This window comes from Dromaius novaehollandiae, chromosome 13, assembly GCF_036370855.1.
Source record: "Dromaius novaehollandiae isolate bDroNov1 chromosome 13, bDroNov1.hap1, whole genome shotgun sequence".
In the NCBI taxonomy this organism is placed as follows: domain Eukaryota; kingdom Metazoa; phylum Chordata; class Aves; order Casuariiformes; family Dromaiidae; genus Dromaius; species Dromaius novaehollandiae.
This window is the reverse complement of record NC_088110.1, coordinates 4,938,012-4,998,959: the sequence shown is the minus strand read 5'-3', so window position 1 is coordinate 4,998,959 and position 60,948 is coordinate 4,938,012. Positions and strand designations below refer to the sequence as shown.

At 38.9% G+C, this 60,948-nt stretch overlaps 1 protein-coding gene and 1 long non-coding RNA gene across 5 annotated transcripts in view; both read right to left on the bottom strand.

The window, feature by feature from the left end:
- Positions 1–935: 935 nt before the first annotated feature.
- ESRP2 (epithelial splicing regulatory protein 2) lies at positions 936–46,341 on the bottom strand. 4 transcript variants are annotated; one of them, XM_026102072.2, is made up of 17 exons: positions 46,184–46,341; positions 45,757–45,909; positions 44,751–44,879; positions 26,810–26,923; positions 25,360–25,474; positions 24,520–24,618; positions 24,336–24,390; positions 22,905–23,015; positions 21,273–21,405; positions 20,849–20,891; positions 20,043–20,344; positions 17,707–17,928; positions 16,072–16,258; positions 14,668–14,863; positions 13,406–13,583; positions 4,043–4,154; positions 936–1,072 (listed from the first exon to the last, which is right to left on the bottom strand). In XM_026102072.2, exons 2-16 carry the CDS (start codon positions 45,889–45,891, stop codon positions 4,065–4,067), a joined length of 2,109 nt encoding a protein of 702 aa, XP_025957857.1. In that variant the 5' UTR covers positions 45,892–45,909; positions 46,184–46,341; the 3' UTR covers positions 936–1,072; positions 4,043–4,064. The 4 variants fall into 4 exon arrangements, 3 of the variants coding, with proteins under 3 accessions (XP_025957857.1, XP_025957856.1, XP_064375563.1); XM_026102071.2 differs by having other exon boundaries at positions 16,060–16,258; positions 46,184–46,339; XR_010391368.1 differs by lacking the exon at positions 936–1,072 and adding an exon at positions 11,508–11,592 and having other exon boundaries at positions 16,060–16,258.
- A 12,056-nt stretch (positions 46,342–58,397) lies between these two features.
- Positions 58,398–60,948, bottom strand: part of LOC112984302 (uncharacterized) — a 16,930-nt gene continuing 14,379 nt past the window's right edge. Inside the window, exons 2-3 of the long non-coding RNA XR_010391369.1 lie at positions 59,588–59,813; positions 58,398–58,514 (exon numbers count right to left, since the gene is read on the bottom strand). This is a non-coding gene — a long non-coding RNA (uncharacterized LOC112984302). The remainder of the gene's footprint in view (positions 58,515–59,587; positions 59,814–60,948) is intronic.

Here is a 60,948-nt window from a genome sequence, read left to right as displayed (position 1 = left end):
CACAGGGAAAAAGAAAAAAGCATGCACTAGAGAATTTAGATTTCAACATATCTTGTTGCTTCATAATATACAAATAAAGTAGTTTAAAGATGTAAACAAATTGCATGCACATAAACTAGAGCAAAATCTTTAATACAGTATCTGAAAGCTATTATGCTTAAATAAAAAAATATAACTTATTAGTACTCAGGTTTATGTGCCATTTTTGTCCTGTGGAGATTAAAAGTTTGGGGGAGGATTTTTTTCTGGTTTTGCCTTTTTTATTATTATTATTTTTTTTTTGCTTTACATTGGCAGCAGTACACTGGTAGGAAAGACAAATATGGCTTTTGCAAAACAACAGAATGACAACATGAGAAAGCGCTACTGCATTTAAGTCCAGCATCCTGGTATTTTTCAGTCAAGAACAACAACAAAATCAATAGCATTCATGCTTTGAATTGGGAAAGCTGCACAGTCCAAAAGCCCTTTCTAAAGGCATTTAAACTCTACAAAAACCAGAAACTTTGCCAAGTGTAAAGTCTTAAAAATTAAACACAGAATCTGAATGACTCAAGCTTTGCTTTCCACTTCAAATGCTACTGAACAGGCAATAGGTTTCTCCCATGGCTGTGATAGCTGAAGTGCTATTAGACTGTCTTCAGAAGTAACCAGATGGCAGGAGGGTTTTTGGTTTGTTTTTAAACAAGTACAGTAGAAATTAAGTAAATTAATTGTATGATTTGTTTTTCTTCATCTTTGGCATAGGATACACCATTTTGTAAATTAAATACAGGACACCACTCTATATTCCAGCGTATCATGCTGAAAAAGGCACATGCGCTGCTGCCTGGGTGGCAGGGGAAGACTCAGTATTGTGTAAAAGGCACGGTGTTCAGCGCAACTTTCCCCCCCTCCCCTCAAGAGTGTTTAGTTAGACCAGGTACAGTTCTACATAGCGGCTTCCCAAGAGCTGTCCGTTTTTCTCAGCCACTGCTTTCTTAGCTAGATCCAGACTTGGAAAAGTCACCAATGCCTCTCCACTGGGCTGGCCACTAAAGTTGTAAAGCACGAGGATGGAATCTGAGTGGAGCTGCAAGGGCACAAGAACACAAAGGGAAACAAAACTGTTAAGACCAGAGACCACACCTGGAAACTTCAGCTTTCAATGCTGTGTGTTCTTGCCGGTTTATTCCATTCCTGTGTTTCCAGCGAAAAGATTTTGGATGCAAGAATGGGAAAAGAGGAGAAGGGACTGAAGATGGAACAGACTTCAGCTTTTAGTTTAGCTTGGAGAATAGCAGCAGCTTTTATTCTGTTGGTGTGCTGGACAAAACAATGTAGAAATAATTCCATGCAAAGAATTTGTTACAGAAGTAATTCAGATTAAAGGTTGACAAGGAAAGAAAGACTTAAATGTCAGTAAGGGTAAACTGAGCAAGAAAGTCCAGGTGTTCAGGGAGTAAGTTCTTGTATTATGTGGAATACTGACCAGGTGACAGAGATGGATAGAGCGATAAGAGAGCGATGTTGGGAGGATTAGCTCAACTCACACATACACAGCCCAAGAAAGATTGTTCTGTGAAACAAAGTAACATTTTGTACAGTACTTCAGCTGAATCAAAGAAAAACTTTACTGTAATTTAAACAAAGCTAAGAAAAAGGCAGGATAACAAGAGAGACTATTCTGTCCTTGCAGTTAATTCCCTTTGGAGAGAGTTTGCCCTGATGAATTCTTTAAAGGCAGTTTCAAAGTGCTGAGTTGTCTATCAATCAGACAAATCTGTCTTCCCTATGGTACCCCAGCCATTTCTTACGACATGCTGGTAGACCTTCCAGGCTGAGCTTGGAAGTCCCATTTGTATATTGGATAGAAATGGATCCGAGTGAAGTTTAGAAACGAAAGGCTGAAGGACTAAAAGATCAGCACACTAGATTAGCTTGTTGGAGAAATCAGTGCCAGACAAAACACACATGATCTGTGCTGGAAGACCAACCAGTTTTACGAGTATGGAATTGATGCAAGTTAACTTTGTGTGGCATATGTCCTCATGAGTTTACAAAAGGGTAAAATACTTAAGGATTTAATTTTTTAATGGATCTTATGCATGCCTGGTATACTGCGAGAAATATTAGACTTCTCAGTTATTACTAGTACCAGTTTCTGATCAGCTTTATATTTAATCATATAAAAATAAAGCAAGTATATGCCAGAACTTCACTCACCCAAACACTTAGCAGGCAGTAAAAGTATTCTTAAGCTCTAAGCAACAGTACGTATTAGTAACTAAAAGTGCATATAAGGACAGTTAGCACAGACAACTTCATATCCATTAAGCGATACAGTATTTCTTACAGAAGTAAAATTAGTCAGGAAACAGCATGCAGAAAAAAATTCAAAGACAAATAAAACATGTCAGAAGCCCAGTTCAGGTTTGGATATAATCTTGGTTTACTTCAGAACAATACTGTGTGCAAAGAGAAAATTGTGCACAATTTGGGTTAGGCCACTGGCCTGCGCTAAGAGACACACTGAAATAGCTCTTTACTGTTAATAATGAAATCTAGTTATTTAGTGTCAGTCCTGAATACAAGTTTAATATTGCAGAACACAAGTCAGTTGAAAATACATATGAAGTACAGCTAGACCACTGAGCACAAAAAGAGAGCTTTAAAGAGTAGTTTACGGAACTCCAAAGTCAGGGTCTAGAAATTCATTCTATAAGAGAGAGTTGTATAGAAAGTTAGTAGAAAAGTCTACCCAGTCTGCAAGCAACAATTAAAAGAGTTAAATAAAACTTTTCAATTTCATTTTAAGACACACTATGCACACTATTGTTATAGTTTTATCTATATAGATTTGTTTTAGTTTTATCTATATAGATAGATTTATGTATATATATATATTTTAATAGAATTAGATTCAAATCGGTACAGATCTTTCTGGATGGTTTGTTCTCAAGAGAGTGCCATTTGTATGATAGTATTTTGGACTGCTTAGAGTTTAGGATGAGCTACTCCATGTATCATTTTCTAGTCAAAGATGGCTTCTGTCTCATACATAGTAGGACCCTACTGCTGACCTGGTTTCCCAGATGATCTGGGTAAAACAAGAGAGCCAAACAGATTGTCCAAGTTTGCATAAGTGTGTGGACATGCTCAGAGTAATAAAGGGTATTCTTTTGTACACCAGACCAGACTTGATTTGTTCCCTAGCAGATCTACTAGTTTTAGTGCAAAAAAGGGCAGTCAAATACTGTACCTTGATAGCAGAATTTTCATAGAAAAGCTACTCTAATGTAATTGCCATCAACTCAGTCGTTTTCAAGCTACTATACTTTCTCTCAAAAAAGAAAGAAAAAAAAAAGTCATGAGGAACTGAGTAACTAATCAGTAGCATTTTGAAGGGAATACAATAGTATTTGGAAGTCATAAACTCCATCTGGGTTACAATGAAATTTCTTTAAGAATCATGCATTAGTGCTAAAAAATGCTGGGGAAAGCAAGCAAATTTACCATTAGCAAATTAAGCCAGTTGCATTAAAAAGTCACCATGCCAAAGAAACCTTTCCCAAAGAAGAATTTAATAGTTCACATTGAGTGAGATCAAGAAACAGAGAGAAATTAATCTCTAGGTAGCTATATAATACAGAAGTGAGAAAGCCAAGGGTCTGGGGCTTTTTGCACATGCATTTGTATGTGTCTCCTGTAGCCATATCAAGACAAATCCATCTTCTATGCTATGTTAAAAGTTACTGGACTGGGAACTTCACACAAAAACAAACACTAATAAATCCTTATGGAAGTTGTATACACGCTTTGCACAAAACCAGGCAATCACACTACCTCCACCATTGCTATCACATCAACTACCAATCACAAGTGGCCTGTTTCCTTAGGTTAGCTGATTTTTTTAATAGGACAAAAGCAGAAAGATTAAAGCAAGGATCCCAACAAAAGCTAAGAAAGGGGGGACGGGGGGAATGAAATCTCCATATCACCAAGCCCTTCTTTCCCTTCCCATTCACCACTGGAGAACCAGTTTCTGCCAGACGCATCTTACCTTCTTCAGAAGTTACAAAGAGTTACAAACAGACCCACTCTTTCGGTGCTTGTAACACACTCCTTGCTTGATCGCTCAGCTGAATAAGGCCATTGTAGTCATCGGGTGCATACTACAGTACAAGTGTGATATATGATAATCAGCAAGAGAAGGAACAGTTCTGGTACAGCAAGCCACACAGACTATCATTTGCAACCATAATTAAGAGCATCAGCCATAACAACTGGCAGGAGACAGTGGATTTGACAGACACTACTTTTATGCAAGATATAAAATACATCAGCTGAATTACTGGTTGTAGAAATGGATTTAAAGTAAAGCACATGGGGAATATTCTGAACTGTATATTTGAACTACTCCTTAACAAGGCAGGGAAACAATTTAGACCACCAAGTACTCCCTTTTTCCTTATACTTGTGAGGCAGCAGCGTCAGGTAACAAAACTCTGAAGTCTGCATAATCAGGCTTCCAATAATGACTCTCACTGGGACAACCGAGCGTCTTCCAGAGTGCACATACTGAAGTGGGGGATTAGAAGAAGCATACGGATCTCATTCAGATCTTGCATGCTGTCATGGAAGTAAACTGCAGCTTCACGGAGGCAGAATGATAAACACTTCAGCTGCATATGATACTTGCATTACATAGACTATACCAATGTAGTTGAAGAAATACAATGTCCCAGGGTGAAAACATTTATACTGGTATAGCTTATTTCCATATAGGGAAAAAAAATCCCACACAGTATAGCTGCATTCCCTAGATTTGTAGTAGCAGAATATTTCAAATAAAAATATAGCGACTCTACAGTATAGTCAAACCAATTAAAAAAAAAAAAACACATGTGGATCAGATCTAAGAGATATTTGAGATTCTGAATCCGAGCAGTAATCACGCATCCAGAGGGCCTACTACTGGAAGGCCTGGTACAAACATGAAATCTACAGTCAGAAAGTAGATCTTGGGGGGTATGAAACATTATTCTGTATCTCATGATCTCTCCAAAATTGCATATCCTGTAAAGGGACTGAGCATTCTTGCACATACTATAGAGACTGCTGAAGTGGTTTCTGTAATCCAGAAAGCAAAATGTTTAGCATAACTCAAGTTATACTACATCCTTTCAGTGGCAAGAGGAAAAGTTTCCTGTCTTCCCCACAACGGCTTTCTTGCACTAACATTTTAGAGGATTGCCAAATGCACATAAGATACACATACTATGCCACCTTCCTTTGATATTTCTACAACACAAAAAAAGTCTCCTGCCAGCTTAGGGAGAAAAAGCCATTATATTTGGGAACACAGGACATTGTATCTATCCGAAGTAAAGTTTAAAAAAGAAAAAGAAAAAAACCCCAAACCATCACATTATACACCTTCCACAAAGGACAATAACCAAGAGCCCAGAAAACAAAGAAAAGAACCCCCTAGAATTTTTACTACCGAATTCTAGCCACCTTCACATCTAGACCCATGCCATTAAGTAAAAGACAAATATAAGAAGTGTTTTCTAGATAGTCTCTGCCAGGGCAACCAGACCGTGCAAATATTAGAATTATCAGTTCCCAGACCTGCCCTTGAAACAAATCTACAAAACGTAGGTTTACTCTTTGGAAGGAATGTCTCAAGATAGTACATACTTTAGATTATCAGTAGATGTACAGTAGGTAAAGCCATATAGCCTCTAGTGAGGGACAATGTTTTAAAAGGTTATACTTGAAATACATAAGCCACGAGGAAAACGTGAAAGTGGGAAAGTTATCCAGCACAGAATTGTCAAAGTGGTTGGAGCTTAGGCCTATACAAAAAACTCAGAATACCTACTGATAGAAGCAACTTCTAATCACAAGAAAGATAGGTGAAAGACTTCATATAATTAAAACAGAAGTTATAGAATAAGAAATTCTTCAAAATTACAAATTTCAAAAAGAAGTATTGCAAACCAAGCTAGGAAATAGCTCCCTGTGAAGGAAATGGCAACTATTCTAACTTGCCTGAGGAAATAATATAGCACGAATATTTCAGATTCTGTGTGCATTTCAAAACCCCCCAAGAACAAAACAAGAACACCAAGTCACCCAGGCTAGTCTATCACAGAACATGCAGTGTAAACCCAAGGATGAAACTATACTCCTATTGCTCAAAATGGAAATACAATTCTGCTACCTTTGCCTGCAATGCAGTGGGCCTAATTCTACTTCCATTTAGATTTGAAAAAACACCACCTACTGATTTAACTCCCCCATATGTCCAGTTGCAAGTTCACTGAGCTACATTTTTGTTACTTGTTTTTTGTATAAGTTATTTGAAAATACAATATGAAGTTTGGCCCTTCAATAGCCACTCTAACACACTCAAGTGGCTGGTAAGTTGTTACTATGTACTGCAGTAATTCCCATTTAATTAAAAATAAATAAAATTAAAGGCAGACCTCACTGTTACTGCCTCCACCACCCTCTTCTTATCCCCTTATCATCTCATTCCCACTTCTCTTGCATTTCAGAATTGAAACACAGCCTCTTTTTCCTCAGACCTGCTGCCTTCTCTCTTCTGAGAGCTCTGAGCTCACAACTTTCTCACACAGTGGCTTCCACTTACCCTCAGTATGTCAACTAGAGCGTTAAAATATAGCTGTCTACTGGAACGATGCTACCGCAGATCTTGCTTGTTACCTGCCCTGCCATTAGTTATCTATGAAATACATTTCTACTGAAATTTTCTGTCATCTCATCCTATTAGATTGGATGCTCTGACATGCTCATAGAAGATGGAGAAACCCATTTCCTAGAATGACTGAAGGAAAATACAAGAACAAATTCAGACAATAAAGGAACTTCTCTCTCTGCCCCTTGAAGCAGCCATCAAGAAGTCCACCTTAATCACGTACGGAAGAGCACACAGAATACCGTTGTTAATTTAAGAGCTCCACTGGAAAATTCAACCTCAGGTGCTAAGGTAGTCAAGGTATGATTTTCAGCACACCCTCATGTGCTATACTAACCTTTTCCAGTGATCAAAGACCAAGAAAGATGGGAACTATGTATAGGATAAGGTCTGCGTTTAGAACCTAACCTAGGAGAAGGAAGCAAAACAGATCCTTTGCAAGTGGTGACTAAATAAAAACCTGGGGGCAATAATTAGTTCTACTGTAGGCTGCAAGATAGCAAACAAAAGCAGCACATACACAGAACAAAAAAAATGCAGCTGACAGGAAGAGAGAGATGATATTGGAATGATGAAGATGATCCTGAAGAACAAAATCAGTTTGGACTGGAAAGCTACACAAGCATTTCTGCAAGTACTGGCAGATTTGCTTTTTATTTTTGTTTAAGAAATGGCTATTATTCTCATCAGATTCACTGGCAACAACAATCTTTTGTCACTCTGGCAGTAACATCAGAATAGATCACTGCTTTCAGGATTTACTGGAAAACCATTAGGGCCTCTGTGTTGTAAAATCCCTTCAGGAACATTGTTTATAAAAGCAGCAAACTTTGTAATAGTTTCATTTAAGCAAATGAAGAGAATTTACAGATTTTAGGAAGAATTTTTCTGTGGCATATTTTTCAGCCTTCTAATTCTAACCTGCGGAGCTCTTAACTTTTATACTTACATGAATATACACATGTACCCACACATGCACACCACCAATCCTCTTTTAGTCAGGAGAGATGACAAATTCTCCCTCTCTCAAATAAGTCTCATAAAACAAAGATGTCTGTATTTATTTTTCCTATTATACATTGCAGAATCATATAAGCCAAATTCAAATACATTTTTCTACACTTTCCTGTTCCCCACACACTTTCGCTTGCAGTGGCAGTGGGGACTTTTATAGCTTAAGGCAGCGACAAGACTGTCATTGACAGAGACAGATTTGTCAGTGACAAGACTAAAGCAAACCCATGTTTTCTGAAGGACTTGCTGCTCCTTCACAGCACCAGTGGTTTACCTTACAAGCTTATCTACCTTTCTAAGGTATTAATTTAACATTTGAAATGATATATATCAACTCGTGTATATTAAAGAATAATAACACTGACTCCTCTCTCCTAAAAGAGGCAATCATTTCTGACCAACAATTACCTCCAGTATAGTAGCATCTCCCAGAGAGACTATCTGCTATGCTGACTGCAGTGCAAAGCTTTTTAAGGTGACAGCAAACAATCAGAGACACACTGGTTAATAGAGGCAGTATACCGTGCTCACTCCTTACCACTGCCATTGCATGGGTGCTTTTTCTTCAGATTGCTTTCAGAGATACCTGCTACCTTAACAGGTACACAGGCCTGTCCTTGTACCCTCACGATCTGTGCACAGATTTCACCAGGTCACTAACCAGCCAGACACTGATGTTTATTTCATTTTTGCAACTGCTACTGTGTACACAAAAACAGTGCAGTCTAAAATGGCATATGCAAAGGGATTCAAGGAAAAAAGTCCATTGTTCAGAAGCAGCATAATTAAGTTAATATATGAAGTCTATTTAGACAAGTCCCAATTGAAGTGGGGAAAAAGCAAGCGGAAGCGAAAAGCAAAAATAGTTCCCACCTGAAAAGAGAAAGAAAACTGCAAAGGCAGAATGGCCACTTCAGGACTGCAGCTGTGATTCTAGCCTAACTATTGATAATCTGTCATCAGGCTCCCCTAAGATGCTATAAACTCTTATCACAGAACAGCTCCCAAGAGAAGAAAGCCAGCTCTCTGGTGCTTTGGAAAAAATCCAGATAAAATAAGCCTGGAATATAAAAAGTCCAATTTGATGATGACTAGTTTTGCTGCTGCAGAAAACAAAATATTTCTGCTTGACACCTGTTTCCTTCTGGCTTGAGGTACAGTACACTATTCCTCACCTTTTTGTTCTGAGGGCTTTGGTCATCCAGGCCCACAAACAGTTGCATAAGCTAAACTCAGGTGATTGCAACCCTTGGCACAAGAGTAGGCAGAAATATCTTTAAAAAGCTTTGCCACTAAAATATATCAATTATATTTTTAGAGTATTGATACAAGCAATGGCAGCCACCTTAGTGTTTTGTGGAACAGAAAATGAAGCTTGCATTGCCTAGTCATTCGCAAAAACAGAGCTTGAAGATGTTGCCACTTAAGTGTGTTACTTCAAGCATGGCAGGCATCCGACAGAAACAGTAATCACTTATTTACTAATCCCATTATTGTAGATGCTCTGTCCATACATGCAACACTTCCAGATGGAAGGTAAATTTAGGAACAAAGCAAAACAAACAGCATGCTATATCCCAGGCAGTGGGCATACACTACTGTCCATATTGCCTACTGGCTTTGAATACTACAGTAGTTGGGTGTTCTCCTTCTGCCGTATCTTCTCTCCTTTCCCTTCCCTAGTCAGAAGGTGCTATGCCTGGAACTGGCAGGCAGACGATGGGGTATCCCTCTCAGACTATGAAGCATCAGATTTCAAAAAGGAACCCAAAGGAAGCAGAGAATACTTCTTTGTTCAAGCATGCATTTTAGAGGAAAAAAAAAAAAACTAATCCCTAAAAAGTCAGCAACAATGAAGCCTGCTGTCCTGATATAAAATAGAAAGAGGGAGAGGTTGTTAATGCCCTTGGAATTTAGCCATCCATTTCCCTCCACCTCCTCATTACTGTTTTAAACACAACAACCCAAACAATAAGCCTTGAATTCTGGGCCTCCGAAGACTCAGAGGATTAATACACCGCAAAAGCTCTTTTTAGCTGCAGATAAAAGGCACCTAAGCCCAGAACAGGTTTAAAGGATATTAATTTATTTTATGCTTGCCCTACATAAAAATACATAAACAAAAGAGTTACCAAGTTGCCATCCTAGCCTTTTTCAGCAAATTCAGCAGGCTTTAAATAAAACTCAGATGGTGACCATGATCCCTTAAATCTTAGACTTCTCTTAGTTTAATATATGAATACTTCTGAATGGAACATACTATTAGACTAATACACAAGCTAATGAAATAGCAAGTCTGCTTTCCAAGAACTAGCCCGCACGGTCTTTTACAGGTGGACACAACTTTGATTTCCATTCATGCCAACCTCCCAGAAACTGGGCAACTACCACTAAATGCGTGCTGAATCCTAGCTAATAAAACAGTTGTGATTTAGCTTTTGGTCAGCTAAGACCACAGGCACAGTGAACTTGCATTTATTTGTAAATAAACCTAACAGTTCTTGTTGGAATGCCAACTCCGTCAATGGTAGCAATACATCTGTATGCTCATAAGACGCATAAAAAAAGTTAGGTCATCATTTGGAGACCAGAAGTATTCCTCGTTGATTCAGTTAGTGGCTAAGAGAAAAAAATACATAGAGGATTTCGCCAGTATTTTAAGCAAAGATTCTTTCTTTCTGAAAAGTTTTGTTCTGATATGCACAAACAACTTCACATAAAACCACCACCCAAGGACAAACACATGCTGAGCAGCTGGTATTTTAAGCCCTATCAGAGCAACCACTGTCATCCTATTGTCCTGTTTGAATTGTAAGATTTTTTTTCCAAGTATCCTTTAGCTATACAGTCAATATATGACTGGAATCATAGGTCCTGCATTACAATAATACTAAAAAGCAGTTTTAATGTGAATTAATGACTGGATCAGAAAGTGCTATTATTAAATATTTTGAAGATTAGATTACACTAGTATTTACAGTACGCTAAAATATTATACAGAAAGGTGATGGGGAAAATTACTATCTCCAGAGATTTACTATTAAAATCTTCACAAGTTTTTCAAGATTATTTAATGCAAGATGCATTAAACACATGCAAACTTGAGGGAATTGGCAGTAAGAATTCAAGAAAGCAGAGCTAGAAGAAGAAATCGAGCTACTGGACCACTAAACAAGAAGCTAGTGCTGATAAAATAAATTAAAATGCAGATCTGCAGAATTTTTACATTATTTACTATTAGAAGCATGTACTGATGTTGAGACCAGCTTGTTGAAGCTGATGATAAGCAAAGTCTATTAAGAGGCAGGTCTGGTATGAAAGATGCTTTCACTTAAGTAGCAACATGTGCTTACATGCAATATATGGAGCCCATGAAGACTGAAGGAAGGAAACAGAAGAGAATAAAGCAAGAACTAAAACTTAAAACTTGTTCCTTTCAGATGAGGACATACAAAGACAAAAATCACCTTTCAATCTCAGCATCTCAGATCTGGTTCCCAAGCCCATTGAATACCAACATCAATTAATTATACAGAGATCAAAACCACGCCCAAACCACTAATGATTAATAAGGGCTCACTTTATAAACAACCAGAAGCATCGTGCAATGCATCCTTCGGTAGCAGCAGAAAGTGAAAAAATGATGTGAGGAGAGCGGAAGGGGGAGGAGGGGAGAAAAAAAAATAAAAATCAGTTATTCTTCTAGAGACACAATATTGTCCCAGAACAGTAAGTCACCACCTCTTTTTCCCCCTAAAGGAATGAGCAAGTATAAAACTAGCATTACCACATGCGGGATCCAAGAACAATTCAAAATAATTCCTTGGCTCCTTTATAAGATATTGAACCCGATCTCATTTGGACAACATCTTCTAAAGAAATCAAAGAGGTGACCAATTTAATAACAGTAATTGATGATGACAGGAGGTTGCAGCAGAAGAATATAAATAGTTTTCATCTTATAGCAAAATTTTTATTAAGCTGAAACATTGGATTATGCAATACAAACACTGTAAGCTACTTTCCAAATGCAGAAACAGGAAAAAGGGCAAATTCAGCCCCAAGACCAAAGTCCAGTTTCACTAAATTGAAGATTTAGTAGATGACAGAGCTCCTAGAAGTTAAAAGTCACTGACCCTTTCCATGCACAGACAGGGACAGGTCTCATTTTTCAATGGCATACCTGCGCTATCTGAACTTCAATTTAGAAAATAGTCTTTCCCTGCTAAGGCTCTAATACGACCACCATCCATCCACCAAACTCCCCAGTCAGTTGAGAAAAAGGTAAGATATCAATGGCTAAGCAACAGATGAATGATTACTACTGTAAGTTGGGGGGGGGGGTCCACACACAACTGAATTTGGTTTAAACTCTGAAAATATTCTGTTGAAGAAGGAAAAAAAACCTAAAATAAAACTCATTAAGTTTAGTATGTTTTTAATCTGACTGTAATATTCATCACACTTTTTATAAGATGATTTTCAAATTTTTTCTACTGAAAAAGCAAATATACAAAAGTATTTTCCAACATAGACTTAGCATTTTAAGAGAAGCCACAACAGGTATAGCACAATATCTGCCTAATATTCAAAATGCTGAACATATATAGTTAAACATCTGTGCTCAGTCTACACTCATTTATACAGCAGACATCTGGCTTTACAAAATAAAGCCCACTGTCCTTTAAAAAATTAATAATAAAGGAAAATATACTGTGCCTAAACATTTTGTGTTAACTGCTGCTACCCATTAAAACAGATTATTTGCATATCAGCCTTTAACAATAACAGCCTGCAATATGACTGCTACCCAACTTACAGAATTTTGAAGGACAGACTCATACAGAAGTTTTCTTCTTTTCACTCATATCACTTGTACAGTGGTTTGAGATCCACCAAAAGAATTCTAGGTCAGGGCTTGAGTAGTACCAAAAGGACATATTTGATATTTGTAGCAGTGCTGTTATCCACAGATGCTAAATACTCACCACAGATTCAATTATTTTTCCTTTTAGCAACTATCCGATGACAAAATATGGATAAAGGTATCGTATCCTTTGAGATGAAAGGCAGAATACATGGAAAGAACCCCATTTCACATATTCAAATATATGCTGCTGAAAAAATAGTTTGTACGTGACTTTTGTTTTTATATTTTCCTCAAGATAAATTTGTGTGTGTTTGCCCATTGATAGAGCACTGAATCATTAGATACCAGCTGAAGTTATATTTGCTATCACTACAACATGAGCTGGAGAATAGTTTTCCTTTAGGTTGCCATGTAATGCAGTTTTAATGTAAAATGTTCCTGCCTGTAACCAAAATAATTAGGTCTTGCAAGAGTGTCTGACAGAGGTGTCTCTCTCCATCGCCTTTTGCAATGCAAGTCACCACACCCAGGTCACAGAGCGAGCCTTTTGTACTAGAAATTTGCTCTCAGCAGTCTTCAACACTTCAGTCTTGCATGTGAACCATAGATTATTGCTTTCAAATCAGAATGTTTATTATAAAAGAAATAAAGCAAATTTTATACTACAAACTGGCTGTCTGCCAATTAAATAAAGAACATGCAGCTTGCATTCTTGTTCATCATTCTCCAAAAGCACATACTTGCTCATTCTGAAACCCAGTGATCACTACTCAGAGGTCCAAATACATTATCAAGGAGAGAGACTGCACACTAACCTGGTATCCCTGGAAGAAACTGAGAATCTCCTTCATTCCTGTGTTATATGGCAAGCCCTGCATACGGACTAAAGCTCCAGGCTGGGGCAGAATTGGAGTGTGGGTGGCAGTGGCAGCAGCCGCTACAGCTCCTGGAGGAGCTGCAATATACCCCACTGTGGTAGGGGATACTGGAGGGCTGAAAGAGAAAGAGGGGCAAAATTGTTATGAAAACCAATGAATGGTTTGGCACTTGGAGCATGCAAAGATGAAACTAAAAATTTAACATCCTCCCCCCCCCCCCCCCCCCCCCCAAAGAAAAAAGGGGAAAACACTAGAAACAAGAAAACGAGCAGCCCTGATGTGGACTGCTTTGTGAACTTCCTTCATTTCTCTTTTCACCACTTGATAATTTATTTTTTTAGGGAGGGGAGGGAAAGGAAAATAGATAACAGTTGTAGCTGAAGAGGTAAAAAGTGATACTTGTTTCCACTGGAGGAGGAGAAAGACAGAACAGGTCATCTGCAGCTCCTGAGATATTTAATAAAAACCACAAAGAAGGGGGGGAAAAAAATCATGGTATGAAAGGCAGGCAAGGGCCCAAATCTCATGCTTCTTAACCACAAGACAGTGAGCAAAGCAGCATCTCAGGTCAAGGGCGACCTAGCAATTTACCAGATGCTCAGGCTAGTAACTTTTGCAAGCCTAGGAATTACCAAACGAATGATCTATTTTCCCCATGGATCCAAGCATCAGACTTTGGTGAGTCATTTTGAAACCATCAGTGAAAAGGAGAAAAGTGGATATCTTCTGCTTTGCTTACATGTATTAGTGTTTTCTTCGTTTTGTTTTGTTTTTTAATCTCCCTGATATGAGAAATCTAACTTGGTGCACACCTCTTTCAATATGGAAACAGATAATAACATAAGCACAAGAACAAACTAAGGGATCAGGGCAGAGGGATGTATTGACACAGGCCAAGAAATATAACCTCGTCAATGACATTTGCCAAATGTCAAAAAACACTGTTAAACATTAGACCATCTTTGTCATGAGATTAAAAAACAAAACAAAAACAAAACACACTACAAGAAAGCTCAACTTCATTACAAGGCCACAAAGACGTGGTTAAAATGGCTACTGTCTCTGCTGATTAATGTCAACAACTTCTCTGGATTACTTAGGTCAGAAGTACAAATTTAAGAGGTATTTACAAGTGACTACACAGTTGTCTGCTCCACTAAGATGAAATGTAGAAAGAGGCAGCTAAGTCCAGGGGATACCTGGGATAGTAAGCCGTGTAATTCATATAAAGCTGAGCAGCCTGAGCTGGGTAGTAGGTAACAGCTGGAGGAGCAGCAGCCGTGGCCTGGGGAGTCCTGGTGGCTGGCAAGAGGGCTTGGGGCTGGTAAAGCGCTGCTTCTGCTGGGATCACAGCTGCTGCTGTTTGGAAAGCAGCATAAGCTGGTGGAGAAAGACCTAAAAAACAAACCAGACAACAACAACAACTAAAATCAGAATGGAGATCTCTGCTATAAGAAAGGAATTATTCATTCCAATGTGATTAATACCATGGGGACATGATTACTGAACACTTGTGCAAAGATTGCTCTCTAGCCTCTCTCCTGGGGACCCTGCTGCATCACCATGAATGACCACTGGGGCATTTGAAATAAGCAATTCCTAGGAGTTCACAAGTCCTAGAGGTGAGCAGCCTTGTCCATATGTAAATGGAAAGTAGGGAACTGCAGAGTTATTTGAAGAAAGCATTAAGCCATGTGCATAGAGAAAGCAGGCGTGCACACCAACACACCCATTGTTCTTTCTAACAGAAGTTGTACTCTGTGGGACAAAAGTACCGTAGTGTTCACTACACACAGGCATCTGCAACTGCTGACCATGAGTCCTCATATATAAGCCTCCTGCAGCTGCAAAAGGTATTCTCAGGGTATTACAAATGACATGGGGGGAACACTAGTCTGATGCATTTTCATGCACAAATACAAGATTTCCATATGAACATTAAGCTTGGTGTGCAGTCAAATGGTTTTTAAATGCTATATTTGGCAGCAATTTACTATTTTGCAAATACACATTGGTATCTGCTTTGTAATTTGGTAGTGGCATTGATTAGAATGGTACAGTAAAGTTCCATTCTAGTTCCACAATAAAGTTTTTCATATTCTTAATAAATAAGGCCATCCAACTTCACCATTCCGTGGTCCATTAGCATATCACCCCAGTGGGTGTTTTCCTTCAAAAATAAGCCCAAAGAGTACCTTCTCAATGCTCAAAGGCAAGATAGCAGGAGCACTCACTGGCAGCTGGAGTACAGAATTTTTCCCCCTTTCAAAAAACCCTAATTCCAAGTAGCTTTCACTACAGCCAAGTCTACTGCAGAGCTCAGAAGAACAGTACACCCATTGAAAGCAAAGTGTGCAACAATTTTACTGGCAAGGCCTTGCTGCCCTCTACTCACCACCGAAAATACAATAAAAACGCCTCAAATCAGTCCCATTATTGCCCCAAGGGAACAATTCCAATCTCAGCATGTATACAGATGGATGATTACTGATCATGGCAAAACCCAAGTCAAAAGGTGAAAGGCCACAAAGCTTCAGCACCTACCACATATCAGCCTTTAGCAGCAGAGAGCAGAACAATTGCAGACTTACATGGTAACTTACATGGCGGTGGGGATAAGCCACTACGATTTAAAGTGCCACCCATTAAAACAAAGTTCATCTCCTCTCCTGAACACTGGAATACTTCCACATAACGGTCCTTCATCATTTTTTTGTGACATTTTTGAGCCACCATAAAGGCTTTGTCAGCAGATTTCATTTGGATAAAAGCATCACCTGATGGTCGTCCCTAGAAAAAAATCAGTCATAAGTCAATCTGTTATTAAAACATCCAAAACATGAGAAACGTAGAAGACATCAAGATCAAATGTCTACTGAAAGTCTGTACTGTTCTTTCCCACCTGGTATGAATGACTAATAATTATGATTCATTGGTTGAATTATTTTTATTTCTATTTATTTTTAAATGTGTGTGTGCGCACATACATATACATATGCGCACACACACGCACATATAAAAAAATTATTATTATTATTATTTTTTTTTTAGGAGCAGAGGGGCAAGACTCCAGCAGACAGCACCTGGTTAACACAAAACTACTTGCTCTTCTGCAGAGGGAAACTCAGAATAATTTAGTATGGAAACAAACTTTGAAGGTCTCTAATGCACCCCTTGTCCAAAGCAGGGCTAATTTCAAATTCAGATCAGGCCACTTCATCCTTAAAGATGCTCAAAGATTCAAATGGATAAGGCTGTAAGATTCCACAGCCCTTCTGGGCAACCAGTTCTGGTGCTTAACTCATTTGTCATTGTGATTTTTTTCCCCCCCTTTTATATCTAATTGAAATCTCCCTTGCTGCAACATATTAACATAGCCCCTTATCCTATTGCTGTGAAGCTCTGGGCAAAGTCTGGCTTTGCCTTTTCTTTGCTCTTTAGATAGTATAGTTAACAGTATAGAGCTTCAGACAGGCCAAAGCTACAATAGAAATTCATTTCTGAGGCCTGATTTTCTGTGGCTTGACAGGAATCACTTTATCTATAAAATATTAAAAAGCTTCCTTCTTAACAATAAATAAACAAACATATAAAAGCAGAACAGAAGTAGATCTTGCTCATTCATTTTCTTTAAGGATAATACCTCCATATTTTTGTGGTCAGTAGACTATTTTTAATAGAAGACAACAAGGAAAAAATATCCCCATAATTATAATATTAAAATATATACAAAGCATGCTTTTTAATTTTCAACTCTCTTTGAATCCTGAGAAGTTTCTAATCAAGAAAAAAGGGAAAGCATCGTGTTTCACAAATGCCACTCAAACAGCACACCTACCACTGAACACAAATCCAGAAGCTGCCTGAGCAGATATGGTAACTATCAGAAGATGCTTCCATCCTGTGCATTTCCAGCACTGGACCGAAACATGAGGAACTGCTTAAGGTGACCTCTAGGACAAAGCCATCTTCGAAAGAAGAGGCCACAAGCTTTATCCTCCCCAGTCTCTCACATACAGACACAAAGAGAAAAGCAAATGTGTATGTGAAAGGGAGGGAGAAAGGGAGGAAGGGAAGGGAAAGACAGAAGACAATAATATTTTCTCAAGGTTACAGAAGATCCAAAGCACAGTCAAGAACAGGTAAGCTAGCCTGACCTCTAATCCTCTGTTCCATAAGACCTCTAATCCTCTGTTCCATAACTGGAAAGTTAGTTCTCCCTTGCGAAGGGCTGTTACCTGTTGATTAAGGACCATGTGAACTCCATGTGGCTTGATGTCACCTGTGGCATCTCCCATAAATTCCAGGATGTCATCAATGCCAGCAGTGTAAGGAAGACCTCTGAGCCGGACACAGTCACGTACGCTACCCGTGGCAATGGTGTATGGTGGGGGTATGACAGGAATGATGGGAGTTGGGAGGGTGGGAATAAGCGGTGTTGACATGTATCGATTAAGTACCTGTTGGCAAAAGAAGAAAAAAAGAAAAAAAAAAAAAAAAAAAAAAAAGGAAAAAAAAAAAAGAGACCCACACTGATAAAGGTTTACAAATCAAATAATCTGGCTGAGCACAGAAATCAAATCTTCACAATACTATTTCATACATTTAAATAAATCCATTTCAAATATAAGGAAAAACAAAAAAAACCTTTCTTAAACAGAATAATTGTGGATTGTTTGGCATTTTACAGTTTCAGACTTGGAAGTCTGAAAAATTTAATTTTGTAGAAACGAATAACAGACCTTTCTAATCTCACCACATAAAACACAAAAGCAGAATATAGTTTGTTTTAGCACATCCTAAAATGGAGCTGCTGTAAACAACAGTTGTGCTGATAAACCAGTGTTGTCACTCACAGTTCTTACTCAAATTGGGGCAAATTAAAAACAGTCAATTAAAAAAGACACTAAGTAACAAATAAGGAAAAAACCCTAACTCTAATTCCTTCATAAAGCCTTTTTAAGATTGACAAGTTTAAAAAGAAAGAAAAAAGAAAAAAAAAAACACTCGTTTTACTAGGGCTGTCATCTCCAAGTACAGGGTTCCTGAATACAAGGGTAAGAACTACAGGATACCTCAATTTCCACATTTTATTTCCTCCTCTTCACTCATTCCCAAATGACTAAAGGAGCACAACTTACTATTGGGGCCTACTGCTGAAAAATATATTTTACAGTGATTGTCAGAAATAAACACATTCCACTGAAAGAAGCACCAAAAAGAGATTACACAGTTTTAATTTTGTCAACAATGATTCAATCTAGAGAGGTTGTGTTAATAGCAGCCTTTTTTCAAGAATTTATATGTCACACATTTCAAGCCAGAAATTTTCTTCTTCAGTTGGTTATTGTACGGAATATTGCAATTCCTTTGTATTAACAACTAAGTAGATGAAAAGCTGGCTTTACCTCTCATAATTACTCAAAAGAGCAGCCTGTAATTGCCCCAAAGTCAGCTCTTGCTCAAGCAGCAAAAAATTCAGGTGTCACCTTAGACACCTGTCCCAGAGGAAGAAGTAATGACATATTTATGGAATACGGATCAAGTCTTATCCACAACTCCTTAACAAAAACAAGAATAAAGACTTGGTCACTGTGACATAGCGTACTTGGTCCTTAGAGGACTTCGCCTCATCCTCTCTGAGTGGGAGGGAAAAAAAAAGATAACAAAAAATAACTCACCAATGCTATTTACTTAGGCTTCATAATATATCTGTCAGATTCTTTACTGTTCTAATCTCCAAATCACAGTATTACAGGTAAATGACAGGTCTGCAAGTGTAGGTAGTCTTCCCTTGCCCCATCACTTCATTGGAAAAGACTTCTCATTTCATATAGGTTGAAACAGTAATTGTATTAGGTTTTACAGCTACTGTTTATTTAAAAGCCAGATCAAATCTTATAACGGTTCCCTTTGACATTATCAGTCTAGAAATATTCCATGTCAGGCAGAAAAACTTAATCTGTGATGTTTTCCAAAGCTTGAGTTGCTGGTGCCAAAATAAAACGGTGTTTTAATAGTTTGAGAACGTGATAATAGAAACTAGCAAAGGACAGGAGGAAAAAAAGTTAAATATATTTTCTTTGGAAAACAAAGATTTCACTTCCTTTCATCAAAAATCAGGCACTTTCTTATAACCTTCGGCGCCCAAAAAAACAGTTATAAGAAAAGCCCTTTCAATGCATCCAGATTTGGATTTCATGTTAGAAATTCTATGCATGGGCAACAGAGTTTTAAGACAATACTTCAGATTTTCAAGAAGTCTTACTACAATACTAGCAAGCTACTACATGTTTAGAATTATTTTTGAGATTTCAGTGACCCTTTAAGATGTGGAAGAAAATTATCCAATGATTTTTACTTCACGATCTGGGGGATGTTATAAAAAACTGCCAGTAAAAAAAGCAACGCTGCATAATTTTCCATGCCAATCAACAAGCCCATATTGCCCTTTCTAGTACATGACATCTTTTATATTAACAACTTCCATGGCTGTCTGCAAAATATCTGTATGCAAGTATAAGAAGAAATCTGTAACTGCTAAGTTTTGAGTCTCACAGCCAATAGTTACAACCTGTTGGACTTCTGCTGCTGTGCTTCTGAAGAGTTCAATGTAACGTTTTCCAAGTATTTCTTTGTGCTTTTTAAGTGCATTCTGTGCATATTCTTCACAGGAAAACAACACAAATGCATCTCCTGTGGGCCTCCCATCTGGGTACTTGACAAACAGAAGTCCCTCTTTCCCTCCTGTGACTGGGCACTCCGGCCCCAGGAACCCCAAGACATCCTCCTGCGTAGCAGTGAAAGGAAGGCCTCTCATCCGGATGATAACTTGATTCTCCTTAGATAAGAATTGGGCCACTTCATTGGAGGTGCCTGGCAAAAAGATAACAGATGATCATTTGGTGCTGGTCAGCCAGTTCCACAGCACTCAGAAGCAGCAGTGCGTTAAGGAACGACACTGGAGGTAAGTAGGAACCAACACACCTACAGAAAGCCTGAGACACTACTAACCCCCAGTAATTTATTCTAAAGCATCGTATAAAAATGAACCTCCTCACCCCTGAAGTTTTTCCTATTTTAACGAAACTGGGAGAAGCACAGTTAGCGTGAGCTTATATAAGGTACACAGATGCTTTTGTTGCAAAAGCTTGTCTTCCTCTCAAACAGCAAGTCCAGCCTGTGGGCATCACAGCCCAAATGCTCACAGCTCCAAATCAACTGCTTGAGACCAGAACATGACAGAATCAAGTATCATCTTTGAGGGCAAAAAAGGAAAAGTCACTTCATTATCCATTTGTGTCCTCAGCCAAGAGCAAGCAAAACTAGAACACACTCCTATGAACTTAAGTAACAACACTGAACCCCAGCATGACTTACCTCCTGCAATTTTTAAGAATTCTTCCCCAGTTGCTTTGTAAACCTTGAAGACAAAAAATGCACACATGAAAATCACGACACTGAACTATAAATAAAAAGTAACATTTTCCAGATAACTTTAAATGTATTAGTTGTTTCACAGATACTCAGATTTACTGAGTAATAAAGTTAAAACATAAGGCTTAAATTAGGATGGCATTTAAAAAAAGAAAGAAAAACATCTAGTAAGGGGAGAGATTCAGTTCTCACTATTTCCAATGAGTGTCAGATGCCCAGGCTTCATAAAACACTTCTGCACATGACAGAATTATACTCTGCTTATTTTAAGCAACATAGGAGTACAATTTGTTCTCATTTAAAACTGTACACTAAAATATACAAATTGCTCTCCAAAGATTTGTTTCAAGTAACTGGTTTTTTTTACCTCAATGTATCTGCTACCCATGTGATGCTTATGTCTTTCCAAAGCCAGGTCTCTCTGTTCAGAATTTACAAACCGAACTAATGCCTCCCCATTTCTTCTTCCTTGAGCATTCAGACAAAGGGCCACACCGCCTCTGGAAGGTAAGCCACAGGAAAATGCGAGTTTGAATCTTTAATGCATCTAATGGACCAATCCAATAGCTTCCCATTAGCACAAGAGAGAAAACAGGCTTTAACAAGGAGTTTCCAATTGAAAACCATTGTTACTATCCACAGTTTAATTTTATTTTGATTACTGAAACACTATTATACTACAGAATCCATTTGAGTAACTTAACAAAGCAAAATCTTTTACTGTTATGTACCATAATTTACACTGACTCCAATTTCCTTTTTTGCGGGGGTGGGGAGTTAACTTTTGGATCTCAGATGCAAGTTTGTAACCCCTTCTTACATCTCAGGGAGTCAGATTTGAATTTTCTCATAGCCCTAAATAAAGAACCATACCTACTCAGCATTGAGTACCTGGATTATATCTCAAGCAACACGTATGCTACTTTAGAACACACACACGAGTCATATGAAAGCTTCTTCCACAAGAACAACAACACTTGGAGGCTTATAAATCTAGCCTGTGTAGGAGCTATAGTAGAATACTAAAGTGTCAGTGCAAAATTAAAGCTTCTATAATATCTTGGATGCTGTCTTGACTAATGCACTAGGAGCTTCTCCCTGTATTAGCAAGAAATGAACGTATGCTGGTTTTCAAAAGAAAAATCTCCTTGCTTCTTCATACATTTCAAGAAATATTTAATTGGCTTTTAAGTCTTGGAGATGGGAAACAGCATGACTACAGAAAGGATAACCCAGGAAAAACACACATTAAAATAAAGAATCTAGAATAAGCTTCTGAACCACTACCTCAAGGCCTCTGCTTTCTCATCTGTAAAGCAAAAATCATCTTCTACCACCTCCAATATAAAAATGGATTTTTCTGTCAAGCTTTCTGTTCAGGGTTCTAAAAACTGACTGTTGTGTCATTGTCCTGAAATGCAACATTAGCATCCTAGAAGTAACATGCAGAAGAAATAGGGCAAAAATCTTTTTCCTGCACAGGCAGGTTAGACATTTGAAGGAAAATAAGCTAAATCTGAAACACATATAATAGTTCAGCCTTTATAAAACAAGAGCATTTTGATAAGTTTTGAGGCTGTTGTAAATCATCACTATACATACAGTAGAGCAAAGTCTAAATAGTAAAATATTTTGCATGCACAGCTTTAGAAAGGTAATATGTGACAAACAAAGTTTTAATCATCTTTCCACAGCACATCCATGTCTAACTGTTAATGTCAGCATGACTTTTCCACAAAACAAGGCCATCACATCTTTAAGTTACACAGGAATTGCACAGCTAAAAGCCCAAGAGTCTTAGTTCTAAATTCGTTCTTGCGCAGATAAGGCTGGCAAACCTGTTCAGTTATCATGACCTTGCGGTGGAGGGGAAAAGAGGAAGGAAAGAGTAGAAGGGAGGAGTGTAATGGTTTGTGGTGGGTGTTTTTTCAAACAGATTTTTAAAATACTTGATGTTAAAGACAAAGTTATACACTGAGAAAAATTCTGATTCTCTTACTTGGCAATGTTGAGTCCTTTGAAAAAACGGGCAATATCTTGGTCTGAAGACTGCCATGGCAAACCTCTGGCACGTATTACTGTCTCACTGTCCACTGTTTCAGATTTACTACTGCACAGAGAGAAAAAGAGGCCAAAGTAACTTTTAATCCAGGTTTTACATTATCTTAACAAATTTCACTTTACCACTTATTTAATACATAAATCAGGAGTATATTTGCTGTTGAGACTCTAATTCTGCTACTCATTTCAGTAAGGAAAGGAAAAATGATTGGGGTAATACCCTTACATACACAATACACAAGATGCACTGTGTTGTCACCGCACTGCAGTTCTTTAAACAAAGAACTTTGTCTCATGGCAAAGTAGTAATGGATTGGATTAATTTTATTTGGAGAAAAATGTAGATTTAACAATCCACATAGATGCTTACATTGCAACCCTAAACACAAGTACAGATCACTCATGTTTAAGATGAGGAATTCAACTAGTTACTGAAATTTCTTTGAAAAGAAATATTCTGTTTTTCCTCTCCCCTAACCCAAAGTCAACTTTAGATTAGCACAAAACCCAGAAAAGCTGAGCTCATCTTTGCAATGGATGAAGGAACTATTTTCCTTGAATAGTTTCTGTCTACATAGAAAGCTCAAATTCTCAGCAAGAAGATCTGTAAAAATCAAAACTTCTCAAGTTCTTATGCAAGTTCTTACGACAGAGACATCCTCATTTTAATGAGCATTCTGAAGAAACAGGGCAGAAAACTCCTACAATGGGATAAAGAACACGTTTGATAATCAACAGCTTCCAATTTGTCATTTGAACAAAGCAGAAACCCAGGAACGGGTATAAAAAGATGTCCAGGTACATTTTGCCTGGACAATGAACACTTCACATCAATGCTGAGCGGTCCTCGGTGCTTTCATGAAAGCACGAGGGATCCACTTCTGTTAGACAAGTAGTCTGTCCCTCAAGCAGTCTCTTGAAACAATTTTTTTTCCTCTTTGCTTGAAACAAATTCTTTTTTCCTCTTTGGCCTAGCTAGTCTTGTAAGACAGTCCACAATACAGCATATTAGACATCTCTTCAAAAGTTCAGTTCCATATAGGGTGCACTGGCCACTGCCCCTATCAACTTAGGGAAAGTTCACAAATATTTCTTCACCATTGGGTACGATAAGTCAGCTTCGCTGCCATTCAAAACAGAAGCTAGTGAACAAAGAGCATTTTACTCGCAATGCCTTTAAAGAGAAGGACTAAAGTACAGCAGTCAAAATACCAGCTGCAGTGTGTCTTTACTGTATTACTGAGTACACTGTTATTGTTTTCAGGAAACAACCTACTTTCACAGTGACAGTGGGGAAATATTAATAAGCTTTCCTTGCTGCAGACAAGACTCATCTTTGGTTGTTAACAGCTGTGACAAGGGCACTTACCAAGGACCTGTTTCATACTTGTATTTCACAGTTTCAGGCTCAGTAAATATGTGATCTGCAACAAGACAGGAAGTTTAAATATAACCAGGGTCAGAGATTACTTAAGTAGGAATGACAGTACCACTGCCAATTTGTATGGGGTGGGGAGGGAGATTTCAGCATTCTGTATAAATAGGTCACTTACTGCAACTTTCAGACAGCATGCTGAAAATGATAGCTACCATGGTTTTCACTTGCCACACGCCAAAGTCCTCCTCAGTTTCATTTGTCCCCAAGCCTAGATCTAAACAGGTGATTATAGAAAATAACAGACTTGCACAACCATTTGTAAACAAGTCGTGAGGCTTTCCTCTTACTGACTCAAGACTGGTAATCAAACTGTATTGGTCCTAGCTGGGACACATGACCGTTAGGCATTTGTTACTCTGCTCATAAACTGGTTAATATTCACTTTAACAGTCAACAGTCTGAAAACTATTGAGAGCTGACACCATTTCAGTGTTAACAGTTCAAAAAAAGGGGGAGAGGGGGAAGTGGAATAAGGTGGAATAAGATCCTATCACTTCAGATATAGCTGAACTTTAACCACATTCAGTGGGGCCACAGCAGTCCTCCTAAGATTGAGATGTATGGGTTTTTTTGTTAGTTTTTGCTTTCAACTCATTTCAGCCAGGATCAGACAGAGAACTACTACTATCTGTTAACAGCAGAAGCCCATCTGGGCCTGAAAAGGCCCACTGAGAGCTAGGCTTTTTCTTCAAGATCAGGTAACAATGCATGTGACGTTTTTCTTCAAGGGAATTACCAAACATGGTTTAGGTCTCATTATTAGACTGAAAATTGAAAAAATATTACAAGCAGAACCCACAATAACACACTTACATCCTCAAGTGAAAGTTCTTTCAATTTTGTGAGCAAGATTTTAAAACTCGCAGCTTAGGAGTATAAAACCTATAGTGATAATAGAGATAAATCCTAAATAAGCATAATTGATTCTGGTGTAAAAAGAGCAGCAAAAGGATACATTCTGCCATAGTCTTGATAGTCTGGTCTTTCACGGTGGCTGAGCTAGGATAGCACGTGTGAAATTCTTTGCGAAGATCATAAAAGGAATAAAAGCAGTCTGACAGTAGGAAGTTCTACAAGAAAGGCAAAAAGTTTGTTTTGTACACACCATTCCTCTAAATTGTTTAAGATCTTTGCACTGAACAAGGCAGTCTCAAGAATCACAAAGTTGCATGTCATCAGTTTGCCTATGATCAAGCAGTTCAGTTCCTTTGCAACACTGTTCAAATCCCATCGTTTTAGGGAATTAGAAGAGCAAAGCTAAACATCTTCTGAAACATGGACCTGTGCAAAACAGCTAGACACAGGTTAAAAAAAAAGAAAAAAAGAATCTAGGTTTTGCTATTGTATAAATATTCCCATTTAGGATACTATATTTTCTCTTTTGTGCCTACACTAAAAAGCAATACTGTGCCAAAACATCATAACAAAGTTTAAAATAAATATCGTTCCAGTGTACAAAATATCTTCCAGCAACTTAAAGACATATTCATTCATTACTGTTCCATATTGGATAAGAACATTATTTATACAGCATTATTAAACAAATGTTTACGACAGCCCTTCACACAGGCATTAGCTTATTCTTTTCAAGGAATAAATAATAATACAGCAAATGCCAAATGAATATTTGTAGAAACTCAGCATGGACCAATGCCCTTATATAGAGAAAAAATATATATATACTACTGACCAGCCAACTCTTTATACGTCAGCATCCCTCATTCCTGTGGGGTTGCTGCAGACAGGCTAACTTGAGAACCACCACCCTGCACAAAGGCAAGATTCTTATCCCTGTGCAAGACAGCCTGCTCTGTGCCCCTGCAGGAATTTGGAGTAGAAACTGCTGTTTTGTGTTGGAGTAGCAAATAAGCTGTAGCATTACAGCTATTCAGCCTCCTGCTGAATAAATGCAGATGGGGAACCACTACCATTCTCCAGGGCAAGTCACTACCTGCATGTAGTCTCTATAGGATATTAACTCCCATTAATTTCTGATTTCGGTTGGAATCCACAGCTTTGCACAGAGCCAATGGTTCAACTCAAGCCTAAACAAAACAGTGCCTGTCCATGAGGTTGGAACTGTACCTTTGCTTCTCTTCCTTCTTTCTATGGCACAGAATTGAAACAACTTGAATTGCTCCTTTCTCTATCTTGCCTTTCCTTATTTTCCTCTTCTTTATGCTCATCTGTGGGGCCTTAAAGACTGTAGCCAACTTCCAAGAGCAACGTCTAGCACTGCTTCTCTGCTACTCACCATTGAACAGGGAACAGGTCACCGTAAGTACTCTTGGAACACTATTTCTCCCACGGTTGGGTTGCATTACTCACCTCAAACTCATGTAAACCATTTTCTTTGATGGCCTTAAAAACAGTACTGCATTTCTGCATCAGGTCTGATTTCCTACCTTCTTAGATGTTTCTGGGTGGAGGACTTGTCGAATGAGTAACTGGCCATCGCTGCAGAGTGTGTAAGAGCTCCTTCCAAGTACTTTCAAATCACTGGATACCAGCTGACTAAACTGAAAATAAAATGATAAATTTCATTTTACTCACTGATACAGGTAATGCCATGCAATAAGCAGTTATTATTTATTAAAAATAATTTTAGAAGATAAAAAAGTCAGCACTTTGTACTAGCTTTTGAAAAATCACAATGGAGAACAGATGTGGGTTCCTGATAAATGCAGGCAAAGAAACAATATGCATTCGCAGAATAGGAAATAAGAACACCAGCAGTATGGTAAGAAGCACAGTTGGACAATATGGCAGAATTAGGAGTTCTTATGAAAGCTGGTGTTATTATGATGATAAGGTTCAAAATCTGAACTCCTCCTAATTATGAAAAATGCTGTGGAACATCTTAAAGAGTAAAAAGCCTTTCCAGATCAATTACAATACTAATTTTGCAATAGCCTTTCTTCATCTATCCTGCCTGACTGCAGTTACGCTCCCCCCCCCTTTTTTTTTCCTCCATTTTGAACTTCAAAAAGGCAAAAAAGCTACCCATGAGGATTTAGTAAGGTTTAAAAACCTGTACTAAGAGAAGCCAAACAAATTGTGGTCTGATACCTTCAAAAGTGATGTTATAATCAAGTTCGAGTCAAGTCAATGAAAATTCTTGGCAGAGGCACAGTATTATGAACACTTGCTAAAACAAAACTCTTCCCTACCTGAAGGATGGATAACCCCCAATAGGTTAATTCTCAAGGGGAAAAGGGCAGCAGGCTCCATCTGTGTCTGGTTCAATTTTATTTTCCACCCTTATACAACAGTTTCCATTCTTTATACTAGCCCGTACCAGTATTAACTTCCCTGCTCCTAATAGTTAACTAAAGTACATGTACCAAATCAGTAAATAGAAGCTTGTTAGTTAACTTTCAAGGGGACAAATGTAATTATTCTGGGCTTCCCTCTTGATGCTACTCCCTCCCAGGAAAGCATCACATCACAAACAAAGCAATAATTAACATCATGATGCAGTAGCTACCCACTGCTCTCAGCAATAGCATACAAATAAAAAAACAACCATCCCCCAAAACAAATTACAAGTTGACTTTGTAACTCACAAAATAGCTCTATACTGCTTTTTAACCTGTTTATGGGGGGAAACGGGTTGGTTTGTGTTATCATCAGCACATGTGACACTACACAGTTACAGTCTCTGCTTAAGAAAGATGACATGCTAATGATCTGATCCCACAGCTATCCAGTATTAACTCTGTGAACACGTTGCAGCACTGTGTCCCAAAGGTAGTGCTCCACAAGGGAGAAATCATGTATTGAACATGGATTAGAGTAGCAGCGGAGACAGATTACCCAGGCTTTATGTCAAAGTAACAGCTCACATTCAATTCTGACTCTTTCCTAGGCTTGGGCAGCTAACCTGAGTTCCACTACCGTTATGAGTGCAGAGACAGGCTTTAGGAGTGGCTACCCCACATATCAAGACATGGAGAACTGATGGGCAGAGCTGAGCAAGGAGAGGCACATCAGCCCCTTGTGTAAATTGCTTAAATTGCAGATATAGCTATATAAAATGAAGTTATTTAAAAATCAAACAGAAGATACTTGAAAGGTTAAAAAGGGTGAAATATTCCCCCCGAAAAGCTTTTAAAAATGCAGTTCTCTGCACACTACCAAAAAAACAGCTCCTGCAGATTCAGAAAGCCAGTTTCCTCTCAACTGCTAGTCCAGATTTTGCATTTGCACCACAAATTGAAGGTCTGAAGAACCTGAGGCTATAAAAGCAAGTCATTGTTTAAGAAGGATTTAAAAGTCAGAAAATTGAGATCTGAGAGTGCTCAAAATACTTCAACTGATGTGTAAACACCAGAAAAAAAAAAGAAGAAAATTCCAGAGAATTCAAAGGAACCACTTGAGAAATGCAGTTCTGGGGACTGCCAGAGTCGCAGGCCGGCAACAAAGATTCTCAGCATAACAGCAGACATGAAAACTGCCCTCTTACTAGATGCTGCATCTTATTACTTTCTGTTTTAACTTCTAGGCACAGTAAAGAGCAAATATTTGCAAAAAGGGATTGGAAACAGCGATAGAAATTAGCCTCCAGAAGGTGTACAATGATGCTTGCCAAAAGGAAGCAGAGCCTTACTGATGAGCAGTAATAAAACACTCCCCAAACCTTCAACTTTGCACCCTGGGTTTCTGCAGATGCACAAGAGGTCACATAGAAAGAGTGCAAGGACAGAGGTATTTTGAGAAGAAGAAAAACCCCAAACAATTTGATGGAAGCAGCAAATAAAATGTATGCTCATGTTTTTATTTGTAAAGCATAAGAACCATACCTCAAAAAGTCCTCATCAAATCAGAAAACAAGAGGAGAAAGATATTTGGACAAGGGACGAAATGCTCAGACTAAGTGGTGTAAACCAAGCTGGTGAAAGCAAGAATGTTGCAGCGAAATATTCACATTAATTTTCAGATTGTGTTTCCCACACAATGTACAGCTGAAAAGACAGACAGATACACAGCAGAACTGTTTTCAGATGGCAGAAGTTCCTGGTCAGAAGACACTAAGAACACTGAAATATTACATAAGGTCAAAGATAAGCTCAATATCCTAGGTGTACTAAGGTTCAAAGAAGGCAAGAGAGGCAATATTTACATTTTTGTTTTTAACTGAGCCTGAGTATTTGCCCATATTTATTAAGTGTTAGTGATAACATTCAACATTGCAAACTCCTTTCCATTGCTTGACATATGGGACAATTGACTAGTCAAAACAACCATCTACCCTAATTGATAGAGGCTGACAATTCACAGTGCCTTAGATAAAAAGTCATCAGATTGGCAGGCTTTACTAAATGCATATTTATCACCGTCTCTTTTAAAACAGCCTTTCCCAAACTTTGGGGTGTACTGCCAGGCTTTACTAAATGCATATTCAACACCTTCTATTTTAAAATAGCCTTTTCCCAAGTTCAGGGTATACCCCTCCAGAATAGAGGGCAAAAGGAGTGTAGGGAGAATAGACAGGAGATACAAGCAATCCTTCCTATCCAAAACTAGCCAGCTGTCTCCCCTGGGTTAACTGAAGAGAGGAATGGGACAGGGGAGAGGTGCAGGAGTGGGAGGATTCACCTAGGAGAAGGGCACAGGACAAAACAGCGAGCATAACCTCGCCACACACGAGCGACAGATACTGGGGATTGGTCTGAACTAGCTTCTTTCATCTTGATGAGATGTCTCCAGACTCTGGAGAGGCCAAGTATGAAAAGTATAGTTACAGACCAGCTCTTGTTACTATAGGTTACGTAGAATCCTAAGGCTGAAAAGCCTTAGGTAGATAGAGCCTACTACATATATTTAAAAGGAATAAAGCAACCGGCGCAGATATGGTTATAAAGTTGCACTGAAATACAAATGAAGCAATTCACAATTCCTGCTGAAAAACTATCTTCAGCCTTCTTTTTCACACTTAGAATTTCAGGCTGCATCTCAAAAACAACCTAACACACAGCACACACCCAAATGTAGCACATTCAGGACAAGTTAAGACCAGTGCCAGATTTACATTACATTTTTCTGGCTCGCACATTCAATGGCCTGTCCGCAGCTCTGTCATTTTGTAAATTCCATCTACATCTCCTTCACTCCACTAATAAAAAAAACCCTCAGCTATTTCCCTCCCGTCATTCATCTTCATGCTGCCCTCCACAGCACTCCCCTGCTTTAGCATGCAAAGCTGCCCCACCTTAAGACTTCCTCCACTGAGCTCACACACCCTTGGTCTCCCCTGTTAATCCAGTTATTTCACCATAACAGGGTTATTACAGCATTTTAATTACCACTGTGTGTATCTTGCAACCAGCCTCCGTTTAGACTGAGAACCACAGTGCACAGACATCACCCTCCACCCTTTATTGCTTGTTCCACAAGATCAGTCTGTCTAGCAGAGGTCTAACGAATCATTTCATAAAGGAACATGTTCAATAATTCAATACTGAGATTAAAAACTGCACAGAGAGAAGATGAAGTTCAGAAGCAAACAAGTGGCTCTGGACATTCACCTCTGCAAAACTTAAAACAGTTCTTGGAGGGAAAAAAATGGTTAAGAGGGAGGGTGAGCCTGAACACCAGACTGAGAAACTGGCTGAACAGGATTCTGGTCATGGAGCTCAGAGTACAAAGAGAGGGAAGAGCCATGTTTAGCCAGCAGCAAAGCTGGATGAAAGCCAGCACAAGCTGCTGTGTTTTCTGCAAATGAATCCCAAGTGGCTGAAATGACATAGCCCCCTTCATGTTGCCTTAACTATAACTGAACAAAGCTGCAGAAAGCTGTAGAGAAATAGGAAGATTCCTGGGTAAGCTCCTTCTATAGTTATCAGGCACGTAGCACTAAATTAAGCTCTGACTATTTGGATGTTCTCATTTCCCTAACTAAAAATAGCTTTCATCCTTGAGAAAGGTCACTGCTTCTGCACTGTTTCTGTGGCTGGCATGGTAATGAAATAGATATAATTCGATTGTAGAACCCATCCATGCTATCAAGTGAACTGTACCTAAAGCCAAGATACTCTCTGGGGAAGTCTCTCTATTTCATTCACCTCTGAGGAAAAAAAAAAAAAATAATACCAGGCTGCTGCTTATTCATCAGACCTGCTCCTAGTGCTTCTTCAAAGCTGGAGCAATTTCCTTTAGTGACGCACAAAACTTCTCCATTCTGCCTCTGTCAGCCCGCCTGACCCATCACAGCTAACACCACCAGACTAGACACAAAATTATTTGCAAAGCCTCGGAGTTAAAGGCATCCTTGCAATTTAACTCAGGATAGAACTGGGTTTGGAATACCTGTAAGCTGAAGTATAACATAAAAATCCAGAAACTTAACTTGTAGTTCAGGCTTCAGCTAGACATGCATCTATCCCCAAGTAGAAAGATAAGGTACAAGAAGATGTAATTAACATTTTTTGTACAAAAATGGCCCTCATATTGTGAGAATGTTTTCAAATGTGTGATATCAATAAACATGTCACTCAGTCACCCAGAGATAATCAGCCGATGCTGATCACACACGGATACATGATTCTGCCAAATCAGCATGTTAAAGAGTGCTCATTTTGGCTTCTATGCCATTTTTGTACTAATTACCAGAGGACAAATCACACTTGGCCCAGCCTAAAACTACAACTGTCAGATAGACAGATGATACTTGATTTGGGATAGACTCACACATATATGCACAGCATACACTAATGTATGTTTTAGAAATAACTTAAGTAGCAATCACACAAAGCATTTCTTTTCCAACCTAGAAATATCAGCATTCATATTCATACATACTCGCCCACCTTCCCATATGTGAATTATCAAATTGGAACATATGTCAACTTTTCTCCTAATTGCAGGTCCCCTAGCAATAAGGCCATATACTTTGCACACAAAGACCACGTATACCACCACTTTGCAATGAATACCACACATACCTTGACTAAAGCCATATTGTTATGACCACCTATGATCTCCAGTCTTATTTGTGTAACACAAAAAAATCTACAATCGCAACTATTTATTAAACATTATTGTAAGTCACTACATTACACTTTTAGACTGTCTTTCAGGCCTTTGGTCATTCTTTGCTTGTAGCATGGACAATATAACAACCATCTGTCTTTTCCTCCAGGTAAGAGAAGCCTAAGAAACAAATGATTTCCCCAAGAAGCCCCTCTGAGGATGCTCTACTACGAGTCCTGTTTCAACAGGCAACGATATTGCAGAACTTCCCTCAAAGCTTGATTTTACAGTCCTCTGCCATTCATTGCCAGAGAATATCCAAAACCAATCACCTAGTTGCGAGTGCAGTTCCTCAAAGGAGATCTCCAGCAGCTGAACACTGAACAGGTTGCCCAGAGAGGTTGTGGAGTCTCCATCCTTGGAGATATTCAAAACCTGACTGGACACGGACCTGGACAACCTGCTCTAGCTGACCCTGCTTTGAGCAGGGGAGTTGGACTAGACCATCTCCAGAGATCCAGCCTCACCTGTTCTGCAATTCTGTGATCACCTTAGACAGTCTGTGTTTTGCCTACTCTACAGCTACACTAAAGATCATCACATAGATGCCACCATAATGTATACATATGGGGTGGGATATGTTTGGGGAAGGACATATCATATTTTTTAGGGAAAGATCAACAGGTGACATGTCGCTGAGAATGGTTAACAGAACTTTTCTGCCACGAAAACATAAACGGGACTGAAGCACTACTGAAAAACAAACATCCAGCAATCTTGAAGTCTTCCTCAAGATTTAAAGGCTCTTACACAGCATAAGAAATCTTAAGAGTAACAAATTGTTGGTTTGATACACAAGACCTGAACACGCATAACAAACCATGACATGTCAACTCTGGAAAACATTTCCACCTGGACTTTGTGCCTCAGACCCTACATCTATGAGGGTTTCACATTTATTTACAGCCTCTCCAATGGGCAGCTTTCTGCTCCTTCACTCTTCAGACTCCGGCGATAACGTCAGCCTTATCCATGCAATGGAGGAATTTAAAGCATGTCAATACCACTGGGAGGTGCATGGACTGCATTTCAGTAGTATTTACAAGTACGATAACCCTTTATTGTGCTAGGTAACTTTTTAAACAGAGAATCCTATAGTAAGCCCTTGCCTTTGTTCATCTGTTAACTGTTATTCCACATGGCTGATAATGGATACACGGTGACCTTGTGCTGAAATTGTTATATGGCGCAAAAAAAAAAAAAAAAAAAAAAAGTGTAGGCCAACAAGCTCCAGCTATTTTTTTTTCCCTAACAACATAAGGAAAATTGCTGTATTTAGATACTATTCAGACACAAACATGAAAAAGAAATCACCCCTTGGTTTTATTTCTTCGCAGGGAAAACTTTCCTATAGTTTTGGAACCTTGAAGATGACAGGAACAGCCCAGGCTCCCCTCACTAAAAACATTTAGAAAACAATATTATCAGTTTGATTTCTCCTATTAAGATAAAAGCAATTTTTTGCTCTACTGAGTACTAATGCCTGAGATTATTTAGGTATCAAAGACTAGCCTGGACACAAAGACATAGTTTTCACTTCCAGCATGCTACAGACAATACAACTGTGCTAAATATGACTAGGCAAGTCACCTAATCACCGTATGCCTCTTGAGGTACTATAAGCTGTATTAAATACCTGTTGAGTAATCAATCACAACAGTCACCATAAACGTACCTAAGGTAGCCAGCCAGATGGGTTTTCCTATTACCCAAATCCAGTCAGAGCTTCAGTCCAACTTTGGGATTTGCAAGGTTAGAACAGGTTTGCTCTCATCAGTCTCAAGGAGCTGCAAAATGCAGCACTGAGTTTGAACACACTGTGAACCGCTCACTCCTTAAGAATATTATATCACTTCTGACTACTTATGAATCTTCTTGTCTTTTTGTATTCTCTCCTGAATATAGTTTTCAAAGATATTTGAAGACATCTGCTTCTGTCTTTTTCTTTGGTGTTGGGAAGTTGAAGTTTTAGGAAGTACCCTGTCTTTCTCCTCATTGTCATCACACAGGTCACCATGCAGTACTCGAGTCAGGGAGGCACTGTCATTATAAGAGGCACATGTAAGCTATGTAAGAGTTCAAGGGGAAAAAAAGGAAGGTATTTGCCCAGATCCAAGTTTGTCAAACCCTTCCATTCAACAAAAAACAGAACGGTTCTTTAAAATCCATATTCCTTCACAGTTACGTTCTAGGGCTGGAAACTGAGCTTAGATGAAGCTAACCTATAGTTAACTTTCTGCACAAAAATAGGTTTGTTTAGCATGGTTGAGCAAAAGGTGGAAAATAAGACACGAAAATGCAAGGGTTATCATGTGCTGTCTGTCTGTCCAGTGACAATTTATAGGAGGTAGAAAACAGGCTGTGTGACTGAAGACTGTGATAAACTCCTGTTTTAACCATGCAGCTTCTACATTATTTCTTCGGTTCATTTTATTTGGGTCTGGGTCTTTGTGCTACAAAGTAAACAATAGCTAAACTACGCAAGTTTTAATTCTTCCTAGAAAAGAAATGTACAAATCTAACCGTCTACCAAGACAAAGATCTGTCTAAGCCATGTCACCTGAGCATTTTATGACCATTTTTGATTAATTATTTCTTAGATGGAAGTTTGCAACACCGGATTATTTGCATGCTTCCAGCTATGGTATCTACAGCATCTAATTCAGGTAATGCATTAAGCACAAAAGGCAAGACCACGGTTCAGGCCATCTAAATGTCATGGCAATCAGGTCACAGCTTTTATCTTCAAAAGCACAATCTGTTTTAATAAGAGAGTGCTGAAATATGCTGAGGACTCCATAAATAAGCTACCTGAAGTTAGTCTTGTATAAGATAAAGCACCCCATTCCAGCAGCATAAGAATTTCATAGTTTCTGGACTAACTTTACTACTATATTACGTGACAGGAAACTGCTAAATGTGGAAACTAATATTTTCCTCAGTAAATGTTTCCTTCTTTAAATTAACCCATATGAAAGAGGCCACTGGATATCAAAAAAGCAAAAAAGATGCAGATCTTGCAAAAAAGCTTAAAATTTATTAGTGCAGATTATTCATGAGCCTGTCTTTAAACAACAGATAACTCTTTCAGGAAACTTTAAATATTAGTAATGCGAAAATCCGTCCTCTTGCCAACCTTTTACCCACATTTCAAGCAGGATTACAATGCTGCCTCACACTCCTCATCGGCTGCTTGCTATCAGCTTGACTCACAGAGCAAGTCAGTGCAGCCTGAAAGACAAGGTTGAACGTACTTTCCAAACTCAAGGTTTTAATTAACATGTTGCAACTGCAATATTTCCTAAAGCCTTGATTTAAGTACAAGCTCTCTCACAGTGCTCTGTACCTCCCCCACTCCCTCTTACCTCTCTTTCAAGGACAAACTTTCATTAGCAATGTGATCTTTAGCCCTAGCTCTATTGACTGCAATGCACGGTACCGCGCTGTTTACTCAACACTACCTCATTGTTTGTAGTGCAAGTGTAACCTGTTGGAGGAGAATAGCTAATACCTGCAAAATTTAAGCTTTTTTTTGTTTGGTTGTTTTTCAGTTTTTATAGTAATTTCCAAGGAAAGAAAAAAAAAAAAAAAAAGAGGTATAAAAAGAAGGCATACCTATCACCCACACTTCCCTTTCCTTCAAGACTCTCTCATAGTCCTGCCTCCCCTCTAACCTTATACAGTAAGAATATTGAGAGCACAGACTGTCTTGAGTAACAGCCTTGGGATCCATGAAACATCGTTACTTCCATAAAAATTCATGCTTTCCTTGCTTAAATCCTTACAAGTATCGCCAAAAATCAAACTTTTATAAACTGGTTCCCGTTCAGGGGAGTTTTCCCTTTCTTGTTCAACATGCTTTTACAAAAACATAAAGAAGAACTGGAAGTAGACCCCTAAGTGGCCTTGCCTTTAGTCTCTGAAGTTCTCAAATCACAGATTAGGGCAGCAATCCCACACATCAGGGATTAAGTTTGAGAAAAGGAAAATTGACAATAAGCAACATATTCTCCTGTAAGACTTTAGTAGTCCATTAACTGAGTGATATCAGAATTTATGTTTGGCCTTCCAAAGGATCCAGACCTGCCCAATACAAAACATTAATGGTGACATTATTTAGATGTTGCTTACTCTTACAGAGCTCCTCTCCCCCAGGTGGTGCGTTTCCAAAGCCGCCAAAGTGAGTTTTTTATGATTCAAAAATCTTGCTATGAATTGCCTAAAATATGAAGTAAGTCGCACACTTTTTCTCCCCCCCACTAGTTGGATACTACAGCTTTACTTTACTTTAAGCACAGTTCACTGCAACAGAATTGCTTATCAGGATCCTGATCCTGCCTTCACTTGCATAAACATGTTTAAATTTCACACATTGCAAACATCTCCACAACTGATTACAACGTTAAATCACATTCTCTAGAATTAGAGCCAGAGAATGGAAACACCATGCCTTAGCTTTGGTCCCAGCTCAGGAAGGACGAGAACACTGACAGCTCAGAGGCTACCCTCGAGCTCCAGTAAGAGAAGCTTTTTCTTTAAGCTAGCAGGTGTCCAGAAACATCACAGGAGCCAAGTTTATACTAAAGAGAATAAGGCCATTTCTTATATTAAGTTTCTTTCAAACTCTTCAGTGCTAACACAACATCCCTTTCTCACTTCTTAAACCATGAACTTTAGGAGAAATTGTGGCTTTTTTTTTTTTTCCTTTTCATAAGTTATCAAGTGCTCAAATACAAAGCACTCAAATTCCAGTTCCAAATATTTTGTGTAATATTTTTGTTGTAATCCTCATCTACCTTTACAGCATGGGCTTTCAATGGATGAGGGACAGATTAGTAAAGCAGTTGCTTATAAAGTAAGAACAGAGGCTATCCTGTAAAAGCCTACTGGAGTAAGCTGCAAACATCAGCACAGATTTGTCACAGCAAGTGCTGGAAGAGGCTTTCTAAAGGAAGCATGATTTCTGAACCACTATCTTCTGAGGATAAATACCAGAACTTGCCTTTCAATCTATCAATATTTTCCCCCTTTCTTCAAGTGAGGCTATAGGTAAGAGAAAGCAATGATGAAGAAAATTAACAGTAGGATGGCTCTGCAGTTCTTATGCAAAGCAACAACCATTACGAAGGGAAAACTTTTCCAGAGCAGATAGGAGGAAAAGGAGTATTATTTACAATGCGGCTGGGGGGTGTGGTGCATTTGCCAAGGTTTATATTGGGATTTTTCTATATCAGTGTTGTAATGTGATAGAGAATTTTAAAGAGAAGGTGGCGGTCTAGTTGAGAACAATACAACTAATGTATCTGTAGGCCTTCAGCTGATTGTTTCCAAATTGTTCTAGTGGTCTGTAATACCAACAGAAAGCTTTCATTGTTCTGTTGAATTAAAAATTCATGTAAATAGGTCTTTCACACACTACTTCCAGAGAACAAAAGTACATGGTGTTAACTGTTTTCTTCTCCTTTGGGGTTACCAAAACGGCCCTAGACTCGGTCATTACAATCAGCATTGCAAGATGCAATTTAGGATCACGTTAGCTACAGAGATCCTCAACCATTTTGATTCCATGACACTTTACTAATAAGTCTCAAGATCTTTTAAATTCCATTTTCATAATTATGATCTGCTTGCCTGTATGTTGTGACAATTTCATTTACATCCAGTATTTCCATACTAGCTACTCAAAAAGTAAGATTAAATAAAAATACTCCAGTCCGTGTTTTTATAGTTCTGGCTACAACACTGCTTTGCTAACACCACCAATGCCCATCAGCATCTATGTATCACTCTCAAACCTGTTTGGCAAAGAAGTGCTACAACACCTTGACAAAGATGTTACCTTTGTTTGGCATTACTTGACTACCCAAGACCTTCTACATGTAAGTCTTTTTTTAAAAAATAAAAGTTTTAAGCAAAGCGATACACTGATGCAAGAACTGTGCAACCCTTTAAAGAGCTGTGACAAGAATCAGATCAAGCACCAACAGAGGATGAGTGAAAAAGGGAAACAGTCGAGGTTTACAGATAATGCAGAATAACCACAGTAAGTTTTCCAAGCTGTTTCCCTGTTCACATGTAAGAACTGGGAGAACACTGTACATATTTTTATTAGTACAGTGGTAGAATCCACAGCCTTTATTCCTGGTTTATTATCATCCCTCAGCCACTTGCGAAATCCTGACAACAGTACGCTAACTCATTTCCCGTGCATCTTCCAAGAGCTACCTACAGCAAGTCAATGGAAAGAAGTCAAAAGTCTTTCAGGGTCACATATTCACCACCAGCAGCCTTTGTATTAAAAGACATCTACCCTGTGTTTTACAACATTTTCCAGTGACATTTAAAAAAAAAGCCAGAAGTACAGTTTCAAGAGAAACTAAAGTATTCAAATGTAATACTACTGCTGTGAGAACACTGAGAAGTGTTAGTGACACAGTTTCCAAATCCTGGACAACATCATCTTGTGTGAAGGCAGGTACTGCAAGTGATTCTCAACAGGTCATAGTAAAGTTTATTTTTCTATATATGCTAATCTCCTCCGACTTGGTAAAAGACTTAACATTACTGTTCAGCTTCACCAGAACAGATAATATCATCCAGTATCATAAAGCCTACTCATGTTCACCCTCAAACCACCAGGCCAAATTATTCACTTCTAATGAATATTGCTATTTCACCAATTTTAAGAGGGGAAGAAGCCCAGCTAGACAAGAGAACTGCATTCTTATGTTTGCAAAGAAAGCAACATGCAGCTTTAGACAAACCCCTTTATCTAATTCTCTGCTCATTCAAAAGTGAAATGCACCTAAATACTGGAACAAAGCAAGTTTTAAGGAAATACTTTAAGAATTCAGATGAAAGTGTTGCAGCCTTTAGACAAATAAAGGTTACTGCTTTTCCACAAAACCTAACTGAATATAAATGCTGTCAGTAACAAATGCATTCATCTGGTTTTTTGTTTTTTTAAAAAAGGGATTTTTCAGGTATTAACTCTTCTCTGTTTTCTAGAGAATGGCAAATATTTGTGGTTTTTTTAAATCATAACCCAGGGGGAGCTGGGTAGCACAGAGGATTTGTAATGGAAAACAAGCTTTACCTACAACATCAATAACAGAATTAGACCTAGAGTTCTGGAACAGAAAAGTTAACCATCCGTTTTCATTACCAAACACGGAAAACTCCGTAATATAACAACCTACAGCCACAGGCAGCATTATTGCATCCTTATTCCCCACAGTGAAGACTGACCACATTCCAATATTAGGTACCAGATGTAGTTTAACCAACGCTCATCTAAGTTTATCAATGGGGATAGGAAGCTATTAGAGGCTAATAGACAGCAAGAGCTCTGCGTAAGACTACACACAGCAATCTCAACCCTCCCGTAAGAATAGTTCAGCTGTCTAGAAGAAGAGCACCCATCTACACTGACACCCTGAAGGCCACCCTGTGGCTATCGGGGATCCTCATCGGCTCCTGCTGACGCCAAATTAAGGCCACAGTTTCACAGTACAGGCTGGCTGCCAGCCTGCCTTAACACACTTCTGTCCTTTCACCTGCATTGCTTGTTCACACCTCTGCACGGAGGGCCCTCTGCAGACCTATCCATCTCCACACTGTACATCAGGCAGAAGTGCTCCAAAACAGAGCTATCTGTAATGCAGATCAGTGCCCTGCTCTAGGTCAATATGCAGCCCCAGAAACCTTGCATTCGCAAAACGCAGGTGGGGGTGGTCCGTGTAGCAGCGTCACTAAGGTTTTTGTGCAATTGCAGCTTGAGAGCATGACGTGGGGGCAGAAATACTTAAAGCTGGTATTGTCATCAAACATGTTGGATCATGAAAATACAACCAAAGGGTGTAGTTTCATGGGACGTGGGTTTGGACAGCAAAGCAGCTTAGAAGTTCCCACCCTCTCTGCTCATTTCAGTGATCCTGTTCCCTGCACAGCTTCACAAAGAGTTTTACTGACACAACAAAAAGCGTGGCAAAGTATGGTGCAGGGGAAAGAAAGAAGCTGGCTTCACTGCTGAAGCCAAATCTTGTGAAACTGCACCCTAATTATTTGCTGTGGAGAGAACAGCCTACTCAGTAACATTTGCCAACAGCTTGCCAAACAACGGCTCCAAAACTTCAGACTCCAGACCCAGCAAATACTCCAACACACAGGCTCTGTCGACAAGTTATACTGGGGTGATGCTGCCACCAAATAACCTCAAGTTGGGAGACCAACCACAAGTCTCACTTAAAATAAACAAACGAATAAAATTGAAATGAACAAACAGATTTTCCAGGTTGTAATCAGTCTCAGGAAACAACTTCAAGCGCAGAAACCCATCAAGATATCTACATGCTTCTTATTCTCTTGAGTTCGCGAAACTTAAGTCAAGGTGGCCACGCAGTAAAATAACAAGTATTAAGCTTCTACTTACAGCATTAAAAAACAGCAGAAAAAAAACTGTTAGAAAACAGCCCAGCATTATCACTAATAAGAATTTAAGTATCTTTTTTGTTATCACACATTTGGGGATTTATATTTATTTGCCTTCTGATTAGCAGCTCTAAAAGACAAAAATCAGTCTGCATTTTCAGGCTTTTTTTCTGCAGTCTAAAGGTTCAGAGATGCATTGAAAAAAGTTAGCCCAAATCCAAAAAATGAAGGTGTGACAGCTGGCAAGTGAGCCAAGAAAATCTTCTGCTAGCACTTTGAAGAGGAGGCTGCAGAACAAGTTTCTCTTTAAAAAAAAAAAAAAAAAAAGAGTAACCGGTTTATCAGGTTAGAGGAATTCACTGGTTCTTCCTTCTCTCTCTCCCCCCCCCCCCACCTTTTTTCCAAATGCTCAACTAACCAGCTTGTTTCCTGCTGAATTCGTTGACACGTGAGAAAATAAATCGCTCCCGTGACTCAACAGGATGATCAATAAGCATTCAAAGATGTTTTAGAAAAATGGCAATTTGCTATCATGATCACCTGATGAAAGGGCCACCCCTTAACACTTCCATCTGCACATGATTTAGCTGAGTGGAAAAAAAAGCCCAGCTTAGTCTTTATATATGAAAAACACAAATCAAACTTATCCCTGATGTATTGAATTCAAGGTACAATGATGAAAGATCAGCAAGAGTAGGATAGACTACTGAGCAAGTTTAAGACTTAAACAGATGTCACTTTATAGCTGAAATTTGGATGTTTACAACAGGTCAAAAAGATGCCGAGCTCCCATGAGAACCTCTCTCTTTTTATGATTATCGTTCAAAGAAAGATGCTAATTACAGCTAAATACTGCAGGCAGCTCTCCAAAATTATTAGCCCTTCTTAGACTGCATCCTTTGTCAGGGTGACATGCAAGTATTGCCTTGCATAAGGGAAGCCATATGTCTTAAGGCAAACCAAGCTGATTCAGCCAGGTTTTAGCTATGGTATGGGAAGGATTAATAAATCCACAACACTTTCAACTCAGTATTCAATTTTTAATTTCGAACCCTTTCAGCTAGAATCAGAGAAGCACATGGAGATGTTCGCTTTCAACAGAGTAATGGGGATGACAGAATGGCAAAGTACCTTTTGGTTTTGCTCTTTTAAAGCAAGTTTCTGTTCCTGACAGGTTACAGAGAGCAATTTGAAAACCCATTTTCCCTTTAAAAATCTCAGAAACTGGGAAACTATAAGGCTCCAACAGTTACTTAGAAAAATCTAAATAACATGCTAACTAAGCCAGTCCCATGATTCGGGGGTCTGACCAATGAAACCTACCCAAAATTTCCTAGTAATGCAGGAAAACACACAGGACACCATTTCCTCTGTTAAGTATTGTACGTAACACCTGTTCAGAGGCTTACATCACAGGCTCAAGGCAATTCTAAGCATACACTTGAAGTAAAGATCTACTGCTTTGTTTAAAAAAAAAAAAGGTATGCCTCACATTTTTCTCCACAATATCATTTTGCAACTACAACAAATCTCAGTTATAAGTTCACCATTAATGTTCCAACAACAGAGAACATACCCTGCAACAAAGAGTTTGGTTATTTGGGGCACTGTGCGTCAGAACCTTACTTTGTAACATTATACAGCAAAAATATCCTGGAAAAAAGTATTTTAGAACATTTCCTAAGACAAACTTAAGTAGCAGGTGTGTGTAAGATGTAACACTGTAAGATCATGATGTACAATTGAAGTAATGCATCATCTGCTGAGGTGCTTTGTTGGAAGCAAAGTAAAAGACTTGATCACTGATTACATGCTTTTGGTGGACTCTATCCTTGTTGGAAAGTGAACTAAATAACAGAAGGAGATCTTCTGTGGTCAGTGGAAAAATTCGAGGCCTGTAGTAGTTGAACTATTATTTTCCAGTTATGAAGCAAAGATAAAAGTTGCACAATATAACAACGGATTTATGCTTGGAAAGTCTCACTTCCTTCGACATGTACAGACTGGGAACCCAAGGCAAAAGCCAGAACTAGGCACCAAAACTTTCATTTACATGACTGAGATGTGTGCTAAAGTGAGCAATTTTCAGCTGCATCATCAGAATTTCTACCACAATCCAAGCAGGGTGTGGAAAGCATACTCCACAGTATTATCTCAAATCAAGGTACAAGTCTACTTCCTTTTCCTCCTCCTTTTCAAATAACCATTTTACCCACCCATGCTTTTGCTGACCAACACATATAAAACAATCCAAACTCAAAAAAAAAATCTGTATGTGTCAACTAATACCTGACTCATTCTTAAAATACATCATGCAATTAAAACATTCAGTGGACTTGAAAAATTCAGAAAGGGATGTACTGTTAAAGTATATGGAATTCTATTTTTTCCATCATTGCAAGTGGGAGGATGAACAAATTCTCCACAAACTCCCATGGAAGAACCCAGGGAGCATGAAGGGAAAGGAAGACCAGCTTGGGCAAATAGTGTTCCAGAAGACCTATGACACAACTGGCCATATCACAAACAGCATCCAGCAAATAACAGCAAAATCATTCTTTAGTTGCATGGATATGCCAAACAAAAAGGAAGGAAAAAAAAAAAGTTGTTTTTCCAGAGTCTTTACCACACCTACACACAAAGGTAGCATTTCCCTTTATTTGCTGAAGCAGACCCACCTACAGTGCAATTTACGGCAATAAGATACAATCTCTCATAAAGTATTGAGTGTAATTAAAGTGTGTCTGTTATAAAGGTAAACAGAGTGTACTAGGCTAAGCTGTTCCAGATGTCTTTACTGCAAGATCTGGGACAAGATCAAACCTGCAGCTGCACATTTTCTCAGGGGTTATTTTGAAGCTATACAAATCACCTCTTAGTCTTAGAGTCTAGCAAAGCTTGTGCAAGTAGAACAGACGACATCTGTGTCTAATGTTGACAAAATTTAAAACACATCAAAGTTATACATTTGCATTTTTAAAGATACGCGCTCCAGATCGAAATGTTTACCATTCAGTATCAAAGAGGGCTAGCACCTGGTCTGCCAAGTTATCTCTGTGTCACCAGAAGTTACAGCAACATGAACCTGTTCTACTGCCTAAGCAAGTTTCTTGCTGAAACACACCTACAAGTGATTCAGACAAGGTGTGGAAAGCCAGTTTTATACGTTCCACAAAAATGCGCTATTGTATTTTTCCATTCAAGCACATTTTGTATATATAAAAGACAATGAAAGAAAGCAAGAGCTTCAGAAGCTCCATACGTATACTGTACCCACATGAAAATTTTCAGGTGACTTACAGAATCCTGAACTGCCAGAATCATATAAATTTACAGATTGTTTCCACAATTTCTGTATTTTACTCTTTTACTCACTTAATATCACACTAATACTACATAGTATAACAACCAACCATTTTACGATCCACTAAAATAAACTAATTAAGCTCATCTGGAAAACAGAGTTTATTTGTGTAAACACACATTACAGTAGTGAACCTGCAGACTAAAAATACTGCTTTAATTTTTACAATTTGATTAGCACTGCTAAGTTCAGTTGTGCTATTACAGAAATATATTTTTTAGGGCTCCAGTAAGAGAAATTTGGAATAAAAGCAGACCTATCAAAATAATCAGAAGCCAGAGCTTTCAAGAGCTAGAGAACATCAGCTCAAATACTTTTACACTGTACGCAGTTGTTTCCGAATTCCAGGGTTCCCATTTCAAACTGCTCAGGTCTCTCTTTTGGAATAATTTTAGCATAAATACATCCAAATTCAAAAGTTTGCTAGTGATTTAAAGGGAAAATTAAGTCTGTTTCTTTTATTGACTCTTGCTCCCAGACTTCACCGTGGATAGCCCCTGCTCTGAAGGGCAGCACCTCACCTGTTGAAGAACCCGGTCCAGAGGCTCAGCTTTGCCCAGTCCCTCTGGTGTTAAACCACTCACTTCTCGACATTGGTCACTTAACTCCAAATTGTCTGCTTTCACCAGGGATTTGTGTAGTGTCCCTACCTGAAAACATTGAAGAAGCGATGGACAAAAGTGAGGAGCAATCGAATTGGCTCTTTTTTAAACACTAGCTTCAGCCGAGCGGAGAAGCCGGAAGGCGCAGTATCACCCCGCGACAAGGCTCCCGAGGAGAAGGGGCAGTTGTGGATTCCACAAACGGAAAGGTCGCCCCCGCTTTGCACCCCTCCCACCCGGGAGGGCCGAGGCCTCCGCTCAGGGGACCTGGAGCTGGCTCTTATATAATGCTTTTTGCAGTTAGCACTGCTTTTTTTGCCGGAGTTGGTAATTGCAGAGGGAAGACGGCATAACATTAAGACCGTTTACTGAAGCTAAGTCACGAATTTGACAGTCGTTTGTTTCAAAGCCATCCGTCTCTAGGGGGGCTCTTGGTCACGACAGGCCTTTTTGGAAAACTCTTTTAAAGCATGTTCTCAGATTAGCTTAAAACCAAGAAGGTTTTTTTTGTTTTTTAAGGAAATCCAAACATTGGTTAAAAAGAAAAACCCCAGCTCCGGCAGCAGGCCGCAAAGGGTCCAACACTTCCGCCGAGCGCGCACGCTTGGAGCCTGCCGCGGGCAGCTTTTTGTTTTACAGCTTCAGAAGTCCGGAGACATCTTAGAATTTGAAGCTACGGATGTTTGAAGCCGGGGGAGTGGAGGGAGGGGGAGGAAGCGGCCTAACTTTCTTTGAGAAGTTACTTCTTGCTTTAAAAGGGAGCCACAAACGCCCTTGAAGGACTAACCCGAAGCGCGAGCGCCGCGGGCGCGGGGGCCCCGCCGCCCGCCTCCCCTGGCGCCTCCGCGGGATGCACAAGCGGCGGCGGCGGCGGCGAGCCTGCCCGCGCCCCCGGCCGCCCTCGGCGCGGGTCTCGAAGCCATACCTTCTTGCTGGGTAGATCCACAACTTGCCACACCAAGAGAATTAGTTCCCTCTCATCCGAACCCAGTTTAGCCCCATATGCACCAGCTGTTGCCCCAAACAACACCACCAAAGAGTCACTGTGCGAAGCCGTCATGACCACAGGGGAAAACAACTACAATCAAAAGCAGAGGTCAAAAAAGAGAGGAAGAAAATAAAAAAGAAAAAAAGCAGATAAACAAACGAACAAACAAAAACGAACAAAAAAATCCCACAAAGCTTCGCCCCCCACCTCCAAGTGATCAAAGGGGAAAGGAGGGAACGAGGAGTTCCCGATATCAAGAGGAGAGAAAGGAGAGAAAGAGCTACTTAGGAGGTAGGGTGTTTGAGACCCCCCCCCAAAAAAAAACACCCAAAACACCACCCAAGGAGAAAACTTGCATCTCTACCTGTTCCCGGTGATCTCCTTCTTCCCGGGGCTGATTAGGAGGCGAAATTAGCAAGCTGTGGGTTTCTTTCCCTCTGACATCATGGCAGAAGCCCAGCCTGGGCTTGGGCTTTTTTTTTTTTTTTTCTCCTCTCTCGCTCTCTCTCTTTTTTTTTCCTCCCTTCCCCTTCCCCTCTCCTGAGTTACCTGCCCTTGGTGCAGCTCATGTGACTCTAGTCAATCTCCCAAAGGGACAAGGCCATTGGGCCTTCGGAAAAGGTGTAGGAGGGACGGAGGGAGAATCAACGCCTGGCTGATCTGGCCTGATTGGTTTTTGAGAGAGATCAGAGGAAAACTCCCTTTCTCTCCCTTTAATTCTGCCTTGCAGGAAGTGCCTCTACCTGCTTTCAGTTCTGCGGGATCGCGGGGCCGCGCCGCGCCGGCGGGTTTTAGGGTTTACCTGCGCCTCCGTCCGCTCAGGCTGAGCCCCTTCTTGGAAATCTGTAGGGTATATACGTACAGCTACTAAAACGCCATATATGACTTAGCTTTGAAATCCACAAAAGCCCTTACCTGCTTCTGCTTAATTGCCTCCTGCGTACATTACTATTTATGTATTGTGCTACCACTGCTGATATATATGTCTAATAAAAGGTGTAGTATTATACAGATTGGTTTTTTAAGGGAATGATATAACAGACAGAAACTACTTTGCATTTTAGGCCCTGTTCTACACAGGGTTTGGCAAAGGTAGATCCTAGTGCAATCATTTTTGTTTTGGAGAAAGAGTGCACCTAGGCTGTTCTGCAAAACAGGGATCTAAACTCCTTAATTTTCTATCCTATAACTGTTCAAAAAAGGACTATTTCCTGGGCATTACCTGCAGTCCCAGACTGGCAGGTTTTTTCATTTCTGTGGGTGCATACACACCTCCTTCCTTGTGTGTTTCACACCATCTCGGTATCTGCGAGACTCAACAACGGGAAACCACCACCTGCTTTAGCTGTTACGAGAAGCACTCTGAAGCATTTCTGCTGGATGGCAGCACTTGTGAAATTCATAACATTAGGGGCTCAGACAATTTTTGCAAACATTGTCAACCCCAAATGTATTTCAAAGCAGAAATAACAAACAAAAAACCCCAAACTTCTGACCATGTTATTAATTTTCCTGTTGCCACCACTGATGAATTACTAATGATTTGTAACTGGCAAACACTGCAATGTAGTCCAGTCATGGTGATAATTTTCTTGCTTAATTAGGCCTTCAATTTGTACTTCAATATTAGTGTTGGACTGAAAGATAGTTTTCACTGAATGAAAAATAGTGCAGCTATTTAGCTACTGATCTCTATCACGGGAAAATGCAGAGCTGGACATTCAACTACAAATATCTGATGGGTTTAAATATTAACATCACATTTTCTCTTCTTCTTTTAACATGCTAACTTTATAATTGGTTAATTTTTATGCTGTTTTGAAAGTTTTATGAAGCAGTTGTTATTATGGATCTGGTTCTGCAAACACTTATTCACATATTTAACACTGCTACCGAGACTATTTCTTTGTATTTCAATGAAAGTAAACTACATTTCAAGGATGGTATTTCATATGAATTACCTTAGAATTCATGTATTGCAAGTATTTACCTGTCAGAAACCATGTACAGAAACTTCACAACACACAGGTGTACCTCTCTGAACATTACAAGATAATTGTTAAATGCCTCTCAGCTGTTGTCTCTGCTGCCCACATGTGCTGCTGCTGGAGTATCAGTCCTTAAGATATATCATCGTTGTAGAAAGAGAAAAGTTCCCAAACCCTCAGAGATGAAAACTTTAATCTATTATATATATATATTCATGTATTAAAAATGTTACCAATAGCATATTTTTTAGCATTGCTGAATTTACACAATAGCTATATTTTCCTTTGTCAATATGTGGCTAGAATTCCTTGGTGCAATAAAAATCCGTTCACGTTCCTGCTAGCTGGATATAGCATTAGTGAATAATAGCCTGTTGATTGCGTATGGAGTGATTCTTATCCGTTAAGTCCACAATAAAAATATATTGACTCTAAATGTGAGGACAGCCGTTCCTCCTATCCCAAACTATTCCTCCCCTCTCAAATGTACATATATCACGGGGCAATCAGGGGGTGCATGAACATAAGCAGGGATTCTGCCTATCGCTACATTCACAGAAAAAAGTACCAAGCTGTTACAAATTAGCTACCTACATGATTGTGCCATTTCATAGCCCTAATACCTAACTACTTCCTACAAAATGGGATATTTAGATTTGTATAGCAGATCATACACAAAATACACTCTTGGCGAGTTTTACATATATGCTGACAGACCTCGGTGGATTGGCACAGAAAAGGCCAATACCTACGCAACAGTCTTTTAGGATCTAATCTGAAAGGAAGAAGTTAAAAGGTTCAGTTACGGCAACATGCTGAGTTAAAGAAGTCCTATTCATATCAATGCTAAAGATCCTTGAAAACTTATTTGAAGCTTATGCATGGTATCAACGGCTAGTAAGCCCAAAAGCTTGTATGCTTTTCACAAACATATTAGCTCATCTAATAAAATACAGTATCTCTTCCCATAAAACTCGCCTGGCTTATACCTTAGACTACCTTGGCTAGTATATTTCTACTATTACTAACTTTTCTAAATTATTCCAGCTAAATTGACCTCAAACATATTTTAAAATGTTTTAAAAAAGCAATTAAAAAAACAGAGATCTTCCTGGGATTTCAGAAATTTTAAAGTATCAGATTATGCAATTGTCTTCCCATTCCCCTTTTACCAACAACCTCCACCTTTCTGCATGCAACTCTTAATTATACCAGTCTCTGCAACGTTATTGACTTAAAAAATGCGCAGGAATGATATAACGTGTCTCCAGAGAACAGCAACAGGATCCATTTCCTGAAACAACATGTGGGATAAGCCCTTGTGCACTAAGCATTAGCAAAGTTAATTTGTAACCAAGATCTTGCTGAAATAAAGAGTTATGGCTCACCTTTAGCTTTAATTCTGGCGTTCATATTTATAAAGGTTCTTTTTTGATAGGCTCCATACAAGGATAATGTCTCATAAATTCAACAGGCTGGAGAAAAAGAAGTTTAAATACGGACATTCAATATTATTCAAGTTTGTGATTAATTTGTTCATTTTTTATCAAACAAAATTAAGCAAAACAGGGAAATAAAACTGTTTTACAGTTAAAGCGCATGAGAATGCTGAAGAAGCTCATTAAATGCATTGGACAATGCATTGCAACAGACAAATCTGTAGCGACGATTTCATTCTTACTGTGTACACTCTAAAGTCCGATGAAGCAAGGCAAACAAAAATCAAAAGTCAGAACGAAAGCCCCCTTTACTTAAAACCACAATACTATTAAAAACTACCGTGGACTGAAAGTCCGGATCACTTAAGTCCTTTAGTTATGGTCTAGTAAAGGAGCATGAAACTGGGAGACATGGGATCTGGAGTGAAATCCTTGTCACATTCACATCTTCTGCAAAACCTCAATTGTCTCTCAGTGAAACTGAAAGTCTCTGTCCCAAACTTGCATGACATTGAGACATTATTAGTCTTCCTTAAGACTACTTTATCCATCCATTAAAAGGAAGATGATGATGATGATTAATCTTGTAAAATGCTTTGAAAGGCTCTGAGCAATGTCAAGTTGGATCTAACTTCAAAACTGGCCGGGCTTTGGAGGGGCCAGTTGGACCAAATGACCTCTAGAGGTGTCTTCTAGCCTAAATTATTCTACGGTCCTGAGAAACAGAGATTCCAAATTAAATTAAGTACAGAACTTCGTTATTTATCTGCATAATAGAGGTAGTAGCAAATTTGCTGTGCACCTCAGCATCTTCAAAATGAATTGATAGAAAAAATAAAATGTGATCTACATGTTAATGTGAAAAGACATTTAAGTTTCATGTCCATTCAGTCCTTGGTTCCTGAATGGGATTAAAAGCAACTGTGGTAATGTTTTCTGAAGGAGGAGCTTACTGTAACTCCTAAAAGATAAACCCATATGTAAAGAATTCTCTGGCTTCCTTTCTTTAACAGTGAATGAGTGGGAAAGGGCATGGGAATACCTGCTTAACAGTGCTCTTTGATTGCTGTCCAGATGTTTCGAGAGATCAGATTTTTTGGTCTGCCAGGTAGGTCTGTCATGATTACAATGCAGTATAGAGACCTCAAAATGATTTCCATTGCGATATTCACAAAAGCCTGGCAACATGCAAAAGTGCTTCAGAAAGGTGGTTTCCAGTGGCTTGTCACATTGCAGATACTAGCCCGCCCCATCAAGCAGTACTGAAAGTATCCACTTATTATCCTGTATCAGTTGGAATTCATTGTCTATTGACTCAAAAGATAAATTAAAATATAAAGTTGGTGACTAGGTTAGATAAATAAAAATGAAATTACTTCCCTTATTCTTTTACATAGCTCCTCTCCTTTATGGGACCACAATCAATCCAATGCCTTAATCCTACAGGAGTTTTACACATGCTCAACTCCCACTGAAATATAGAAGTATGTTGTTTATCTGAATTTGTCTGCGTTACAGGTATCAAGCTTCTGAAGATCAAAGTCCTTCCTACCAAATTTATGGACAGATCAAACATGCATTACATTAATGTCTTTCATTAATATTCTTACAGATTTGAATTAAAGTTAACAGTTTACGGCAAATATCCAGTGAATTTAAATTCTTCTCTTGTGAGAAGCCATGATTTACTTCAAATAATTCATTAAGCATATTCTGCTGTAATATTATTCTTGTAGAATCATTTGAAATGCCAGCTGGAAGGGACCTCTGGAAGTCATCCTGTCCAACATCGTGCTGATAGCTGGACTACGGCCAACCCTAGATTGAATCAGCCACTGCTCTGTCTAGCTGAGTTTTGAAAACCTCTGTGGATGGAGATTCCAAACTTTGGTGGGTGACCTGTTCCAGTGCTGCACTGCACTGCTGATGAATAAGTTTTTCCTCATGGCCAATCTGAACACTCTACTATGTTTTCAAATAACTCACTGAAACTAGTTGAGACAGGATCTTTAAGCTGTGGTAAGTCAGACAAGGCATGTGATATGATTTCTGTTACCTGCTGAGATGAATATGCAAGTACTTCCTGAATGTCTGCCTTGCCTGTGATTGAAAATTCACTTTCTGTGAAGCTTTATCGACCCTAAAATCTGCCTAAGTAAATTTGCAATGCAATTGATAACTTTTTTGATAGTATCAGGAATAATATGAAAATGGAAAATTCACTGGATAATACTATTTCTGTAGCAGTATTTAAGCAAACTGAAGTTCAATCTTAGAGTAAAACACTCATATTGCCAACCTGTCCTCTCTCTGTCCACAGAAAGGATATATCAGCTTACAGGTCAGTAAGGGTGACAGCATACTCAACAGCAATGGATTTGCGGTACACTGATTAGATTTAATATAATAATGAGTTGTTTGTCACATCAGTCATAATGGTAAGAACTCCACTGCCACCTTGCCTGCTACCATCACCATTGCACTTTAATGAAAAGAGTAATTACATAAATTGATAACAAAACTCTACCTCTTCAAACATTTTGGAGAAACGTGAATTCATTTCAATAGCTTAAAGCCAAAATACTTCCTTTTGTTCACTAGTTCAAATGCAACAAAACAGAATCATCCCATTATCTTTAAACAATAAAATTTAAAATGACTTCACATGTTCAAACTTCATCACAATAAACTTTCTACATCCTGTTGTAAAAAGATCAAGTGGCTAGCTCATCTCAACAGAAAATAAGAATGACCTGATATCTCCATGAAGCATTTAGTTCAGGCCATTTCATACAGTATTTTTGACAGGTCAACTCAGAGACTTCCAGTCATAGGAACAGCAAGAGGGGACAAGTGAATTTTGCCTAGTAGTCCTTTAGCTTTTTTCAAGAGAATTTTCATATTCACCCCTTTTACAAATTGATGATGTGCTGCCCATCATATCCCCTGCATAACTACATTCAGATTTGCAAGGGATTTGCAAAGGTCTCAGGAGATCACGGAAACACAAAATCACTGAAGTTTCAGAATGATATATTCAAAGCCATCTGGAACTTTGCATCCAATTCCAAATACCTTACATCCAAACATAAAAAATAATTAGACAACATAAGAAAATTATGTTACTATCTGCATCAGATCTGCATGCTATACACTACTCTCACCTACTGAGAGCTGATAATCAATTCTGCAAGATGACAGTGATAAAAGAACCAATCATTAAGTGAATATAAAAGACTGTATACTGGAAGTCCAGTTTGCTCAAGGAAGAATGACTGTCTGAATTACACAGTTAACAATGACTTTATGCAAGTTACATTTTCTCAGGCTTTACTGAGAACTGGGTGATACGGGTATCATGAGAGTATCTTGGCAGAGATTAGCAAGGTGTATAGTCTTGGCTTTTTATTCAGACTGTACCACAAACCCTCAGGTGACTTAAGACCGGATAAATAATGAGGGGTGTGTTCCTATAATCTTTCATTCCCATTTGATTTAGCTGTTCTGATCTTTTACCTCTTTCTTCCTTATAATCTAATCAAACTTATTCTACACACAGATATGCTAATGTATGTCTTTTTCTCACCATAGTATAAATAGAAGCAAAATTTAAGCAAAACTGAACCAGCTGTCAAAGTGCTTAGGCCTTAAAAACATTTAATCAAAGTATTTTGTATAACAAACTGATGAATGCAATTATGTGCATTCCAAATAGACATGATAGGAGACGTATCATTCAATGTTTTTTTGGCCTTTCATCTTCATTCTGTTTATCTTGGTCCATTCCACTTCAACCACCAATTATTACATATCTAGGATCTGATACTTGGATTTCAAACATGCTCCAAGTCCTATTCTACACAATTGCAAATAAGAAACATTTTTTTTTCCAAAAGATTAGACTTCAGACACTTGCATTTTTTTCCCACTATCTTTGTGTTGAAAGTATATGGTCTTTAAAAAGTTAGTCTTGTCTGACTTGTCTGGCAGAAATAATATGCCAATTTCTGGGAAGAAAAGAAAAGACTATTTTCTACTCTGCCATTTGCAACTTGATAAGGCAGTTTTTGCAAAGATATCTGGTCTTCTTCTACAGTATCTCTGTATGCAACTTGCTTGCATGAAGACTCCATTTTACACTGAACTGGGCAAACTGTGATTGCTATGTATTGCATAGTACCATACCGCCATGTCAGTTCAGCCATCTGATTCTCACTCACATAGACCTCTCGCCAGGTTAAACTCTGAGCATGGTTGAGCAAACGCCCTTGTTCCTTTGCCCTGATAATGGATTTAATATGCTGTGGAATATACAGCAGAAGTAGAAAGAAGTAGTGCCTTAGTGATATCTCTGGCATTAGCAAGTCGTGAATTACTGAGAAGACACATTTTCAAAGAAACATATTGCATGGTTAGTAAATGTATCCATGTTAAAAAACAACAATAAGACAAACAAAAAGGACAGCTCTACCTAGATCCTTCCCTCTGCTATACTGTAGAAATTTTGAATTTAGGATGCTATATGATGCAATTCAGTGCATTTTATCACTTAATAACCACAGAATTGCTTTATAAACATCGATAATAACTGACACATGGCAAGCAGGTGGAATGAGTACCGCCCTTTTCCTTCCCAGTATGTTGGAGCTGTGATAAGGCACCATGATAGAGCTGTTTTATAAGTGCCAGGATGACCACACCTCCTTTGCACAGCACTCTGTTAGTATGGCACACCCTTGTTTGACAGGAACTATCACCCCGTGCTCAGTCGTTCCTCGGTTTTCCCAAGTAGTTATTTCAATCTCAGTGTGAAATAGTTAACATACATTAAAAGGTTTTGCCTTTTCTACACAGAAATAATTGGTGATAAGAAAAAGGAAAGGAGCCTTGGGGCATCCACAAGAGAAAATTGCCCGGTACATCCTGGGAGTGGCTACGTAGTGAGCAGACTGAATGCACTGATAATGTGCTGGGAGAGGTAGCGGTCTGGGACATGTACCATGCTGTGACTGCTGCTTTCCTTTTTCTGTGTGAGCAGGGTGGTAGAGGAGCCTGATCCACCCCTTCATTATTTTTCAGATAGCTTAAATCCTAGTACACACTATAAACAAACAAACCACCAGCGAAGAAATGGGGATAGTTAGGAGTTAGTCAGGTTTGCCATAAGAAATATATGGCAAACTGTGTCCTTAAACTGTGGGTTTCGTAATAAGAAATGCTTGGCATAAATACCAACTTCAGGTACACCTTACTCATTCAGTCTCAGCTACTCACTCTCACCCCTGCACTGGCTCACTGTCCCCTCTGAATCTTCAACATTACCTTTTGCGGGGCTACACCGCGAACCAGCTTAGAAATATTGATCCAGTCTTAGAAGGCTGGATCTGATTCAGTTAAAAACAAACAGAACAGCTCACAGACTCTTTTTGGCAGGGTATTCCTTAAGGTGGATCCATTCCCTGGTGGCTTCATCCTACAATTACACCGGCAAAACCAAGACAGTGACTCGTGGGAGTGGGAAAACAGGAAGGGTCCTGGTGCCTGACAGCATCCTGAACGCATGGCTGGAGGGCACCCCAAACCTTTGTGTGGCTGAACACCCGCAGCTGTCACTGAAGGCAGCCGGGCTGGCTATCACTATTACAGATGAGTCATGTTGGCCAGCGTTTTACACCTACTTCGCATAGACATAAATGGTAACTCAAGCTGCAAGACTGAGTATCAGGTCTTCTCATTCCTTCAGATCTCTGGATTACTTTCTATCTATGCAGGAATCCATGTCTGAGGGTGTATCCACAGTAGGAAAAAAGCGTGCTCTTGCCATGTTAATTCCTAGAGAGGGAATGCTGTCTGTAAATTTAATTCTTGCTGGCAGATGAAAGTGCCAGCAGTCCACCTTGCCTTGTGTAAGTTTTAACCTTGTGCTGGTCAGCTCCTGGTAAGAACACATCCTTTCTCCAGGAGAACACAAGGCCAAAGGACTCCAAAAAAAGGATGAAGATTTTGCTTAATATTAAAGGTTCTGCGCTGTACTTCTCAGTGTAAGATGAGCGTATAGGGTAATGAGATTTTAAAGAAATGATACAGTGCTTTTCCTCTTATTTAACATTACTTTTGTGGTAATGTAAGTTTAACCTCACTTTCTTCAGAACATATCCTGTAAAAAAATTACTGTAAAAAAAAAGAAACGTTCCCTGGCATTGGTATTGAAAGCACAAGACTTAATGTATCCAACCCTTGTGAATCTGCTGGGCGTAGGGGAACAAGGTGGAGCCTACCACCTTCAAAGATTAGCTGCCTTAATCAGAGAGATGTGAACAGCTTGCATTCTCCGCTTTTGATTTCCACAAAGCCTGTTTGTTTTACTTGAGGCTAGTTTACTACGCCCCTGTTACCATGGAATTGCCAGGGAGCTAGGCCACACCTTTATGAACACACGTAGCATTTCCTGCACAGTGCAGCCTTAAAAGCAGTCGCCTTTACTCAGAACGGGTAACTGGACGTAAAGGGGCATAAACGTCTAAATTTTAAGATCTTGGCTTTCTGGCAAAGGCCATGCATGTCACCTGTCTTGTCACTTCTCATGCTCTCGTTAAGTAGTTCACACACAGAGTTTTTGGTCAGTGTTTGTTGTAAGGTGTATTTTTCAAAAGTAATTGATGCTTGGGAGAATGATAATATGTTTCCTACCCTTTCATCGGTTTGAATCCAGCTCCTCCACTGGTGGCTGCTTTGTGACTAGAAGAAAATGAATTGGTGGGGTCCTCTGGAATCCCTCTGGGCTGATACACGCTCTGTATTAGAGAAATGGTAGGCTGACTGCCAGTTTCAGCAGACAGGATGAGAGTTCATTACGTGTAAACAATCCTCCTTCTCTCAGTGCTATATTTCTGAGGCAGCATGGTACAATTGCTAGATTGCTTGCATCCTCTTCTTTCTGGTTCATCTGTAATTTAAATTATTAACTCAAATTATTTGTCAGTCTCATCTGATGCTTGGCATTTATACACATTTCAGGAACTTCTGGGCTTTTTGCATAGTACGCTTAAAAAAGAAACATAACTTTTCATAACTTTTTTCACATGTTCAGTACTATAAAAGTCAAAGCACAGGACTCACTATTGTGATTTAAGCTGTATAAAAATGCCTAAAGCACACTCCATTTTCATGTTAGAAAGCTATTCTTCCTGGTGAATCACCTCAGTAGTTTGACAGATTTCCATTTTACCCTTCCCTCTGAATCAGGAAAAAAATCATGTTTTGCTTGATTGCCAGCACATACTGCAAATGGGCTAGGAGTAGAGTTTGTGTGAAAGCAAAGAAAAAAATATTGTCATATAAATGACTTGGACTTCAGGTTATCTTAAGTATTGCTTAGGGGGGTTGTGACATATTACAAATTACAGTAGCTTCTAAGGCTTGGGTGGATAGTAAAGATGATTAATAAGACACAGTTACTAGCACAGCAATAAGGTGGAGTAGGTGTGAGTAATTGTATTCTGTGGGAAGTTAATCAGCGTCCTCCAGCTCATGGGTATGAAAGTATTTTGTAATCACAACAGTTAAAAGAAAAAAACCCAGAAAATCATCAGCATTTTTATGCAAGATTTCTTCAGGATTTCTTTAAACAGCAAAATGTTTACAAGCTGACAACTATGACAACTGAGAATCGGTTTGTTAATTTAAGTAATTATTGTTACTCTTGCAATGCTGAGAATGAATCCTGTGCAATGCTGAGAATCCTGTGCTGTGCTGAGAATGAATCCTGAATCATGATGATGTAGGCTCAAGTGTAATGGGGAAGGATTCATACTTTTTAAGAGTTACAACCTGGCTGCACAGACATAAAAGCTGTAGAGGCAGATTCTTTTGATGCATCTTCAATGCTTCACAGTAGCAACAGCAATCTCCATAATAGATAGTCACAATATACTATTGAGGAGAAGTGTTGTGAGCATAAACATACTGGAACAAAACTAGTGGGTGTATAATAGCAGCTAGTATCATTCATTTACACAGTCTATCTGCAGTAGCAACCAAAGCCCCAGTATGCAAACAGCCTGGGCAGTTGGGGTGGAGGAATGTATTCCACAACTCTGCAAGTTTTCAAATGAAGCAATACCCTTTTACTGGGATTAGCTGCCTTTCCCAAGATGAGGCTCAAAGGGACTTACAAAACCACTATTACACACACTCAGAGTCATCAAGCAAATTTTTCATTGTTGTACAGACAATATGCTGTACAGGACTAGAAGAGGTTTTTTGCTCTGTGGTAGAAGAGAAAAAACCCCATTCTTAGAAGAATTCCGTGGGAGTGGTAATATGTGGATAAAAGAGGCAGGATTATAGAAATTCATGCAATCAGTAATAAAAAAGATTCTACCTCTTCCAGGAAAAGGGATGATAAGCCAACAGTTCTGCAAGTCAGCCCCACAGACCCACAGTTCCTAATTCTCAGGCAACAAATATTCATTGTCAAGAGCTGCTATTTAATATAACATTTGCCCTTCAGTTTTCATTTGTCTTTCCACAATACACAAGGCAAGAGAAAAAAAGTTGGTCACCTTTCAACAGTGAACTTTGCTTGACATTGGGCATGATGGTTTGTGTAGTGGAGGAGGAGTACTGAGGCAAAGGATGTGCAATGGAACATTTTCAAATTTAGGAAGCCTCACTTGGTGCCCTCATTTTAAAGCGATACAAAACTTCAGCAGATGTCATGAAAGTGTAGTATGAGTGGTGAAATACTGCAGAGTTTATTCGACCCAGTGTCCTTGAGGGAGACAGAAAAAACAGTAATTTTAAGAGCGTGATTTATGCATGGAGGAAAATTGGAGCACAGGGATCTAAATTTTTTCATTTCTTTATCGCTTTAGAAGATAAAGACATATATGCAAAACTAATTTAAATTGTGTTTGAACCACTTCAATGCCTTCAACATCAAAGACTCAAAATATGTTAGAAAACTGAACTGCTGTTGTTATTTAGATCAAAATATATCTTATTTCAACCAAAATAATGTTAACATATTTGGATACCAAGCTCACCAAAATATATGACCGTATGTTATATAAAATAGGTATGTATGTCTACACGAACATATACATTGAGTCTTTATTATATATCCATTTTCATTCCTCACCTTTGTGCCTCCTCAGAGTTTTCCACTTTGGGCCCAAAACAGACACTTATCTGTCTTGTTGCTAGCATTTCTGGCTTCCTACAATATTTATTTAGCTTGTATTTTTCTTCACGTCCTATCAAGTATCTGAAAATGCAGGATATAAGCTAAGTGTATAGACTGAATGTTTGTAAAGACCACAAGTTTCCCACAATAGCAGAGCAAATCAGATTACTAGTATAAATTGAATATTTATTATTTAATGCTGTTCAGGACAGATAGTCATTACTGTCTGCCCCCGTCCCCCAAATGAAGGGAAATGATGCTTCAACAGAAGCTTTCTTAATAGGGTGAAATTCACACCTGCTGCTATGCCATTATACATTTAATACATTTACGTTTGATTTGAGTTTGACTCTTCTACCAGCAGTAGCTAGAACCCTCTTTCAGAACAACTGCCTAGGAAAGAAACACTTCTTCCATATAAAGTGCTTCTTTATGATACCTCTCCTCCTCCCCTCCCACCAATGTCCCCATATTTAAGCAGCTTCACTCTTACATTGCTATACTCATGCAACAGATGCTCCTTGTCTGGCTCTTAATAACTGTCTCCCTTCAAGATTAGGCTATTGCCATGTACTCTACATATCTACATACCTGCACCTTAACATCTAATAAAATGAAGCTAGTGTCAGTACAAGGAACACTCCAGAACTGCCTGAGTCTAAAACTGATTTTTTTACATGTTTGTTATGACCTAAAAAGTACTATGTAGAATGGATACATTATCTCTCATCATGTCTCTTTCTCTCTCTCTCGTTTCTCTTCCATCTGTATGTGTACATGTCCACCATATTGCCACAGTCGCAGTCAACAGTGTGCCTGAGTTTGATATCCTCGATAGAACAAAAGGGGAGACTGGCAGAATTTTGTCTGAGAGGATTCAGAAACTCAGGATTTCTGTTTCTACTTTAAAATAGCCTAAAATTGTATTTTATACATGATCCAAAAGGTATCTGCTTGACAGGGCCTTTAGAAGGGGATGAGGATATGCTTCCCTTAAATAGGAAAGCATAAAATAACTCTCTGTATATCAAGTCAAATCCAATGGCAGAATCTAGTCCAAAGCCAGATCATGACTGAATTCTTCCTAGGCCATGCAAAGATCCCAGTTATGTGATATAATCCACATTCCTACAAAAAAATCTCATACTTCTTACCATTTGCCCAGTTTCTCGAGGAGAAGTTTCAGAGTGACACAGCAGATGTCAGCTGTGGAGGCAGCATTCTGCACAGAGCTGGCTTGACAGCACTGGAGCCCAACGATTGCTTCCTGCTGAGCAGACTCAATAGAAGTCGGCAGACCAAGATAAAAGACTCCAGTGGGCCTCGTGAAAAAAATTATTCAATAGTCCTGAATAGTACATGGGTGAGTTCCTGTTGAAACTTAAAGCAGGAAAGGAAGAGTTTTATTTCCATTATTTATATATACATTAGCTGTATGACAGTTCCTGGACTTTAGCTCTAGACCCTTTCTATCACTCTGGACAGAGACTGCATTGCCGGTGTCATGCTTGCTGTTCACTCTTCCTTTTCACTATTTGGATGCATTTGATTCCGCCATGGTAAGATATGCAATGAATGCATGTTTTAGGGTTATTCTCGACACTTACCTTCATTTTAATTTTGAAACTTCCAAAACTTTGCATCCTGTGCCCATTACTATAGGGTAAAATTATATTAAGGGAAACATAGCTGCCGTTTAATCACTGCAAAACTACAAACTGGCTTAGGCAGGCAGTGAAGTATGCTATAAAAAGCTGAAATTAATGTGGGAGGCCTTTAAGTAGACACAATAACATGTTGTACTTGTGTTCGGCTATGAAGCTATGATCCTATTGTAAGAAATGCATTGGAAGATGGTAGTGGTACAGTTAGTGTCTTCAAATCAAATAGTAGGTGCTATCAACTGAACTAACACCTCATCATGGATTTTCTTCTATGATTTCACATTCAAACAATAATCCATATTAATTTGTGTACTGTCAGTGAAGAAGAACCCTACATCAAATAGTAGAAGGATGTAACATGAAGCCACACCTAGACTGCTTGTATAGTTGGTCCAGTGTGCTGATCAAAGATCATTCACATTTGCAACGCCAGCCTCAAATGACTAATTTGACAGTGAGCAGGTTGTTGCTTTTTGCTTGTTTGCTTTATAAAGCACTACAGAAGAAATCTCTACTCTACAGTTGCACAGTGTCTCTTTCTTTCTGTTTCTATTTTCTTCCTTCAACTTAATTCTAATAATTTTCCTTAATGTCTGTGGAAGATGATGGTCAAATTCCACCCAACAATTAGACATTTTCCCCTCAGGTCTGTATGTTCTCTGAACTGATTTGAATTTTTTACCCTGAAGAAGTATATGCATCTAAAAAATATAGGAGGCATGTTCAAACAGTAGCAAGTCTTACATTTCATATGCACTACAAAGAAAACCATAGGGTAATAGACGTGCAATTTTAAATATGTAAGTTTATATACATATAATATACATTATATATATATACACATAATATAT

Excerpts from the sequence above, each read along its gene's own strand:
- ESRP2 (XM_026102071.2), bottom strand. The coding sequence starts at position 45,891 with ATGACGGCTTCGCACAGTGACTCTTTGGTGGTGTTGTTTGGGGCAACA. Across the intron at positions 44,880-45,756 it reads TGGATCTACCCAGCAAGAAG|GTAGGGACACTACACAAATC; the intron begins GTATGGCTTCGA and ends CAATGTTTTCAG. Across the intron at positions 16,259-17,706 it reads ACATGGTCCTTAATCAACAG|GGACGACCATCAGGTGATGC; the intron begins GTAACAGCCCTT and ends ATTTTTTTCTAG.